Genomic DNA, 55,762 nt, shown 5'->3' with positions numbered 1-55,762 from the left:
CTGCTCTGCCTGTGTGTAGTCTGCTGTAAATAAATCTGTGGTGCTGTGAGCCTTTGCTTCTCTGTCTAGTGCCTCTTCTGAGTTGTGAGAAAAACGTGCAGGCAAGTGGGAGCTTTCTTTAAACCTGTCTATAACAGTACTCAACAGCGCTGCAGTTGTTACGAAGTTGGCTTCCAGATAGAGCCCATGCACTTGTGTGACCAAATGTCCCTTGCCTGATTCACCTATCTCAGAATAAACTGAAATAATAATATGGTACAGAGAAGCAGCAAATCTGTAGCCTGCTGTTCTCTGTTCTCAAGTATTCCTGTATCTCCTTTAATCCTCTCTTCTTGGGTATTTGCTTCCTCTCAGGCTGGCAGCAGAAAGTGGGTCCAAGAAATGTGCTTTAAGTCTGGTTAGGTGAAAAGTAACTGTTGTGCAGAGAGATAAGCGGTTGCGTTTATGTAATAGTCTGTACAAGGCTGATGGGTTTAAATTTAGCAATGGCAAATTCAAAATTTGAAGCTACAGACCTTTCCTGTTTTGTAGTTTCTAAAAGAGACATGTCAACAGCTCTGTGTCTGTTGGAGTCACTGCATGGATAAAAAAATAGTACCTGGAAATAGTTCTCACTTCTGAAGGAGTTGCTCGTGGTGCTGAGCTCACTATACTGAGGAATTGGGAAGAGACAAGTTGTGAATTCATATTACATTTAATGTTTTCCTTCTTTTGTCAAGAAGCAGTATTTGAGTTTTTCTTTATATTTCAGAATCCACAGAGCTACAGAAATCAAAGCTTGCTATGTAATGGGGGCAGAGTTATTTGGAAACAAAGTTTTTTTCCTGGTGATGAGCAGGTTAAATTTTGAGGGGCTGGGTGTGGAAGAAAAAAAACCACAACAGGTCTTGGGGCTATGTGGGGCCTAGAAATAGCCTAGAATAGCTCTTCTGCATTGGCTGTTTCTCCCCTCGCAGTCTGAAATCTTGTGCTGTCTGTAGTTTTGGGCCCTTTTGGGGGAGTGGATTGTGCTAATCTGCAAAAGTGCATCTGTGGATGAAGGATGTCCCCGTATATTTGGAGTGAGGTGATGCGGACTTGCCCCAGGATGGCCACGTGAGTATGGTGCACGGTATCTTTTGCACTTTTATTCTTAAGTCTGTTCTGCATTATCAGAATGCAAATTAGTAACAAAACAAGGTAAATCCCTTGCATGGATCCTTGCTTTACACTTAGAAAGGAATCCTATATTGCTCTGATTTTTATTTTTAGTCTTTTTTTGAAATCAAATATTTGCACAGCGTCAGTTTACACCTCAGCTGCAGTTGTTTGTTTTCTGCAGTAATTAGGCCCACACAATAATATTTTTTGCATCTGCAGTTTTTTTCCACTGAGTCTGTGGGTGTCGTGGAATCCGATCACATGAACCTGAAACTGCTCACAAAGTGCTTGGCAACCTGTGGCTCTTGCTGAGGTCCCTAAGGCCCGGGACACGCATGCGCTTGCCTTTTCCACAGGCTGCTGGCTTGCTCTGAAGTCAGGCAGCTCCCACGCAGCTCTGAAACACATCTGCTGGGCAGGGAGATGGCATCCAAGCTGGGAAGGCTGCTGCTTTCTGGAAGGGAATGAGCAAAGATTTGCTGGGCAAGCCTGGAGAAGAGAAGGATTGGCTACTGCAGGATTTTACCAGGCATACAAAAGTCACTTGTGGTTTCCCAGGGATCCCATAAACACACTGACGCTTTGGCTGACTCTGAAACAGAATGTTCTCCATCTGGGTAATGATGCAGCATCATGTTCCTGATTATGTTGACATGTGGAAACTCAAGGACTGTTGCAAACTTGCAGTCTCCCTTGTATAGATTTTTAAGCCGCTGAACCAAAACCCTTCTCTGCACATCATATGTGGTGATTCATTTTCAAACCCTAGCTTAAAATAAAAGTAGAGGCCTTCCATTAAATGTAACACAGCATACCGAATGCTGAAGAATATGTAGTACAATTCGTGGCATGAAGTTGTTAGTCAATTTAAAATAAAATGGGATTCTTCCTGTTTCATGTTTAAGATGGGCTTTTCTACAGCTTTTTGGATAGCTTTGTGGTGCTTCATTTCCGTGTGTTTTGTGGGTCTTCTCTCCAATTAATATGTTTAGTACTTGTTGAATTTACTGATTTTGTTTTGATGCTGCTTGAAGATGTGAGCATCCTTTTTCGGATCTAGGTCATACATTTGATTTGGAAGGTTAAAAGATCTTACGTCACAGGTGTGATAGAAGTATTACTGGGTGGATGTACTAAGGTTTGTGCTTTTCAGAAACTCCCAGTAGAAGGTTGCAGTTACCCTTTCATCTGTGGGGAAAAGATGATCCTAAAGATGTTTGTCTGCTAGAGAGACATTTTGGTGGTTACAGATTTGGACAGCGCTGGTGCTTGACTTGTAATTCAGAGAAGATGCAGTTACAGCTCGGTGGTGACATATTCCCTTTGTCACTTTGACAAAGTTCAAAAGTAAATATAGGATCATGTGTAAATCCTTCAGAAATCCTGATTAGCATAATCTCCTTTCTTGGGAAATCAATATAATATAGGATTAGCAGATTAGCATAAAGGAGTTTGAGGCTGAAATGTAGGCAATACCAAAATGAAAGTATTGTTGTGATTTGTTTCTTTACATTTGGTGAAATGAGCTGGCTTTTGTTTTGGGGGTCTCAGATACAATGTCCCTGTAGCAACAGGTGGAGAGGGAGGGAGGGAGGGAGGCAGGGAGCAGGGGAGGCTCGGCGAATGTCGTCCAGCTATCCGTAAGCTTACAGTTCCTCTAGAAAGGACCTCCACTGCCTTGGACTGTCATTGAGGGCTTGTCCAGAGCATTTCTCAGACTTGTCCAAGTGAGTGGCTTGCCAAGTGAGATATATTTATATATGTGTATTTTTAAGTATTAAAATAGACCTATTCCTGTATGTATGGATGGCCTGTTGGGGTGAGAGTGGGAAGGAAAATGAGAGGCCTGCTTTGTCCCAGCACTGCATCCACCCTGTGAAGTTGATATAAAGCAAGATGTAAAACCACCAAAAGTTTAATTAATGTTATCCCCTCTCTCATTGATAATATCACACTGCAGGTGCACACTGCAGGTGCTGTAAACGTGATGGGTCATGTCTATCTGAGAGAGGAATTCCAAAATGATTTTGATCTTGTTGTGTGCTTTTTAATGTCCCCCAGATGCCAGCCCCTTCCCTACGCAGCCTTACGCTTCATCTGCACCCTGCGTCCAAGGGCCTTGCGCAGCCCAGGCACCTCTACAGATAGTAAAAGCTGCGTGCTGTGAAGAGAGAGCAGATTTGGTAAGAAACCTGGTAAACATGGGTTTCTCCAGAAGACCCATGCCATTGGCACAAGGAATTGGCTACAGGAAAATGGACAAAAGGCTCCAGGCTGGAGGTCTCCTGTGTGGGAGTTGAAGATGCAAATGCTGGGGAACCTCAGCAAGCAGGATCTTGCTGGAAGGAGGAAAAGAAGGTCCTTTCACCCTTGATCTTTCCTGACTGGTTGTAAAAAAAACCCAAACAAACAAACAGCCCAAACCTCAAAAGCCCCCGAACCCCAAATTCTTATTTTCACCTAGAAAAGCATAAGTTAAAAAGAAACAAAAGCTATATTTAAAAAAAGAAAAACAAACAAACAAAAAAGAGATGGGGGAAGACTGGGACATTTTACTGCCACTATGTTTTCTTTTCTCCTTTTGATGGGAAGGATAAAGGCTGTTTGGAGAAGAGGTGAGAGATGTGTGAAGAATACGGGACAACAACAGTCAAAGCTTCCCCATAAATTTGTTACTACATATCAGAACAACTTTAAGTCATAATAATGAGGAAAAGGAATGACAGCAATGCAAGGTTTGATACGTTAAAAGCAGCTAATTGCAAGGACTATTTAAGGATGTAACTGAGTTAACTGGTTCATTGTTTATTATTCTGTGGGCAGGATAAAAGGGAGGGAGGCAATGGGGTTGCTGCCTTACTGGCATCCATTTTCTTTGGACTTGGAGGTGAGATGTAGCTCCCAGCCTCAGATATTTCAGAAATACCAGGGATCGGTTCTCAAAACCACCAGTGTAGTTTCAATGTAGTTTTCTGGAGGGATGGTTTTGTTGTTCTTATTTTGCTGCTTGCTATTTGGATGTTCAGCTTGCCAAAGGTTTCTGTGTACCTAGAAAGTCCCTGTTCCTATAGGGCTGTCTTGGCCAGTGCCAAATCGTACAGTGGTGCTGGGTCATCTGTTTAGCGATGGGACTGGGACCACTGCCTGTGAGGCCATTGTGGAGGACTGACCTCATCATCTCAGGCTGTGTCTCCTCCTGGGAGCAGAAAAAGGCTGTCCTCTGCTGCCACAGGGAGTTGAAGAGCAGGGAGATGTGGAGGGGATGCGACCCTCGGGCTGAGTTTGGCACAGGCAGTCCCTCAGTGGTGGGGGCCAAGGCGCCTTATGGGGTGAGATCCTGGAGCAGCAGCCATCTCTGGCTGCAGCTGCATGAAAGCATAAATAAAGCACGGTTGGGATGCTGAAAGCGGTTATTGGAATGTAAGTGGTTAATGGAGCAGATTAGCTGGTGATGGACAACTTGGTTGTAGAGGGGAGCTCTCTGCAGGAGGAGAAAATGGATGGTGGGAGGGCATGGAGGGAAAGGCTGTGAGGATCTGAGCAGGTAAACAAAGAAGATGCTTTCCCAGCAGGCATGTCCTGAATACTTCAAAGTGGAAAGTTACGGACGCTGTTTTGGGAGCTGCAGCTGATTCTGGAAACAAATGGGATAAATACTGGCATGAGGAAAAAAAAAAAAAAAAAAAAAGTTGAAATGCCTGAAGGGCACATCTGCTGTGGCCAGCGATTCTGCAGGAAATGCACTGAAACCAGAGAGAGACGAGGAAGCTGGTCATAAACACAGTTCCCAGTGAAGCCAAATGAAAGCCATGGGCCTGAGAAGCGCCCGCGATAGCGTGCTGATAATTTGGCTTTCTTTCCTTGGCTCCCTAATGAAGTAGCTGTGTTTAACATGGGCCCGAGTCCGGCTGTGCTGAATGAATTGTAAAGGTGTTTTGTGTTCTGAACTTGGAAATTCTGCTCTAGAGACTTTTCTGTTGCTTTCAAGTGTATGTTTTCAGAGCAAGGGAGCAGCGCTGTAGGTCTAAAGCCCAGTCTGTTAGTCTGAAATGTGAATAATTGCATGGTCATTAAATTTTGCACAAAAAGGAATTGACTCTAAAAGCAGCTGATATGTTATCATGATTAGAGCAATAGCAATGCCTTCTTTCATCACAATGAAGTTACATTGTTAGAGAGCATAATTGACATTTTTTATTGAAAGATTAAGAAGAATTTGTTTACAGCTTGCAAACAAAAGAGGTTTTAATTCAACAAACTGCAGCAGGAATAAGCAGTAAGTGGCATTTTCATCTGCTGGCCGGCTAGCGCTTTAGCTGCAGAATGCTGTGGATAGAGAAGTATGAAGGAATTTGCAGCTCAATATCTGCCCAGTAAAGCGTGTACCACGCTGGCAAATGCCAGAAAGCTGACAGGGAGAAACCTTGAGTGCAAAGAAACAAAGGGCTATAGTTAATATTAGCACCTTTCGGGAAGACGCTACAGTTTTTGGAGATCACCTTCATGCCACCTGTTGTGCGAAGGTCAAGGTATGGCATTTCTGAGGATGCTTTTTCCATGGAGCCCTCTGGATAACACCTGTCAACTCAACTGGGTGCTAAAGTAGGTATCTGGGTTATTTTTATTTCTCTGGGTTTATTGCTTCATGGTCTAATAGACTCAGGAGCTAAGTGGTACTGGCATTTCAAAGTGGCATGTTGTGATTGGAAGGGCGTGCTGTGTAAGTGTTTGAAAAGCAGATCCAAATGAAGCACCATTGTCACCCGACTGCAGAAAGGCTCTTTTGCTCTTTAAATGTATTTGGGATCCTGTTTGTGCTGGTGGTTGTGTCTTACTATCCAGACTGCTCTCCAGATAAAGCCAAGGGTATGTGAAAAATTCAGTTTTATTTTTAAGCGAATTCCTCTTTTGCAGTTGGAAATCGTTTGGATTTGTTGTCCCAGCTCTGGTCAAAGATTAAGGAGTCCAAGTTGAACCCTGTTGTTCTGGATATGCAGTGCTGCAGAGAGAGGCAAAAATCCACTTGGGGTACTTGGGGTGCTGACAAAGGTCTGTAAGAAGGGTGCTAGTCCCACCACCCAGGAGAGCATCTGTTAAACCACGTGCAATGGCACTGCTGTGCAGGGGGAGGAAAGGGCTTGACCAGGCTGATACTGGACAGCATGAGACCTCCTCTTCTGCACCATCCTTGCATCCCTGCAGCTTCATGCTGGCAACCTGAGTTAGTACCATCTGATAATACAGGCAGGTCATCAAACAGCTGAGGGTATTTTCTCGGTCTCAGATGTTGACTGATAGTCACAGACTGCTGTCACCATTATCTCTCCAAAATGTGGTTATAGATGAAAGTTGTGATTAAAACATTTGTTTGTATCGATGTCAAATGTCAGAGCAGAAGTATCTGTAACCCTGCTGAAAGACAGAGATACCCTGAGTGAGACACGGGTCTGTCGATGCTGGGCCACATTCCAGACGGGACTGGTGAACTCATGGCAGCTGTCAAAGGAGCTAGCAATGAATGAATTGTACTGGCCTAAGATATTGGGTCTTTTGAGAGGATGCTTTTGCTTTGCCAAAAATTCTGTCTTCCTCAGGGAAGGAAGGGCGAGACAAGCAGGATGGGGTTATGTGTGGTGCAGCAAGTACTGGGGACAACTGCTGAAATCTGGGGCCAGAGGTGCTGACCAGGAAGCCCACAGAGCTGTCTCACGCATTTAAAGCACTGAAATGACAAAAACTTCTTGGTTTAGGTTTTAAAAAAAGTGATTCTCCATCACCCATCTCTTGTAGCTATGCTGTGAAACCAGAATCTCAGGTTTACTACCAGGAATGGGTCAGAGGGATGGAAAAACCTATTTAATTAAAATAAGAGCTTTCTTTCCAACACATACGTGAATTTTAAAAAATTGTTTATTCCCCCTCTACTTTTTTTGCATGTGAAAATCTGAGAATGAAAATAGGGGTCCAGAATCTCATCTAGGTTTGTATTTGACCTGGTGTAGCAGATTGGCTGTGTTTGCCTGATACCCGTGCAGCCTGCTCTCCATCTTCTCCTCAGCCGGGCAGGGGAGAAAATAGGAAGAAGCAGCTCAGAGGTGGACACAGGGATGGGAGATGGCTCACCGATCACCATCGTGGGCAAAAACTGACTCCACTTGGGGAAAATTAATTAAAATAGATTTGGATGGTGAGAAACAAAGACAAGATTAAGACAACACCTTCCCCAGTGTGGAAGGGTTATCAGTGTGCACCAGTATCCACCAGTATGGATGCCTGCTCCACTGCAGTCTCCTCATGGGCTGCAGGGGAGTCCAGCTCAGGGCAGCTCCCACCTCTCCTCACAGAGACCCCTCAGTCCCACTGCTGCCCCTGGGCACAGGCACATGGAAGGACGTAAGAGAGCTAGAATGGCTTGAGGGAGCAAACGTTGGGGTGGGGAGAGAAGAGGACCCTGAACAGGCCATGTAGATACTCCAGGTCCTGTCCAGGGCTGGCCCCATTGGGTTTCTGACCCTACCCTAAAATGTTTTGTGATGACAGCCTGTAAAACTGCAGAAGCCAAATTTTTGCTCAGAGATGCCGTTTGCATCTGCCTGTAGTCTCTGTTAAGAAGGATTTGGACTTTGGCCAAAAAAAAAGTATCACCAAATTATTGCAGAGCAGCTAAAAATCTGCAGTTGCTCCTGGACGATGCTCAGCTGCAAGTCCAACATCTGTGACCATCTTCCTGCACTGGCTTTTAATGTGAATACTTTGTATTTTCGAGGCTTGGTGGGTTCTTCTAATTAGGACAACGAACTGTTTGCGGGACTCACGTGGTTTATTGCACATTTGCTTGCTAAGCCCTCCTTCCCTGTGTGTGGCAGGAATCCCATGGCACCACCGTATCTTCGAGCCATGCGAGGGCCAGTGCTTTGCCAACACATTCCCCATTTCCATCATTGTTTTGGGTCACACTTGCAGTGCATAGCCCCAGTGTTCCCAGTTTTCCCTCTATCTTGGGAGTGATGCTAACTATGGGTCTGCGTCTGCCGTAATCCAGCTGCTGGATGGGTTTTTAAGAGAGCAGCTGTCTGTGGGGTGTGTGGCTTTCAAAGGCATCCTGAGGTTGGGGAAGGAGATGTGAAAACCTGCAATTCTGCCTCCTTTGTTGTTGACAGCCCCCTGTGATGACAATGTGATGTGGCAAGAGGTGCTTCTGCTATGGCCACACGGAAGGAGCCGGACACCCTGGACATGCCTGGCTACTGCTGCTTCCCGTTGTGCAAAGTAAGTGCCTGCTTTTGCACCCCTTCTGGGCAAAAGGGTGGGGGTCGTGAACTTAGTCCTGGGGGGAGCTCTGTGTTGTGGGGCTATTAACCTGGCCTGGGAGGAGAGTCTCTATCACGGTCTTGCTGGAAAAGGAGCACAAAACTAAAGCCTCTGCAATTATTGCGTGCACCCCTGCGCGTTTGGGACTTGTGGTGCAAACTGATTTTCAGTAGCATCAAATGCTGGATCAAGGAGAAAGGTGTATGCTCAGTGGAAACTGGCCTCTCAGCCTGGGTTGGGACATACTGCCTTGTTTTGTATTAGCAGATAGCCAAAAGAGAGGGGCAGGTCCTGTTCTCTATGCTGGAAGTGCAAGCTCTTCATTAGTTTTACTGCTCACATGGCAAAGATGCACTATAGTTAAAAGGCACCGATCTGGACCCTGCCGTTCCAGCCTTGGGACAGTGCATATCAGTGCACAGAAGCCAGCTGTTTGCTGGGGGTTAACGACTTTTGGCAAGGGTGAAGGATTGGCTTTGTTTTTGTAAGTCTTCCCACACAGTGGGTGTGCTAGAGCTGAACTTTGACAAATGAGCTCTGTGATCTGTGGGGAACTGCAAGCAGATTTTGAAAAGCTGTCTCTATATAGTACAATAAATTAAGTTATATTTTCCTTTATTTGAGTAATTTTAACTGCCTCATCACTTCAGTGAATTGCTGGTTATGCAGATATCCTTTAACTGGTACTGAACTGCCTCTTCTTAAGATACAAGATTTGAATCAAACAACTGCTAATACTTTAAACTTATTTCTTTGACTTCTGAAATTGCAAACCAGCTTCCACTCTGTATTTTGCCCTTTTTTCAGTGACATTTCTTTTAACAGTTTTTACTAATGTTGGAGATTTAGTAGAGCATCAGAAATCTGCATTTGTGCTCATTTCAGTTTGCTGGAGTCAAGAGATGTTTCATGAAATGAAACAAATGCTTCACCTCCTGGTTAGGAAAGGCAACTCATTGACATTAGGTTCATCACCATAGCACCACCAGCCTTCTATTGGCTTGTAAACTGAGTTTGCTGATATGCTTCTGTGTACATATAAATGCGCGTGTGTGTGTGTGTATGGTCTGCTTTGTATGTAATGTGATCTGCAATAATGACTTGCTACCAATACACTAGAAAAAGTGGTTGCTTGATGCAGAAGTTCTCACCTCAGTGGAAAAAATGTTAAACTAGTGCAGGGCCACAAGCTGAGTCAGAAAACAGGGGTGGTTGTTGCTTTCCTTTGCACAGATGTAAAATGAGTTGTAAGTCTGGCACTGGGGAGAGAGAAGTTACAGTGGAGAATACCCAGGGCAGGAGGAGAAAGAAGAGAGAGATGAGTTTGGATGGATTATACTTGTATTTAATTTTTAGTGTGTAAGGGAAGAGCAAAGCAAGTGGACTTGCATGCAAAGTGCCCAAGGATGTGAGCAGGCTGGATCTATGTTGGAAAACAACAATGGGTTGGGAAACCTCTTGACTTAATTCATTGTAGCTCAGCTTAATAGAAGGCTCAGCATCTTGCGTGGACAGGAGTGCCTTGAATTCTGTGTTGGCTGCTTACTGTTAACATGACATTTGTGTTTTAACCACACACTTCCTTGGCCAGGATTGATGGGTAACTGCAGCATGGCTGTCGGCAGTGTGGGTGGTGTGTGCACTCCCTAGAGGTGTCACTGAGCCAGATGCGTTGTCATGGCTGGGGACTCTTCTCTGGTGCGGGGAGATGCCTCTACTCAACCGCAGAGCATTTTAGCACAGCAGTGACTTCACTTTCTCTGCCAGGGAATGAAAGCTTTTAGGGAAACGGTTCTCTGGTTTATCCATCAGCCCCACAGCAAAAGGGGCTCTCCCTTCCACTTAGTCCCTGCGCTGCTTTTGGGGATACCTGCAGCACAAGGGAGACCATGCTGTGAGAAAGGTGCCCCTTTGCCATAGCTGCTGCTGTTGGAGCTATTGAGTACACTGCTATGGGAAAGGTATCTGTCATGGGAGAGTATTTAGGGTTTCAAGTTGCTTTTAAACATTATAAAATACCAGAGAATAGGTTTCTCTCTGTACCATAGGGAAACACCTCTCCTTACCCCACTTCACCTCCCAGCAGGGCAGGTTTGGACACAGTGTTGCTTATCCTCCCCATAAGTCATGATCCTTCAGCTGTGCTGCCTTCAGTGCCCTGTCATGTGCACTGCGGGGTTTTTCTCTCTTGAAAAAAATGCACAAGAAACCACTAAAGAATGTAGAATTTTTAGCAACTTCCTCAGCTGCATAGAGCAGCTCTGCTGTGCAGTGGAGGAGCTAGAGGTTAAGTTTTGTGGTGGTGTGACTCCAGGGAGCTGTTTCCTCTTTTCCCCACCTATGTGACAATTTGGGTAGTGAAGTCCTTTGCAGTGTAGTTTGTGCAGCCCATAGGTTTTGGAAGTATCAATTAAAGATGGAATAATTGAGATGGTCCCAGATTTAATGAAGCTTGCCATCACTGAGAGGTTTAAAAAGAAATTGTCAGCCAAGCCTCCCAGATAGCGGGGCTTTATTGTAAGCCATGAGTTTTGGGCTTGCATTTATCTGATTTCTGGTTTGCATCTCTTGGTTTTGTGGGGGTTGTGTCCTCTGCATCCCTCTGATGCTGAAGAATGACAACTACTTTAAAAGAAATAAAAGCAAACACAGCTGCCAGATGCTCAGATGTAGGGGGTTAAGACACAGAACATCTCCGTCTGCCCCAGGAGTCTCTGTTCCCATGTGAACCAGTAGACAGCGCTTCTCCTTTGCTGGATTTGCTTCCTTCTCCACTCATCATGGCTGCAGCCTAGACACGGCTGTTTGCGTTCCTTAGCTGTATAGTACACAGCTTACAGAAATACCGCCTTGTCTTTGGAGGTCACTGGGATTTAAGTCTTGAAAGCCATAGCCCTCCGTAGTGTCATTTGGCCCTCAAATGCTCAGGTCAGTGAATGGAGATCCTTCCAAAGGGATTTTATTAAAAATTAGTTTGCCATCTCCTTGGAGCAACTCTAACAAAACCGGGCAGTATCCCTTGTGCCTAAAACACGGCTGGGTATTGCATGTGTGTATAAGTGTGTGGGATGTTTTCTTGTGTTATCCCCAACATGGCATGGACTCTGTGCTCCGTACCCTCCCTGGGGGACCTGATGAGGACAGCATTGGGGCTGGGCACAGACCTGTGGGTGCTGTGCCCCTGCCAGCTGCTGCGGCATGCGGTGGCACTGCCTGACAGTCTGGATATGCTGCCAGGCACAGAAAATGCTGTTAGCTTTCTAATTGAATTACCTGAATTTAATTATGAGTTATAATTTTGATAATATATAAAAATAGATTTATTTGTGTATGACGTGTAAAATATAAAGCTGTTATAAATTAAAAAGAGAAAACAGCTGTCAGCCAGTCGTAGCACTGGCAATCCTTGGCTTTTGTTGCCAGAAGGCTGGGAAGGGAGATCCTGCTTTCCTGGGGCTGGAGGTGGGCATCCTCTCTCTGACCGCAGCTGCTGGAGCAGAGCCTGGCATCTCACGCAGCCCCTGGCTTTCAGCCCTGCCAGTGTTCGGGTGCAGGCACAACCTGTGGCGCCGAGCTCGGTGAGGCACACCGAGCCTGTCCCGGCCCTTTGGTTATCCAGTGCCTGGCTCCATGTTTCATGTTTTGGAAACATACTGCTGGTGTGCTCTACCAGGAGCATAAAACCCACTTTATAAGTGCATGCTGCTCTTTCCGCGTGTTGCGTGGCCTTTCCTGTGTGTGGAATGAGCTTCCCTCAAGGCATTCCAAGCTGATCTTCTTCCTTAATAGGGGAAACATAGCCAGCCGTGATGATTGATCTGATGTGGTAGTGCCTGCTTGCTGTGACTCCTAGCAAGGTGAAATTGCGTAACACATTTAACCTTGTTCAGCTGAATTGCTCATTAAATCAATATCTGTGCTGCTTTTAGATTTTCTTAGTAGCTTCTGAACCAAGTTCAGCACAAATGAGTGATCATTTCTTCTGTGCAAACATGTTTTCTACCCCTGGAACCGGAGCTTCACAGACTATTAAAAAATTCCCTTGTTGCTCAGAGGTGCTGTCACAAGCTGGGAACTTACTGTTTCTTAGAGATGGTGCTTTTTTTCACTTAGCTTTAAGTATTGTGAAAGGAAAATGCAGTGTTGGGAAAAGTGGATCGATCATTTTTCAGATGCTTAAAAAAAGAACAACAAACACAACTACAACTTCATTGTTCCCTTATGAAAGCAGAAAGCCTCTAGCAACTGTGTACATCAGAACTACGTGGTGGACATGATTAAAACCCAAATCCCCTCATTGTATAGGAGTCAAATCTGAATGCAGATAGCTATTAGAGCAGTAAACATTTAATGAAGGAATAGGCAAAGCAGAAAAAACCCTGCCCCGCGCCCAGAAGACCTGATGCACTGAATTACTTCACTCAGTTGAAACACTTGAGTGCAGTTAAACCTGGCAATGAGATTAGAGCACAGTCAAAATAGCTGCAAGTCATCAGGTGTCGCGTTCAGCCTCCAGTAATTTGTCTTAGAGGACGGTGGTTTTCAAAATAGCCTGCTGGATGCCTGGCAGTGTACATTAGGTGCTGCTAATTAATTGGCTGCTGAATTGATCTCTTCCAGTAAAGCAGAAGGGAAAACCCAGGAGCAGCTGGTAAGGAGGTATGAGGGATGTGCTGGGCAGCCGGTGCACAGCTCCTCCCAGGCCCCCCAGAAATATGCAAAGATGGCTTGCAAATGGTTTGGGTGTCCATAGGGATATTTCACTGCCCTTCTAGCTCTCTGATAGGAGGAAAGCTCATGCAACCCAGTGACGGTTACAGCATCAAAGCTCATCATGCACTTTTACTCATCCTTGCAAGGAGCAGTTTGAAAATACTAAATGTTTAAACACTGCAGCTGTTTTGCCTTGGATAGACTGTGACTTTTTTTCTAATGGCTTTTAGGTTGTAGAGTTCATTTTTCCTGCATGCCTAGTCAGCAACTGGGGACAAAGCAAATTATTTGCAATACTTTTTTAGCCATACTGTAATTGCTTTTGACTTTATCACATGAACCACCTCCTGTGTAAGAGTATACTTTATTCTTTAATGTATTTGGGGGTTTGTAATATGTGTGTGTGTGTGTTATTTTCATTGCACAGAACCAAGAGAGCTTCACAGTACTGATGCTTTGAACTTGCTTCTTGTTTTTATAGCTTAAAGGAAACCTGAGGCAGTTGTTTCTGGTGGTTTTGAAATACACTGTAATACAAATGGTCAGTGGAACCACAACCTTAATGATCTGTGACATTTTGAATTCACTTCTAAGTCTCAGTTTCGGCAGATGAAGAAAACTTCTCCTCCTCTTGCACTTTCTTAAAGCAGGTGTCATGTTAAAGAGAAGACCGTTCTTATCCATGACCACTTTGAATATTGTGGACTTCCCAAACTCTTAGTTGGCTGATTTGAATTCCTTGAGAGCCAGAGGGGATGGTTTGAATTGCTTTCATTTGGTCAAAGATTAGTTGAAAACAAATTGAGCTTGTGTCCAAGTGTTTTAACTGAGCAGTTAAGCATTCCTGCAGCGAGGTAACTGATGAGAGTATTATGGTTTTAGGTGGTGGTTAGGTGTCTGAGCTGGAGAGGATAGAGAGCAGGGCTTGTAAACCTCGTGCAGAGACAGCTCCACCAATATAGAACCTGTGGCAACTGAGCAGTGCCAGGCGGTGTTCATAAAGCAACAAAAGGCAAATGTAAACACACATGCGCTGAAAGTGACTTTTTGCTTCTAAATTTTGATCTGAGCTGCTGTAGGGCAGCTTTTTCAGTGAGGACATCTCTGGCAGCCAGGATGCCATTGGCCGTGCTGGAGGAGCAGGAACAGGAATGTTTTTTGTCATGGGATGAAAGATCTGCTGTCTCCTGGGAGCGGGGGCTTATGGCATGGAGAGATCTTGGTGTCCTGGTGCAGCTTGGGAGCGTCAGGGTTTGTGCTTGTTAATGGGAAGGCATTTGGTGACGTATTTCTGGTAGGAGAACGGTGAACGTCAGTGCAGGGGTTTTGGCCTTTTCTTACCTGACTTCAGCTACTGTGTTTGATAGAGGTGAGTTCAGGCTGGAGCAAGTGTGGAAAAAGGCTTCTAAACCAGCCTGGGCTTTTCAGGGAAAGGAGACGAAAGAAGAGCTCGGTCTGTCTTAGCTAGTGAAGCAAAGCGGAGGACATACACGGCTACTTGCCTCTGTATTTATAGAAAGCAAACGCCTGAGAGCGAGGAGAGCAATTTCAGCTGAAAGACAGGTTTAGCAGATGACAGAGAGATTGAAAACAGGCGCGAGCTTGGTCTGGGAATTATAGTATCCAACTGACAGAAGAGGAGAGGAGTGTGGCTGAACAGTGAATTACATCTGAGTGAGAACTTGGTCAGCCTGGGTGACATTGCCGGTGCAAGCTCCAACGGCGCCTGGTCACACGGCGATGCTGCTGTGCCTGCGGCCAGGTAGCCTGGCCGTGCTGGGGGGCACTGGCATGGCTGCTTATTAGCTTGCCAAACAAACACGAAGGGGTAACACATGCAGATCGGCGAAACGCTTGATGAAAATCTGTCTGAGAATGAGCTTAAAGCTGGCGTGGTGAGGTGGAGAAGGAAATGCTGCCCACCCTGCCTGCAGCGACTAAGGCAGTCTAAGGGAGGATGTATCTGCCAAAGTAGCTCTTGGTTTTGCCCAGTGCAACCATTTAATTAAAGTAGCACTGAAAAGGAAGCCGGAAACTCAAGAAACAGGTTTTTAATCACTTGGACTTTGGTAGACAATATCTGTGCTAATCACGCTTCCAGCATCGCTGCCATTTGCGTGGGTGTGTGTTCCTGTCCCCATGGATGGACGGGAGGCAGGCAAAAGTCCCATGAGCTGCTGACATGTGTCGCCTTGGCATCAGCATGTGGCCTTCAGCTTTCGGAGGGGCATTGCATTGCTTCGCTTGGGTGCACGCGGGGCCTGCGGAGCCTTCGCAGCGGTGAATGCCTCCTGGGGGTGCTGGGGACTGCGCTCCAACGGTGCAAAAATGTGGGCAAGCGCACAGGGGGAGGAGAGGTCCCGTCTGTCTGTCAGTGTATTTGATGTGGGGATTTTGCTGATGGAATGTGAGTGCGGGGTTCCCAAAAGTAAAACTGTCAAAGCGATTACGGTATTTGGGGCCCACCTGCAAGTGTCCCAGCAGCTCAGCCTGCAGCCCAGGGGGTCCAGGCTGGGTCCCGCTCGCTTTGGAGGTGGCATCGCAGCCGGGCAGGGGAGGCTTGGTGGTAGTGGAGGGTCCCGCAGTTTTGCTATTTTCTCAAAGACTTCTGAGTGCAGACGCTCTTCTGCAAACACCTTTAGTTTAGGATTTTTGGGGGTTTCTTGCCGTTTGCTTTTCCCATACCGCAGCAGAGTTCAAGGAACAGTGAGAAACCTTCAGCGCTCTGCCCCCAAGGCTGCCCTAAAAGACTCTTTGGGGGCCGGCCCTGCTGCCGCTGGTGCTGCTGCTGCTGCCCGCTGTGCCGAGCAGGGATCCCGCGGAGCCGGCACGTCCCCGCCCGGCGGTGGGAGCGGGGCGGCGGGCGGGGCCGGCCCGCAGAGGAGGAGGAGGAGGAGGAGGAGGAGGAAGGGGAGGCGCTGCGGCGGCGCGGCCATCCCCGGGCGCCGCATCGCTGCGTGCGCGGAGCCGCCCGCTGCAGCCGGCAGGATGATCGCCGCCCAGCTCCTGGCCTACTACTTCACGGAGCTGAAGGAGGATCAGGTCAAAAAGGTAGATCGAAATCCCTCGCCCCCACGCCAGATGGCTTTTTATTCCCCCCCCCCCCCCCCCCCCCCGTTGGTTTTGTCGTTTTGTCCCCATAGCCACCCTGCCGTGGGGGAAAGGGGAATAAGCCCGGTTTTACGCCTAGCCGGGCGCCTCCCCCCCCCCCCCCCCCCATCCCCCAGGCATCCCCGGTGGAGAGTGGAGTGGGGTCGCGGGTGATGCACGCCGCCCGTGGAAACCGGCCTTGACAAAGCCAGGCAGGAGCTGGGGGGCTTCGGCGATGGCGGGGGTGGTGGTGATGGTTTTTCAGGCATCCAGTAGGCACCAGCATCCCTGGAGAGGGGGGGACCTGCCCTTCTTCCCCAGGGTGCCTGTGGGCATCTGTCACGCCAGCACCGGGGTGACGAAGGCGAAGAGCAGGTAGTTTTTGAATTATGTGTCACTGGAGGTTCTGAATTTACAGGAAGTGGTTGTCAGTTGTGCTTAAAAAGAAGTAGTATTTTTATGGGCTTCTCTTCCTTTGGCACCAGGCGACTGCTGCTATATGCATGGTACAGCCCTGTGATTTAGCACTGCCACAAGGGAACGGGTGCAGAGCACAGGGTAAATACAAACATGGCAGTTAGGTTCCGGCTGAGCATATTGCAGAGCTGTAGGGAGCGGAGGGCCTGGGGCTAGGGATGTGGGGCCACACATTGGGAAAATAATTGCGAATATCTCCGAGTCCTGTCACAGAGCCAGGCTGACGTCAGGAAGCACAGGCTTCCCCTCTGCCACCTCCTCCGGTGGTGCTGCGTGACCCACCTAGGTGCATGGCTGGGTGCCTGCTGAAGGCATCCCTAAAATATTTTGGGAAAGCCTCAGTGACAGTGTTAGCAGGGCTGATTTGTATTGATCTCGGGGCTTGTCCTGATGGGAGGAGAGCACCTCTTCCCTTTGGGTTTCTGGCTGTGCCTGGGGAGACCTCAGCTCCTCTGCCTGGGTGACACAACCTGCCCCACTCAAGACTTGCTCACCTGTGCCCACTCCTTCGTTGGATAAAACCTGAGACGGCACCCCGCATTTTCCACATCTCCTTCCATGGTTTAGGACTTTTGCTTTGCCACCCAGCTTTTCTGATGAGGAGCTGAAGGCTGCACGCAGCCTGCAGCCCTCCGCACCTTTGGCCCCTTGTATGTGGCTCACTCTTTTCCTCAGGCCCCGATTTTCCTTTCCCAGGGGATTCGTAAGTGCTGCTGCTGGTGCCAGGCGTGCATGCCTGGGTAAGGCCTTCTCTGCCTCGCTGTGCCTGTTATATTTAGAAACCCAAGATAAGTACAAGGGTGTGCGCTGGCCAAGGAGCAGCAGAAGAGCTGTGGGGGGAAGGCAGGCGTGGTGGAAGCATACAGGCATGGGGGGAACTCTGTGGTGTTGCTGGTGGTTATTTATTGCAGGCTGGTTTGGCACCATGAGGTGGCTATTGTCTGACGGCATGGAAAATTGTTTGGCCAGGGAGCCGTAAAGCATTCTTATGGATCAACCTGGTTTTGTCTGTAAAAGTAAAAGACCAAACATTTAATTAATAAAAAAAAAAAGCAGGCTACTGGTTTTGGAGGATGTGAGACATCTTTTCCTGTTGATATCCTTTTGGAGCGGATATTGAGCCCCCTCACTTTTGCCTGTCCCGCGGGGAGGGTTTCTGCAGCAGTGGGAGGCTCAGCCCCGTGGCTGCTGGCAGCCGGTGGGCTCCGCTCCCTGGTTTCCCGTGGGGCAAAGGGATTTTTGCTCCATCTCAGCGTGCTGCTTGCGAGGTTTGTGCTCCATCTCAGCGTGCCGCTTATGGGAATACGTGCCTACATGGCTTTGGTTCAGGTCCCTCCCTCTTCTCCCTGCTTCCGGAAGAGCAGCACTTTCTGCTGGTACGTGCCTGTGGCTGGGGGCTGCCGGCCACGCGTTGCCCCCGCTCGCCACGCTGCCCTGCGGGGCTCCTGGCCACGGCGGCTGCTCCTCTGCCTCGCAGGTCCATGGCAGCAGTTGCCTCGGCATTTGGTGGCACAGGTGGCAGATCACCTTGAAGATGCTGCGGGTGTCAAAGGGTTAGAAGTACCAAGGTGGTGAATTTGGGAATGGATTTGTTACCCGGTCTCCACTGCACCAGGGCTGAACGTTCTTCTTCCCTTGTGACCCTGTTTCCTTCTGTTTTTTGGGTTCCCACCCCTGCATGGCACTAATGCTCAGTGCTGCCTTTCCAGGTGGGAACCCTGCCTAGGGGCACAGATGGTGCTGGTGGTTTCGGGCCCTCGGGATACCCTGGCTCTAAGAACTAGTGCTTCTGTACTGGTTTTGCTGGATTTTATATACCCTTTAAGTCTGAGAGTAATTTTTTTGAAATTTGCATTTTCTGGAACATTTTTCAAGATGAGTTGTGGCAAGCAGGGAGGAATGGGCAGGGCGAATGTGTAGTGTCGAAGGTGTGGGTTGTCCATCGCATGCTGGCAGCCCTGTGGCCCTGCAGCCCCTGCAAGGGGCCATTTTCTGATGAGAGCACGTGTATGGGCACTTGCACGTAACCCTGCTGCGCAGGAGCAAGCAGGCAGCGTGTGATGCCCTGTACCATATAAATACACATGTGGTGGTTTTACTCCAAGCGGGATAAATTAACTAGATGTTTTTGAAAACATCTGTTCCCTGAATGTTTGTGATCCTCCAGGGGCAGCAACAGGAGCTCAGCATCCTGGCTGTGACAGAGGACTTAGGACTTTGGTTTGGGTTGTGCAGATTTCTCTAAAAGGCTGGCTCTTATCCTCAGGGATACAGGCATCATGGAGTGTCCCTGGCATCTGTGCCTCTGGCCTGTGTGCAAGAGAGCTTTTGGAAAACTGCCTTGGAGTGCCTTTTGTTTCCAGCAGGTTTGTACCTGCAGTAGCTGGCCCCAGCAAAGGGAGCCTCTTGGTCTTCCTGGTTTCTCTCTGTTAGGGGAGCAGTACCTTTTTGTCATATTACCTGATGAGAGAACAAAAAAATCTTGCAATCCAAGACTGACATTTAAATATCCTTCAACGCTGAAAAGAATGTGATGGAATGGGGTGTAAAAGGCAGCAACTGGCATCAAAAAAGGCCCCATAGCGATGACCTGCCAGTATAAAGGCTTTTTAGGAACCAATCTGATAAATCATAAGTAAGCACAAACAGTTTCAGGATGTCTAAACTACTTGTTCTAACATGCCTTGGCTCCTGGTGAATCTTCCTGATGCTGAAAGGAGCATGGAGTATGATTAGCTCTGCAGAAAAATGTTTACATGGCGAAGGGTTTTTGTGCAAAGGCTGTGTCAGTAAAATAGGTGCTAATGATTTCTGAAATTGTTGTGGGAGTGCTCTCCTCTTGGATACCATTGACTGTTGTCAGTGTCTGGGGAATGAGGCATGCATTTAAGGAATGGCCTTTAGTGCTGCCTGTTTCATTATGCACTTACAATTATTCACAACTTCCCGTGAAGGCTGCCGTGGTGGCTGGATTTTCAGAAACTTTTTTTACCCAAGTACAAAAAGTGTCTTTCTTATGTGACCAGGCATAACTGTGTGCATATGTTCAAAATTATGAAGTCCTATTTTTAAAAAAATTGCTCACAGATTCTGTCTGGCTTTTTATTTTTATTAAGAAAAAAAAAAAAGTGATTGAGCTCTCGGAGGGCTCCCATAGTGGCACTGTGGGAAGGTGCCCTTCCTGGGGTGGTGGCTCTGAGATGGCAGCTAAATAAAGGAGTGTTTTCTGCTCCTTGCCCACACAACTGCCTGCCTGAAATTGCTCCTGCTCTCCGCCGTCCCCAGGAAGGGCTGGCATCCATGTCCCACGGGGGCCGCAGCCGCAGGAGCCTCAGTGGCGTTGTGGGTCCAGCTGGCTGCTGCCGGCAGCTCCTGCCTCTGTCCCTAGCAGCCCCTCCACAGCTTGCTTTCGGATAAGTCTGAGATTTGCTTTCTGATCGGCTTTTATTGCAGACAGAGCAGGGAGTTATTAAACCTCTATCCCATAATCCAGCCTCCAGCTACCCCCCCCATCCCCCCAGTTATTTATGGCTATTTGCTGAGGGTTTTCGCTTAGAGGGCTGCCATCCCTCGTCCCCTCATCCCTTGTACGGCTGCCTGTGCTGCCGGAATGACTAACCCTTTTCCTGCTTGGGAGGAAAAAAAGACCACTTTCCCCACCCCACCCCCCCCCAGTTTTGGAAACTGTAACGCACGGGAGTGATTTTGTTTCAGACCGAGGTTTAGTCCCCATCTCCCCCGCCTCCCTGCCCCGTGAGTCTCAGCGCTGAAGATGGCCTCGATGCGATGCGGCGCAACGCGATGGGATGCGATGGGATGCGATGCGCCCTGCACGCAGGAGGGTCCAGCCCAATTATGTAAGGGCGCTGACAGCGCTCATTGTTTTTTTCACAGGAGGAAAAAAAGCCCTCCCTCCCGTTTTCCCTAGCTGCTGAGGGCAGCATAGGGGCAGCGGGGGGGAGAAAGGGCTTGCCTGGTTGGTCCTGACTGTGCAAACGCCAACCCTGCGTTCACAACGGGGCATTTGGAGGGGGGGAGGGATCCTTCAGCCCTGTTTCTGGGAGAAGAGAGCAGCGGTGGGGCTTTCTAGAGGGGTATTTTAATTGCATAGTGAAGTCTGACTGTGAATGGTGTGTTAGTGTAGCTTTCACTGTGAGATAGGGGGAACCGGGCCTCTGCGTGGCAGCGCGGGCTGCTGAAAGCTCAGCTTTAATAAAAGGGTGTTTCCCCCTGCCCCTGCCTCCGACCCCGACCTTTAAAAGGGAATAACCTCATGCTCTGGCATCATGATTTGACACTCTGCTCAAAGAAACCCCACAACTGCGGCAGGGTTTGCTGTGGAGGAGAGACCTTCCTGCTGAACCTGATGCCAGTTTCTGCATCCATCCCCCCAGCATTTGGGGCTGCAGACAGGGTGAATCTTGTCCAGGTGTTTGTTCCTGGAGTGAAAACACCAGTGGCTGGCTGTGGTTGTCGCTGTGAGGAGGCTGTCAGCCCATCAGAGCGGCACAGGACAGGACACAGCTGGGGTGTGGGGGTGTTGCCTGGGGTCTTGTGTTTAGCCTCTGTTGTAGAGAAATATGCCTGCACTATCACTTCACCAGTTTGTGGAGCAAATGCATGGTATTATTTCATGTTGCACTGGAACTTCCCCTTAGCATCTATTTGATGACTGGTTTGCTCTTCCTCTGCAAGCAGTGGCACTGAACACTTAACAGTTCGTGCAGCCTTTGGCTGTGACCCCCTGTGATTCAGGCTTGCCTGGCCCCCAGCCCTGTGGTTCAGGATCAGGCCAGCTCGCTGCGCCTAGCAGCACTGTCTGTGCCTTCCTCCCTCATCTGTGTAAATGCTTGGTCACGGTGGGAGGGTGTCTGGCTTGGGGAATTACGCTATCTTTGGTGCAGACCTTGACTACGTGGAGCAGAAGTACTTTCTGCAGGAGCAATTAAATGGGCGCTGCGTTTACAGTCAGTTCAGGGTTTAATTACATTTTGATTATCTGCTTTTCCTTTGCAAATGGCATTATTCATCGCTTACTGTCTCAAAGTCCCCAAAACATGGAGCACTTGCATATATACGTTTCAGGTGGGGTGTTTTATTGTGGCGTTGGTACTGTAAGACCTGATGCCAGCTGAGAGGACGAGTTGCTCTCAAGGCTTCCAGAGCAGTGAAGGAGACGTAGAGAGTCTTGACACAGAGATGGCCTGGGGTTTAAAATGAAGTGGCTTTTCCAGTTTTGCTGAAGACGGAAAACATGGGCAGGGTTTTGTTTTGATGGTCCTGCTAACCTGCAAGCAAAAGTGATCCCCAAGGTGTGGCTTCAGTCTGAGCTGTTTGCAGAACCGAATTTCCAAGGCACATAATGAAACAAGGCAAGAACAGACTGGCGGCTGAGGTAAAAGGGGTGGGTTTAGCGCTTAGCAAGAACCCCCCAAGGCCAAGCTGTATTCTTGAGACATCAAAGCATCTCTTAATCTTCCTCATGCTGAAGACAGGTATACTATTATGGAAAGCAGTATTATTGGAAAACTGGAACCACCTCCTTTTTCCAGGGAGGTAAGGAAAGTTCCTGTCTTGGGTAGCCACACAGGAGAAGTCAACAACTTTTAATTTGATGTTTTGTCTTGAGGAGGAAGACACTACCTGCCCACAGCCGAGTCCTGCCTCTCCTACCTCTGGCTGTGATATCTTTGGAGTGGGATAGGGAAAATGGTCTACTACACAGAAGTAATTTCTCAGCCTGGGACGTAGCCCTGAAACTGCTGTGGCAAGTCCTTTGCAATGAAAAGCTTTAAATACAAGGTGCGTCTGTGGACTGCCGTGACACCCACATCACCCCAGCTGGGACAAGGCGCTAAAAGCGGGATTTTTAGCTTCAGCTGTTCAGCTCATGGACAGTCAGGAGAGCTGAGTAGTGGGGTGAGGGCTGGAGATAGTGGGGTTGAGGCTGTGGGTGAACGGTGGAAAAGAGGAGATGGAGTGATGTGGGACTGGGTCTTGCCTTTGAAAAGCAGTAGGATGGGGTGGGCTTCAGCTCATGTTGTTCCCTAGCGCTTGCACATTTCCTTGATTTTGAGTCAAAAGACAAAGCGCGGTGCGTGGCTGTGTTGTCAGCTTGGCCAGAATCCCAGGGCCAAGCTGGGGCTATACGCTGTTCTTGCAATCAAAGAGAGGTATAGCCCCACCTGGGCACCTCAGGGTGGGTCTTTCACTCTGTGGTGGTGTTTGTCTTTTTTCCCCAGATTGATAAATACCTTTACGCCATGCGGCTCTCTGACGAAACGCTGATAGACGTTATGGCTCGCTTCAGGAGAGAGATGAAAAATGGCCTCTCCAGAGATTTTAATCCAACGGCTGCAGTGAAGATGCTTCCTACGTTTGTGAGGTCCATTCCTGATGGTTCAGGTAAGGAGTTGAGCATTTGTTTTCCATATTAAACACAGTGTGCTTCATGGGAAACGTGCTAGAAATACACCAATATGCTACCAAGAACAAAAGCAATTTGCTGTCTGGCAAGTTCAGACAACGTTTTGAAGACAGCTTCCCCTCTGTGCAGGTCTGTTCCCACAGATGCTGGAGGTTTTTGTGATTCCTGCATCAAACCCATTTTTATGCCAATAGAAGAGCCCTTCTTAGCAATCAATCCACTAATAGCCAGTACATTTACACTGATTTTTGTCTGCCAACAATCAATACTTCACATAGGAAGATTTTTGATTTATGCAGTTCGCACTCATGTGATCTAGGGTCTTAACAAAGACAGTGGCTTTTAGTCATTTGCTATTTGACTCAACGTCTCATCTTGTTTTTTCCCCAGTGGAAGTGTGAACCCTTATATGCTGAATTAGAGTTTCCTGGCATTCATTTTACTTTCTGTAGCTACCTCTTGGAGACTGTCTTAGGGGAAAACTTGCAGAACTCAAGGAGGCTGCAGTGTGCGGCTCCAAAGCTGCTGCTCTGGTGTACTGAGCTTCTTCCATCCAGATACAGGACCTGGGTTTTCTGTGCTCACTGTACCTAATGAAAGTGGCACAAATTACGATCAGAAACCAAAAATGTTGTGTTGGTATTTGAGACCAAGGTTGCCCCTATTCCTTATTTCAGTGTTTACAAAAAAAAAGAACACTATACATAGAGTCTATAAATCTATTTGTAAACAGTATATAGTAGTGTTTATTATTTAGCGGTAACACTGGATTTCCTTCTCATGTAGCGTGAGTTGGTTAACTGTAGTTTGGTGCCTACCACAAATTATGTCCCTGTGTGCAGAAATTGCACAGCTGCAAGAACTGTATAACACGGTTACCTGTTTTGAGGCTTTTTTAGAAGTTTAAATCAAGAATTTATTGGATGAAAGAACACGAAGCCTGGTGCTTTGTGTTAGTTGACACTGTCTGACAGGTGGAAATCTTTGATAGTTCTGCTTCGCTGTTGCTTTCTGCCACCTTAAGCTTTTTAGTTGAAACGTGATTCTCTCTCTAAAAAAATCCCAAAGGGTTCAACAAACTCGAACCCTGCATTTCCCTTAATTTAGCGCTGCTGGCTGTTAGGCTGAAATGCTGCGTTGAAATTCGCAGCCTGTTGAGAAAGCCAGAAGCTGCCACACAGAGCTGGGTGACAGACAGGGGTTGCTCTAAGGATTTGCAGCTGAGGTGACTTGAAGGCTTTTGCGTGGAATCCCAGCATGTTTACCAACTCTGAAATCCCTGTTTTTTCCTTCGTGTGCACTTGAGTTCAGTTGGATACAGGCATGTCCCCAGTGCCCTGCTCCGTCAGGCACTGCGCGTTAGTGAATCTAAGCTGCTTGTGGTGAGTCAGATAGTTTTGCAAATTGTTCCATGGCACAAACCAGGGAGATCTTGAGATGCCATATGGGACAGGGAAAAGGGGATCTGTGCCTGGCCGGGAGAGGTGCAGGAGATAGCTGAGTGCTGCTGAGACCAAGCATGAGCCAGAGCAGTGGGTAGCCCTGACTGAGCCTAAGTGTATCTGTATGTCGAGGCATTCATTCATTGCAGATCATGTATTACACACCTACTTAAAAAAGCAACCTCATGTGTTGTGTACAGGGTGCTCAGTTCTTGATCCTATGCCCGTTTGGCTCCTGCCAGCCTCTCCGGGACAGGCGTGCTGTGGGCAGTGTCTTTGCAGCATGGATTAGAGCAAGGCAGTGCTTTGCTCCAGACAATTTCTGTATAACATGATAGAAACCTGTATATGCAGGTTGCAAGCGTGTCTTCGGATAGCTGTTAGAAATGCAGGCGAAACGGTTCCATTATTTCCCAGAACGGACATGCTCTGACCCCAGCTATGAGCAGTATTTGCGGTGGGTGGGTGTCATGGCATCTCTTTCCCTGACTCACCTGCATGTGCCTGTCACGCCTGGCTCAGCCATCGCACATGGGCAGGCAGGGCAGGCACGGAGCCCTCCTCCTCCAGCAGGCTCTGCGGGGCCCTCGCGGATGTATCCGTGTCGCTGTGCCCAAAGCATGGGTTCGGCTCCCAGCCGATGGCAATTTCTACCTTCAGCTGTCCCTCCGTAAAAGCCAGAGGCTGAAAGCCTGCCCTTTTCTCTGGCCCGTCTCTAATTACTGCCTTGTAAGCTCTTTCCTCTGAGTCTGATTATTATTATGAGAGCTGACTATTCAGAAAAATACTGCTGTTTAGTTTCAGATCTATGCTTGTGTACTTCATTAACAAGGAGCTTTTGAGTAGTAATTTTGGAGACTCTGGAGATGTTGGTGTTAACAGTGTTTTTTGCTTCATTCTGAGTTGCTTAATCTACAAAACCCAGAAGGGGTTTTTTGCCCTGAGTGCCCAGAACAGTATCTCAAGCTAATTCAAAATACTTCCAAAGAATCTTCCTAAAGAAATTTACAACAGGTTTGATTGCACCTTGGTGTTCCAAGGCTGATCTGTTCATTTACTGCCAGGGAAGATATTTCTGAAGTGCAGTATTTGTTTGAGGTACATACTAAGGTGCATTTAGGCTTGAAAAAGGGCCATCTGGTCCAGTGTTGATTTTTCCGTTATTTATTGGAGGTAATGGCTTGCATTCAACAAATGATACTCATATGATAAAGCTTATTTGGGTATTTGACCTAATGAGACACTTGTGGTAAATGTTTGAGTTCTGGTCTTGCTGGGTGGTGGTGGTTCTGAGTTACTGAATTTGTTTCGCTGAACCCGTTAAAGGGAACTGCATCTACAGTTTGGATGTGTTTACATTTTAAATGACATTCATATTGGAGCAAAGTGATGTTTAAAGCCACGCTGTTCAGGAACAGATAGGGAAGTCCTGCAAGACCTGTATTTTGGCAAACTCTTGAGTTTGCCCATTGTCTAAAGCAGCAAGAAGGAAAAGTTACATTGCGATGTGGCAAAATTAGGAGGATTACTAGGGGCTGTGGGCTCCTGCTCTCGATTTGCTATGTTTTTGTGTACTGAGCTTACTGTTCTTTGTGGTTTCTTGCATGACAGTGTTTTGTTTCTGTATTACACTGCAACCTTGGAAAATGGTAAGGGGTTTTGCAGTGTCTTTGCCTCTCTTTGGCTGTTCTTGGTAGAGGTCTTGCCCTCAGGGATGCCTCTTCCAGCTCATTGGCTTTGCTCAGTGGAATGGGGCTCCTGGAGGTGCATGAGGTGATGGTGAGGAGCAGCTCACTAAGCCAGGCTTCAGAGGTTTTGATCTGAGATAGGGCAGAGTAATCTCAGAGGCAGTCTGGTCTGGAAATCCTCATGGATAAGTTGCATATCTGATATTTTGGTGACCGTGTGGGATCAGAAGGCTCTGAGAGCTGAGTCAAAGTCTGAGGTAGTGCATCAAAATGTACTGTTCTTCCCACCTGCTAGGAAGTCTTTCCACGTTGAATTTAGGTAGAAATGGAAAAACAGTGATGGTTGGGAATGGCATTTCCCAAAGTCATAGGTTAAAGTTGGAAGGCAGAATGAGGCCAAAGAGTGCTGCAGGGCGGGACTGGCAATATGCATCAGTGGTGCAGGATGTGGGGGAGGCAACTCATCCTGCCACAGCATGGGGCACTTGTGACGCTGCAGAAAAGTACAAACTGATGAGGAAACCAGGATGAAAGAGCACTGTGCTCGGTTTCCTCACCCTCTGAGCAGCCTCGGTGAGCCCAGGGATGCTATTCACAGATTCAAATGCTTGCAAAGAGCCTCAGTGATTAACTGCAGCCTGGACACACACTCCTGTGTGATAAGTTGTGCACACTACTTACCTAAATACTATCTTTTTTGCAGGCTTTAACAATTGCTGTCTTTGTTTGCTCCCTCTTTGATAAGCCAAGATAGCACAAGCGGTTCAGTCAGATGTGTTTGCCTTGCTCTCCAAGGGGTGCTGAAAGTGTCATTCTTCAGACAGCCAGACCATGCATCTCTGTTGCCTGAATTACACCCTGAGGTCTGTGGAGGTGGGGGGGATGATGAATTTGGCTTCACACCTTTGAAATCCAAATCCCTCTCCACCACAGAGGGAGATGGAGGTATCCTAACTCTTTCCCTGGCTCCTGGGGAGGTATTTGGGAGCTCTGTGCACGCAATCACAACTTCTGAATAACTCTTGCAGCAGTGCAGGGCTGCCCCATCATTTTTCAAACTGACATTTTTCTGACTTCTGTTATCTGACTGCAGTTTGCAGTGAATCTCAGCTTCCAAGCATGAAATAAGGGGTTCCTGCTTTAACCACTTCTCTGTGTAGTCTGTTGATTGATTTTAGAGTAGTGCAGAATCCAGCCACCATTTACTGTTACTTTCCAAAATGTCACACATACGTTTACAGCAAAAGACTCTCATCAGTGATCTGGCATCCCCTGGCATCCCTTCATTTTACTGTCTCTGTTTTCAACATCTTTTTGGCTTTCTGCTGAGATCTTTGCTCTTGCCAGATTCATCATGAGATCTGGATGCAGACTCTCCAGTGTTAGTCCATTCCTTTTGGGGAAACCCTCATTGCAGTTGCCTGTGTATCAATGGTGATTGGCATTGCCATTGTACCAACTTCATGTTAAATTGTAGGGAACTGGGTTGATGCTTCAAGTGGACACCCTGCAGCTAAAACTTCCTTGCTGTAGGCACTGGACATTTATTTGCCTGTGTGTTATACTTAGCCAAACTTGATGTTTCCCAGATTTGTGTTGCATACAATTTTTAATCACTTATGTCTTATTTTCCACATAGAGAAAGGAGATTTCATTGCACTGGATCTCGGTGGTTCTTATTTCCGAATTCTGCGGGTGAAGGTATCGCATGAAAAAAAGCAGACGGTACAAATGGAAAGTGAAATTTATAATACACCTGAAGATATCATGCATGGCAGCGGAACACGGGTAAGAACCTCTTCCTTAGGACGTCTCCTTAAATATTAGCTGCTTTCACACTGCCATTTTAGAAAAACGCCACAAGAATGACCTTAGCATCTTAACAGTTGCACCTACAGTGTACAGACTTGACTACAGCTCTTTGTTGATACATGAAAATAAATAAGCAGTAGTTAGTTTAATGGGGCGTGCATGGGTGCTGCAAATCTGCTGTCATTGTGTGGGAGACCTCTGGCTGAGTTAGGTAAAAAATAGTTTAGAAATAAAAATTCTGATTTTATAATAAAGTTACTTTACACAGGTAGGAATGGAGAGCAGGAAAACAACTTCATCTTTATAAGCAATGAGCGTGACCAACCCTGCAGCTGTAATGTTAGATGAAGGATAGAAATACCCATGACAGCCACGTATCTGTCCTGGCAGTCTGAGCAACTCGCCATTGGTGAAAAGTACATTAGAAAAATTAGAGGAAGCTGATAGAATGTTTTGGCACAACTTCAACTTAATTTTTGCTGAATAAATGTTGGGATTTTTTTTAGTCCCCCATGTTGCAAGAGTAGAAAATGTTTGGATTCATTTACTTGGATTTCAGATGGGGTTCTTTGGAAGAATTTATTTTCTTTTTATGATCAGGAAGTGGATTACAATGAATGTTTTACTGACAGATTTGTCTCCCTGTCAGTGTAAGACGGAACAGGTAATTTTCATTGTTGGAAACAAGTCTTACTAGAATGAGGTGCTATTCAGGAGCATGAGACCTGCAGAAAACTTATAGCTTGTTTCAGAAGAACAAACAGCAGAGGGAAAAGAAGAAAAATCATGCAAACAGCATTTCTATCCTTAATATATTTTCTGAAGTCACCTTGATGTATGTGTCTAATAACTGCTCCTGCAGTCTTATGCAATAGTGATTGTAAGACAGCAATTATGGCTTGTAAGTGACACTGATATAGGCATTGCTGTGCTGTCTGAACCACAGCAATAACTTTTTTTATTCTAAAGACTTTTCCTAATGTTATTACTTTGTTACGTGACTAAAAGGTCATGCAGTGGCTTTCCCACAGACCAGTTTGGGGGGGGGGGGGAGGGGCTGGGCTGAGATGCCTGTCGCTGGTGGAGGCAGGGAATTCAGGTGGGCTGCCTGGAGGCAGGTTTGGCGTGCGGGGTTGCTTGTCCATCAAGAGGTGTTGGGAGCTGGAGATGGACAAGCAGCAGGGCTGCCTGCACACCTGGGGGCAAGTGTCTGTCCCAGGGGGGCAAGGCGGGCCGACTACAGTGAGACTTGGTAGAGATGCAGTAAGGGTGGTAAGGAGAAGCCAGAAAAGGAGGTGCCAGGTCTGCATTCTTTCCATGGCTTTGTCGTGCTTACATTTTAATTTTTACAAATCCTGAGGTCATTTGGCTGTTGGGAACCAGCAACGTGGAGCTCAGACAGATAGGTTTTGTCATGGCTTTTAAGCTGAAAGAGAGGCGAGCAAGGCTTCCGCTGACCCTGGGAGGACAGTTGCTTCCAGTACCAGGAAAAGGGGAACTGGAAGCATCATTAGAATTGCATCCAGGCTTGAAGTTGTCCCGTGACTATAACCAGCCATGACTAAAACGCTTGCTGTGAGCTTCGCAGAGCAGCGTGGCAGATGCCCAGGAGGCACACAGGCAGGTGATGATTTGGTGCTTACGAGTGACCTGTAAGGCAGAGGTTCTCTGAAATCTCTGAGCCAGATTAGTGGAATACTTGGACGGAACTGCCCGTGAGGGGTAGGCTACTAACGTGTTTTTCAGCAAGCTGTGTCATTAACATCAGTGAGTTATAGTCTTAAGGCCTAATATATAATCAGCTTATTGAAAGGATTGCAATTTATGGCTTCATGCCTCACTAGCACAGTTCGTTGTGATATTTTCTACTTCATTGCATTCAAACTTCTATTTTTTGCCCATCTGTCAGGCATGGGCTGACAGCTTTGCCAGTCAGAGACAGTTCCCTGTCAAAGTCAAGGACAAAACTCTCATTGACTTCAGCAGTGTAATAGCAGGTCTAAAATTTGTAAGAAACCTGTCTCCTGTGTGAACTCAGCAAACGGGAGCGTGCCTGAGGCTTGACTTTGGTGTTGCTTTTTGTGTTCCGTCGCTGCTGGAGGTAGGTTGTGGATTTATGACTGTTCTCCTGATTTGAAACTGTGGTTTCCTTGCTCCTTAAGTCTTCCCCATTCAGGGGCTTGAGCTTGAGCTCGGACTGGCTGCCAGCCAAATGCATCCTTGTGGAGACTTCTTGGAGCCCAACCTGAGCAGGCAACTTCATGGCCAAAGGAAGTAATGAAGCCTGATACCACATTGCTCAGCATCTCGTGGTTTTGTTGCTTCGGGTCAATACAGGTGTAAAATCTGACTGGTCCTTTCCTCTTGGCTGTGGCATTCGCTCTGTCAATCTCTTTGACATTTGATAAAATACTGGGCTTACGCTGTTCCCTACTGCATACCTGTGGATGGATGGGAATTTGGATTTTTCCTCAGTCTGCCTTACTTTAAATAAACCAACAGGAACTTTGTAATGTTGCCTCTACTGTCCTGTCAGAGTTATTTGGCATTCGTAAGGTTTGGATGTTAATATGAGCACGGACTCATACAGATGCTTACTCAAGTCACCTTAGGAAAAAATCTTATGACAGTCAATGGTATCAAAATTAACAAATGCCTGCCTCTTTCTTTCTCCTTTTGAGCAGCGCCTTCCCTCTGTGCTTTGTTGAAAACAGTAGCACAGCCAGACCGTGCATTACTGACTAGACAGTGCTCTGTAGTGTCGGGAATGTGGCTAATAGTTAACCACATCTGCCCGTGCAGGCTGCAGCATGGGTTATGCTCGCGTGCCCTGCCGCCAGCCCCGAGCCCTGATGACTCGCGGTGCATCGCTTGCCACAAGCGTGCGCGCTAACCCATGGAGGCGAGCTTCAGCGGGTTGTGCACCGGACACTGGCAGGTGCATGGACTTCCCTGAGTGCATTGGGAATGCCCAGGGATCTTTTGCAGTTGGACTTACAAAGCAGGTCCTGTCTCTTCTCTGTGCAGTCGTGGCTCATTGCATGAGAGGAATTTTTGTAGCAAAATCCACAGTCGATATTTTTGCTTCCTGCTCTCTGAATTCCTGGTGGGTTTGCGGTTGGCCCCTGGTTATCATTTGTAATCCTGGGAGCATCTGAAAGTTTAGTAGGATTGAGTATTTAGCAAGATACTTTTAGATGCAAAGCATAATAAAAACATACACTCCTGCTATGTCTGTGTTTCTCCTGGAGAAGTTGTCATATTTTATTATTTAACTATAGTTCTTTTCATAACTCCTCTTTCTCTCACTCGTATGGACAGCTGAAAATAGTCTTACAGAAGTGCAACACCATACATTGCTTTTCCCGTACCATTTCACTGCATCTACTGGGTGAAATGTCCTTGATTTTCTCAGGACAATTTTTTCCCTGGAAAACTACTGTGCTTCTGCTTAATCAAATCTGACCTCATTTTAGGAATGTGTTTAAGGTGCTCTGTTAAATTGTAACATTACACAGACCGCTTCTTGACCCGCTTCAAATGGCAAAATATTCCTCTTCGGTTTTTGCATTTGCTGCAGCCTGTTGTAGTGCTTTCCCATCTCTCTGAGATTCTGTAAATTGTACCGAATAAAGCTGCACAGGCTAATTGCAACCAGCAGCTATCTTTTTGTACTCCATTCCAATTATCCCCGATCCTCTGGACAGTTTACCTGGCCTTGTCCCACCAGTGCTGCAGATAGGGTTGGGTTTAGGGTTTTTTTTCCAGGGAATTTAAACGTGAAGCACAGTTATCTTCTGGGGCAGACGGTGACTTGTTAGCAGTTTGACATCCATTTGTGGTAAGGGTCAGTTCAAGGCATGTCTGGCTTTTTGGTACTGGTAGATACAGATGTGCATTGTAGTTGCTTCAGTTGCTAGGGCTTGATTTCAGCTTTGAGTGTTGCAATCCACCTGAGGGGCTTTCCAAATAGCTTGGTGTGAGAGACATCCCTCACCTTTACGCCTACATGCTCCCTGGCACGTCTGGCTGATAGGGACCCATAGTGCTATTGTCACAGGGTGCCATCGAGGCATCTGGGTGGGAATTGGTACCTGCAAGCCTAGTGCAGGCTGCTTACATAGTTCAGCATTTAAAAAAATGCAGAAAATGTTCCCATTTCAGGTTGTTTCTCAGAGCACGTAAAAAATTCAGACAAATCCCCAGTGTTTCCTTTTTGTTTGTTTGCTGTGTGCTTTAGGAATGGATTTGAGAGATGGTGGCCTTTTGGGTGGCTCCTGCAAAGTGCTGGGTTCTCTGGTCTCAGCAATACTGGAGTGAAGCAGATGTAAAATTGCTCAACCTCCTGTGGGACTGGATCCCAAATGTTCTTTTGAGATGCTTTTTCCTGTTATTGAAAGGGTAACAGCAGGCTCAAAAGCCACGTGCCCCTTGTTTCAGGAAACGCATTTTTGTATGGGGGTAAGAGATGCCATGCAGAATTAGGTGCATAAAAGGACAATGTATTTCATAATTTATTAATTATTAAGGTGTTAATATACACTGCCTGACAGTTATTTTCATAGCTATGTCATTTATACATCTTTAAAAAATTGGAGTAGATGTTTTCCCCTTTCCCCTCACCCAGTACGGTTTTCATATGCAGTCTGAAATATTTTCTCCCTGAAACTGTATCTCTAGTCACGGTGGTTTTATACTTTTCTTATAGCTTTTTGATCATGTTGCTGAATGCTTGGGAGACTTCATGGAGAAACAACAAATCAAGGACAAGAAATTACCAGTTGGGTTTACATTTTCTTTCCCTTGTCGACAATCTAAGCTAGATGAGGTAAGAAGATTTCCCAATTTTCTTAATACGCAGAAGAGCTACCATGTTATTAAAACACTGCTATGAAAGCAGTATCCCAGACAGGTCTCATTTTCGGGATAAGGGAGTGTTACATTTCACTGTCAGGCTTCATGTTTGTGTTTTTGTTTCTGTCTGGAAGAGCTGGTTAACAGATGATGAAGAGATGTACTGCCTCTGCATGAGCTCCTTAGTATTTCTGGTTCACTGTGTAAACACAGCAGCAGCTTTTCCTGTCTCCTGTGCAGCCGTTTTCGCCTCTCCATGGGGTGTAACTGGGAAGGACCCAGCCCAGCAGTGTTTGCTCAGATTTTGCTGAACTTGGCAAGTGCACACACCAATCCAGATCAGGGTCTCCCTCTTGAGCTGCAGTGCTGAGCCTTGCCACCGACTGGGTGCTCAGCACTGAAGGGCAGTCGGGCAGGCCACCTGGCAGCAACGTGCTTGGAAAAGGGATGGGAATAACCAGCATTGTAGGAAGTGACTGATGAGATTCCCCTGACAAGGATGCTACGTATTTTCCTCCTTTTGCACGTTATGTCACAAATGACTCAGCAGCCTCCTGGTACAGCATTGCTATGGCAACAGTGTAGCAAATTAATGCAGGAAAATGAAATCCGCACAAAACGCTAAGAGGTTGCACTGTTAAAGCATGACCTGCTTTTCTAGCTTGCAGGTCTCTAGGTTAGCCTGGTGCAACAGCTCCCCAGATGTTGGTGCTGAGGAGGACCGGGTGAGGCACGATTTTTATTACATTTCATACTCCTTGAGCGATGCTGCGAGTTCAAACCAAGGGTGCTTACTAGCTCAGGGCCTGCATGTAGTTAAAACAGCGAGCTGCCTGCTCCTGCCTCAGTTCGGAAGAGAGGAGCTGATTTTGGTGCAGCTCTCCAGTCTGGCCGTGGTGCATGGTAAGGTTCAGGCTCCTGACCGCAGCAGAGTCGTGCTGGGGATGTGGCTGTGAAGTTGGTTGCCCTTGAGAAAATTTGTTTAGCTGCATGATGAAAAGCATTTGTTTGTGGGCTGGTTTGCTCAAGCCATCTGGGGTGAAGTCATGCTTGTGTGGGGCAGGGGCAGGCAGCTAGCATGTGGGATGGCTTGGAGACACCTGTAGAGACTTGGAGATGAGCAGTGGCAGGGTGGAGGAGGACAGTAAGAGACAAGGGAGTGTGTCTTTTAATAAAAAATAACCAACGACCAAAACCAAAAACCAAACTGAGAGGTTTTGTGATATTTGGGGTGTTTGAAAAATACGTTTTTCTTGATTCTGGGGGCCAGATTTGTTCCTGCATTGCTGCTTCTGTGAGGCTGTGCTTGCCTGAGTGCTGTTTTCTTGTGCTTGGTGAGCAGAAGGAAGCAGTGTGGTCCCTGGTTTCTCCGAGGGTGACAAGGTAGCACCACACGGTTGGGTCCCACTCAACCCTGCTGTACTCCAAGGGCTCCTCCCTGCTGCCAGGGCCTTGCTAGGGAAGCACAGCAGTCAGTCGCACTGAGAGGAGCTGCTCCTTGCCGGTGTGGTTTGACCAGATTCCTGAATGATAAAAGGAACAAGGGGCCCCTTTGCCCATTAAAGCTGTGCCCGCAAGGTGGGCTTTGCCCACAGCTTTGCTGGGTTTCTAAGTGATGCTGAGGGCAGCACAGTGGGAAAACATAGGCAAACTGAGTTTGTGGTTTAGTGGTGGAAGATAGCTCCTGGTCTGGAAAGAGCAGCCCTGACCCCTCTGTCCCCTGTAGCTATCCCAGCTGGGAGTGTGAATGTACACAAAATGTGGTTGACTTCTTTTAAGCTGAGGTATGGGCAAATGTACACCTGGGCAATGTCTGCTTGTGCCTATAGGCTTCAGCTTTTCTGTGTTTTAGCTTCTTTGGACCTTAGTTGTGATAGATGTTTGTCATGGTTTAACCCTGGCTGTCAACCATGCACCACGCAGCAGCTCGCTCACTCCCCCACAGTGGGATGGGAAGAGTAAAAGTGAGAAAACTGGTGGGTTGAGATAAAGACAGTTTAACAGGTAAAGCAAAAGCTGCACACGCAAGCAAAGCAGAGCAAGGAATTCATTCACCACTGCCCATGGGCAGGGAGGTGCTCAGCCATCCCCAGGGAAGCCGGGCTCCATCACGTGTAACGGTGCCTTGGGAAGACAAATGCCGTAACTCTGAACGTCCCCCCCTTCCTTCTTCCCCCAGCTTATACACTCAGCATGACATTCCGTGGTATGGAATATCCCTTTGGCCAGTTCGGGTGAGCTGTCCTGGCTGTGTCCCCTCCCAGTTTCCTGTGCCCCTCCAGCCCTCTCGCTGGCAGGGCCTGAGAAGCTTGTCCTTGACTTAGTATAAACATTACTTAGCAACAGCGAAACCATCAGCATGCCATCAACATTGTTTTCCAAGTCCGCTGAACCAAGTCCAAAAAACAACACTGCACCAGCTACCAAGAAGAAAATTAGCTCTATCCCAGCTGAAACCAGGACAGATGTGAATATTGTGGTGGGTATGAAAAGCTGAGCTGATTTGAGTCATCTTTCCTGTTGACTACTGTCAATGGTCTCTTTTTTTTTCTTTTATTATTATTTACTTGTATACTGATTGCTCTGAATCAGCTAGGTGTTATCTAAATAGAAAAAAATCAGATGTAGTCATTACCTTAGGAGATTTGCAGGCTTTTTATGACAGTTTGCAGAAAAGGAATTTGATCCCAGGTTTCCCTTTGTGATCCATGCTGTAAGTTAGGGACATACATTGCTACATTCCAGTATTTCTGTTTGCCTCAACCCATAGATGTGATCCCACAGTGAAACAAGCCCAGATAACTGGGACTCTAGACAGCAAATGTGCAGCAGTCTGATCCCTGCTGCAGCTGAGTCCTGGACATAAAAACATCACCTCCCTTCTCTATAGTCAGTCCTGCACAGTCAGCTTTTTCTGAAAGCAGTCGATTTCCATGGCCCAAAAGGATTAAATGGTTTTCCAAGAAAAACTGTCGAGGAGTAACAGGGAGAAGAGTGGGCTGAAAATACAAACCGCAAACAAACCATTTTCTAGCAAGGGAGGGGAAAACAATTTCCCATCTCTCAGCTTACTGTCACGAGAATCAAAGACCGCCAGTTGTCTCAGGCTGGGTTGTTAGGTCATGTAAGAAAAGAGACCTGAAGATCTTTTGAAGTAGAAAATCTTGGTTTTAAGGAAAAAAACCTCATCCATTTGTGTTTTATGGTGGCATCGTGTTGAATGTTGCTCTCTTGTTTTGTCAGGGTATTCTGATAACCTGGACGAAGCGTTTCAAAGCAAGCGGAGTGGAGGGAGCAGATGTCGTGAAGCTGCTTAACAGGGCCATCAAGAAACGTGGGGTAAATTGTACTTCATCCTTTTTTCAACTCTGTATCGCAGCAAACTGGCATTTCTTTGCCAGGGACCACCCTTCGCGTCACTGACTTGAGCAGAGCACGCAATCTGAGTGATGGTGCGGTTCTGCTTTCTTGCGTGAAGATGTGCAGTTTGGCCGCTGGCTGGGAAAATGGAGTGATGTCCGAGCCGCTGTGTGGAAGCTGTGATTTTCCTCATAGCACAGAACTGAGTTACTATGTTGTGGTTTGTTGCCGGTGTCCTTCAGCAATTTTATTGCTCTCCAAAAACTGAGAAGGCGCTGTGTGTCAGTGCCACAGTTTTTCAGGGATACTGACGCATCCTGTTCCTGAGAAACTGCCTCTCGTGGTCTGGGCTCAGCTGGGTTTTGCAGCCGCCTTGCTTGGGAGCAGGAGAGAAGCAGAGTAGGAGAGAGGGGGATTTCAGGCTTGGTGAGCTGTGTTGCTCCCTGCAGTTTCTCACTGCTGATTTTTATAGAGGGTGAAGGTGACCAGGTTGCTGATTTAAACAAATAAAAAGGCACGGAGTGTGAAATAGAATTAATTTGCGTTTCTGTAATGCTTGCAGCCAGGAGATATGCTGATTACTCGGCATCCAAATTCATCGGAAACAGGGCAGTATTTGGGCAGTTGTGGACTCTTAAGCAATCCTGAGTTTTACTGTCGCTGAACAATGTTACTGTAGTCAGTTACTGTCATGAGAATTGGTATCAGGTAGAATAACACGCTGAAGAAGCTGGAAAGGAATGAGTACATGTCATTTGAACAGCCTATTTAATTGCATTATTTGCTTATATTTTTGTATTGAAACCTTCACTTGAAATAAAACTAGATGTTTTAAGTGAATTCTATCAGAAATAAGTAACTTGGGGATATTTTACAGATTGACTTCTCAAACAACTACATCAAATTACTCCATGATGTTTAACTCCAGAGTTCCTCCCTCCCTCCGTCCCTTTTCTTTCCTGCCTAAGGGTGCTTATGTGAGAGCAGGTCTTTGCTCTCTAGAACTACACCGCTGCTCTTTTATTGTCTGCCTGGTGCATTAGTCTGCTGTCATTGTCTTCTTGGGTACGTGGGATAGGGAACTGGCAGACAGAACAGGTGATATTTAAAAAGATAAGCTGTGGTATTCAGACAAATTATTTGTCTCCTATTCCTCGTGAAATTAGTTGATATAAGCAAACGGGTGATAAACACAAAACCGTTTTCCAGAGAAGCCATATGGTCCGAGTAACGTTTTGTTCCTCCATCAGGACTATGATGCAGATATCATGGCTGTTGTGAATGACACCGTCGGGACGATGATGACCTGTGGTTTTGATGACCAGCGTTGTGAAGTTGGCTTGATCATTGGTAACGCACATTGCTGCTGCAGCATGCATGTGGCTTTTCTCCCTTTGCCTGGCCTGTTTGGTTAGCACCTTCTGATGTCCTTTCCCTAAAGGCACTGGCACCAACGCCTGTTACATGGAGGAGATGCGGCACATTGACCTGGTGGAAGGGGACGAGGGCAGGATGTGCATTAACACGGAGTGGGGAGCTTTTGGAGATGATGGCTCGCTAGAAGACATCAGGACCGAGTTTGATCGAGAGATCGACCGTGGATCCCTTAATCCTGGGAAGCAGCTGTGAGTGAGGCAGTTATTTGTGAGCTTTGCAAGAAAGCTTGACTTTGCCCCTGGTGAGGCACACCACAGGCTGGGCTGGGCGGTGTGGTGGCATGCCACAGCTGGGCTCTGCCTCCCAGTGCTGCCCATGGGCAGGTGGGTGACTGCTGCTGTCCTCTCCTGCAGGTTTGAGAAGATGGTCAGTGGGCTGTACATGGGGGAGCTGGTAAGGCTTATCCTGGTGAAGATGGCCAAGGAGGGGCTGCTCTTTGAGGGGAGAATCACCCCTGAGCTTCTCACCAAAGGGAAGTTTGAGACAAAGCACGTTTCTGCCATAGAAAAGTGAGTATCTATCCCTTTTCGCCCCCTGGGTTTCACAGCAACTCTGAATGTTAATTTTCCAGCATCCCTTTTTGCTTTGTGGGGAGATGTGCTACTTTGGGGGTGGCTGCCATCCTCCAGCGTAGGTACAGAGCTGGCAAGTGGGGACGCTCAGCAGACGGTCTGTGCCCTCCTCCCCGAGATTTCTCCCTTTTTCTGTGTTGGGAGGAACTATGAAAGCCTGCCGCTCCATGCAGCTACAGGGTATGCGCTGTGCTGCCTCTCACTCTGCCCGCAAGAACTCAGAAGTTGCTACCCTGAAGCTAAACATGGGAGTGAATTGGCTTAGTGCCTCCTAGCAAATACTTGTGTTGCTCCTTGCTGTATCCACGGGATCGCTGGGCAGAAAGAAAACAAGCGTGACAAGGCAGAGCATTCAGTCTTGTAGGGAGTGCCGGGTGCTACATGGTGACCTCTGAGCAATGCGCCAGTTGGTTTCATATGGTGTCATCGCCACTTTGGTCAGTGCTTACTGACTCTTTCCCATGTGATTTTAAAATTCACGTCACTGGGATGGTTTGTACTATAGTCCATGGGCTGGCTTTACTTTTCGAAACGCTGCTGACTAGGGTGCATATGTATAGAGGTACTGTTGATTGCGAGCGCAACACCAAAAGAACACCCAGGAACTGCCACAATACCTGTTGCCCCCTGCCCCATTTTATTCCTGTCCCCACAGACTGTCTTATCTGAACAGCTTTCCATAAAATGTCTGCGTTCATTTGTCTTAACCGCAGAGGTCTGTGTAATGGACCAATGTAATGTTGAGCAACAATGAGAAAAGTGCAGTTACTGGGAAATTCAGTTATGAAGAACAAAATTTGCCCTGAAATCCCACCTCACTTCCTGAAGAGCACTTTGGCTATAAGTAAGGGGCACATCCCTGTGCAGCTTCAGATTTCTAGCTGATCCTAGCAAGGTACAGGAGTCCTTAAAAAGATGTATGGCATGCAGTTAGTAATGACAAGATATACTCCTGATGCTTTTGTCTGGGAAATGACAGAGATGAAAGTGGCTAAGTTTTGCCAGAAACTTTGCTTTCAGACTGGTTGCTAATAAGGGAAAATGCAGTGCAAGAGGCAGAAATTCAGGGAGGTTATAAAAGCCTGAAGAGAGACCCATTAGGATGAAATAACTTAGGCAACCTTTGCTCAGGGTTTTGTTTTTCACACTGGGCTTAATTTATTGAGACATATGAGCAAGCATGGGATTAGGTGTATGCTCAGGCCTGTGCAGAACTGTGGGGCTGGTGCTCCCCACTCCAGGGAGAAGCTGTTTGAAGTTTAAAGCATCGGTGTGATGAAAAAGCATGTAGTTCCTCCAGGTCTGTAAAAGCGCGTGGAAGTTGCTAATTTTCCTGTGGGTGTGCTGAAGGAGCTGCCATATGAGGGTGCTGCTCTGCTTTGGGTCTGGCATTGTTGGACCACCTGCAGCCCAAGCTATTGCACGTGCTGTGGTCCTGGCGGGTGCTCTGGCTCTGCAGGACAGGGCTGGTCCTAGTCCCATGCTTCGTGCGTTCGCTTTTGGAGTACAGGAAACTCGCTCAGTACAAGGTTTGGTCTGATCATGTGGCACAATGAAAATGTGGCGTGTGTTAGAGAGAAACTTGCACATAACTGTCATTGGATGGGTTTCCAGTGACATGATGTACCTCTTGCCTTGTGGGAAGTGAACTTGAAGGAGGGCAGGTGCTTGGGTACATATGGGAGTCATCCTGCCCATAGGGTGGCTGCTATAGTACCTGAAGTTGAATGGTTTGTAGGTTGCGTGTTTGCGCCATGCTTTAATGGAAAGCTGTTTCTGTCTGTGGATGGATGCATATTTAGAACATTTTTATTTCAAGCACCATGGAACATCCTAGTCCAGAACTCTTAAGAAATTTTCTTTCTAACCCCCTTTGGAAATCCCCGGTAGGGATACCCACGGCTGGCTGCCCCTCAGTCCTGCATTTGATAGCTCCCCCACTAAGGAGTGTGCTTTACTGCTCTCTTTTTGTAGGAGCAAAGAAGGTTTGAACAAAGCCAAAGAAATTTTAACCCGCCTGGGGGTGGAGCCGTCCCACGAGGACTGCATCGCCGTCCAGCACGTCTGCACCATCGTGTCCTTCCGCTCGGCCAATCTGGTTGCCTCTACGCTGGGTGCCATCCTCAACCAGCTGCGGGACAACAAAGGGGTCGGCCGCCTCCGGACCACCGTGGGGGTCGACGGCTCCCTCTACAAGATGCATCCACAGTGAGTCTGTCTGCTCTTGCCGCTAACACTCTTCACCTGCCACAGCCTCTGGTTTGCAAAGGGTCGAGCATGTAACCCCAAGACATCACCCAGGCATGCGGTTTGGGTGTGAGATGAGGAGCCCGAAACGTGGGTGTGGGGATTTGGTCTGAGGTGGGGAGCTTAGTGGAAGGGAGAGATGTCTTTAAGTGAAGTAAGATGAGATTTTAAAAAAGCAGTGACACCATAAAGAGAAGAGCCAACCCCCTGAGTAATGGGATACTGCAATATCAGTGAAAATTGGTGGTTTGAGTACATACCTTAGGGGATCTCCGTAGACCTCTTGGAAGGAGAGTTTCTTTGTACAAAATATTACTTTGTGTCCCTGGATTGGGCTGTGAGGAGACCTGCATTAATGCACCTTGATCTCCATTTTTCATTTAAACTCCATTGTTTTGAAAATGACTGTGCTGAACCTGATTTTTTGCAGTTTTCAAGTTTAGAATAAAGAAATGGAAGAAATATGCAGTGTGCAGGTGTCGCTTATGCACAAGTGCTGAAAGGCTTTTATTTAGTAAATTATAACTGGTGGTAACAAGTCAGTTTCTAGTTTCAGCTGTAGGATTTAGCTGCGGGTACCGAAGGGGAGCAGAAGTGCAGCCTACGGGACATACCTTGGGCATTAGAGCTGGCTGGAAGGGCTGAGTGTCATTTATGAGGAAACTTTTGAAAGGAGAAATATATTTAATGTTTCATTTTCAGTTTCTCATTCTTTTATTGAAAAAAAGATATTTTCCTTATTTAAAGAAAACCATAACATTTTCACAAACAAAAGAATTTCCAAGAACACTATTTTGAGTAGCTTTTCCCGATGGGCAGGTCTAGGATGTGTTAAGATATCATATGTGGGCAATTTTTGTTTCTGAACTGTTTCCCCACAGTATCTAAATGGGTGAGTTCAGGACAGCTTGATGATGACCCCAGGAGAGGGGACTGGAGCAGCATTGGAGTCAGAGGGTTTCTTCTGTCTGGGCTTAGGTTCAGGGGATGGGACTTGATGCTTTCCTCTGCTTTTTGCTGGCTTTTCTTAGAAATTCAGGAGGAAAGAGGCCATGGAGGAGAGCTGCTCTTGTCAGTTTTCCTACTTGGGGGGCCGTAGCTAGTTTAGATGTGACGAGGCTCCCTGCTCCCCTTGCAGTTGGTCCGTGTGGCAGCGTAGATTTTGGGGGCTGCGGGGGAGGCAGCGCAGATGGCGGGTTGGCAGCCGGGTCCCCTCCCTGCAGGTATGCCCGGCGCTTGCATAAAACCACCCGGCGCTTGGTGCCGGACTCGGAAGTGCGGTTCCTGCTGTCGGAGAGTGGCAGTGGGAAGGGAGCAGCGATGGTGACGGCGGTGGCGTACCGGCTGTCAGAACAGCACCGGCTCATCGATGAGACGCTGGCTGAGTTCAAGCTCACCCATGAGCAGCTGCTGCAGGTGAAGAGGAGGATGAGGGCGGAGATGGAAGCGGGACTGAAGAAGAAGACTCATGAGACTGCCAAAGTCAAAATGCTGCCCACCTTCGTCCGCAGCACACCGGATGGGACAGGTAAAGGCTTGCCCTTGTGAGAGTGAGGGCACCGGCTGAGCTGCAGGATGCCCTAAATGGGCTCCTAGTGGTGTAGTTTGGGTTTGGGTCTGGTGGAGGGGGAGCAGATCTGGTGCGAAGAAAGAGGAGCCTCCCAAGCCGTGCAAGGGAGGAAATCTCAGTTCCGGGAAGGGCAGCCTGCACTGCCCTTGTGCTGGGTGTTGGCAGCGTGGCCCTGTGTCCTTGTCCCAGGGTGCAAGCAAGCCACAGGGGAGAAAACCACAGCTGAGCTCATAACCCAAACCCCCCTGAACCCTGTCTGCACTGCTTTCTCTTAGGGAACAGTTGCGTGGGTCCTCTTTCCCTTCTTGGTTTAAAATAAAACAAAACAAAACCAAAAACCGCACAAAAAAGGGCTGGAATAATCTGAGCAGCATCTGAAATGATGATCTTCCCAGCTGAGTTTCTAAGAGATTTTATGTCTTCTTTAGATTTTGCTTATGGTTCTTTAAATATACACACATATTCTTTTACAGAGAACGGAGATTTTCTGGCACTTGACCTTGGAGGAACGAACTTTAGAGTTTTGCTGGTGAAAATCCGCAGCGGTAAAAGGAGAACAGTTGAGATGCACAACAAGATCTATGCCATTCCTATAGAGGTGATGCAGGGAACAGGAGAAGAGGTGAGTGTGTTTCTCTTTTGCAGCACTGCTGCTTTTTAAATACCTTCATAAGAGCATGTGACATGTACAACTTCAAATGCGTGACTTTTCTCTTTTAAAGCTGTTTGATCATATTGTTACCTGCATTTCTGACTTCCTGGATTATATGGGGATAAAAGGCGCACGTCTCCCTCTTGGCTTCACATTTTCCTTCCCTTGCAAGCAGACCAGTCTGGATGCTGTAAGTTCATTAGTATCTTTTGAATCGGCTTTTGTACTTATGCTAGACCAGATTTCTCTGTCTCCTTATCATCGACGTGACACTTACAAGGAGGTTGTACAAGGGGAGGGTTCATGCTCTGACCCTGACCAGTACAGCTGCTCCTATAAATAGTTCCTTTAAAGGTAGTAATGCAAATGATGCTCAGCACATGGCTGTGACAGGTAATAGCATTTAAATTTTCCATGGATGTGATTTCCCTTTTTTATAATGTTTTTACCAATCATATAAACCTGCTGGAGTGTGATACTTCCCTGGTTTTGTGAGCAGTAAAGCACGAGTCCATCGCTGCTGCCAGTGCCCCTTCCCCAGCTGATCTCATCTCACTGGATGGAGTGGGTAGACCAGGGCCTGCTCGGCTGTGTTACCCTAAGGGTGACAGTGTAGCCTGAGCATGTCCCTGTCAAGTGTACCCTTTTTCTTTTCACTTTTGTGTTTTCCTTCACTACCACATACTTCCACCAACTCCACCTGTGCAGCTGTTAAGTTTCCTGTCTATGTAGCACTTTTTTTGAAGAAAGACTTATTTTTTGTCACACTATTTTTTTTTTTAAGTTTGTTGTTTCTGTTACACTTTTTTTCTTTTTGTTTATTTGTTGCATTGCTCTGGAAATTTGGAGACCAAGCATGATTAGTAGTTTTAGGTGCATATTCCACATATATATAAGGAGATACTCCTTTTCATAGAGACTTTTGTATAACCTCACACTAAAACATTTGAAATGCCAAGTGTACAGAGTAACATTTGAGTTTTAGCGAAAATAAGTTTAATATTCATATATAAGGAAGAAGGAATTAGGCAGTGATGTTAGGAGCAGCGTTCAAATGTCCAGCTCTAAAGTGCTGTCATCTTGCTGGTGATAGGAGGCTTGGCCAAGCCAGGGAGGCTTTGGAGTGTGACTGAGAGAGAGGACAGATTGCTCAGCAAAACATAGCACCATGTAGGTGAATCCTGGAGAGCCTCCTCTTTGAGCTCAGGGCCCCTTTGAGTCTGTGCACAACTGGCCATAATTATTCGTGGCTGTTTGCTGGGACTGTTGGGTCAGAGCTGTGGTGTACAGTAACCTGTAGTCACCTCTGTGAAGCGTTGTGATATTACACTTTTACACGCTGTGGGGGTGGGAAAATGCAGGGAAGTTATCAGACAGAAATGCTCCGTCCTCATCCCTTAGAGTATTTTGGATTTTGGGGGCAATCTGTAGTGTACCAGGAAACTTGAAAACCTGTTTTCTTTCTTTTTAGGGTATCCTTCTCAATTGGACAAAAGGCTTCAAAGCTACAGACTGCGAGGGAGAAGATGTGGTGTATTTGCTTAGAGAAGGAATTAAAAGAAGAGAGGTGATGTTTCCTCTGGTTTTGTTTTCTTTTTCTCCTCCTGCTTCTCCATCCCCTCCAGGCTTGACAGACCTCATAGGTCAGGCTGGTTCCCTCTCACAGCATGTGTGTGCATTGAGGGCACGGGCTGTGCCTCCTGTCGTGCACAGAAAGTATGTGCCTTGCAGCAGGTCCAGGTATAGCAACCCCTGCTGCCGTGTGGCTGTGACATGTAGCCTGACCACCATGTAGAATGCTCTAGAGGGTGCACAGTGGAAATGGGAGAGTTCAGCCACCAAACCAAGACTGCTACTCAAAATGAGCTACATAGGGATTTTGTTTCATTGCTTGGTTTTTGTTTGTTTTTGTTTTACCTGGAGGCTTCTAACTTGCTAAATTTGGCAGAACTTTTCAAGGCTTCTTTCAAACCCTGTGGCAATTCTCACTGCATCAGAGCATGGAGAAAACCAGAGTTCTCAATACAATGATTGTAGGAATGCACCTCAGTGCACCCTAAATGACAGTTCTTCCCCCTCCCAACCCTTGATCTTGAAAAAGCCTCAAGCAACTTCACCAAAACTTTCTAGGAAGGGGAAAAAATAGCCCGAGGAGAGCATTAATTTTGAAGTTTTTTATCAGTAAGTGAAAAAAAGGCTATAAAAACTTTTGCTACTGGATTTGTTACTGTGCTGCTGTAACACAGAATGGCGATAGCCTTCTACCATGTGCCTATATACAAGATCTGTACCTAAACATGCCTAAATCAAAGAGAACAGCCAGAAATATACTTTTTTCTGAAGACAGTTTATTGTAGGTAGACAGTGCGAGGAGTCTTAGCTTAGTTACCTGCTGGTAGATTAAGTTCCTATTTTTGTATGTGTAAAATCGGGCTGGCACTTTCAGTTGTTTGTTTCCAGTGTGTTCTGACAGCATCCCTTTTGGTGTGCTTCTGTCGTGTTCCCTTTGGTATGAGGGGTTGCCCCAAACCCAGAGTTCTCACGGTTGTATTGCTCTCTTCCAAAGGAGTTTGACTTGGATGTGGTGGCTGTGGTGAATGATACGGTGGGCACAATGATGACTTGTGCTTACGAAGACCCAAACTGTGAAATCGGACTCATTGTGGGTATGTGTTAGAGCTGCTTTTTGGGGGGATGTTTTTATTAAACAGCACGTCGAGACATCTGTCTGTATTTTGGTGGAGACATCCCTGTGGTGAACTGAAAATACAGCTAGGGTGTCCAGGCATGAAAGGTTTTGAGATTCACAGCTGTCTCTTCACAAGTAAGCTGCGTGAAGGAGTTCAGAGCAAAATTCAGCAGTCAGCTTAGTTCTGTTTATGATCAGCTGAGATAAGCACAGGCTGTAACGCTGAACAAATCCCGCCTGTTTTATCTAGAGAAGGGCACTGTGCTGCTTGTGAAGTGAGCAAACATGGGCTCAGGTAGCCTCACCAACTCCTGGAGTGTCTGTAGTTTAGCCTGTAAGAGTTTCCCTGAACACCCTGGTTCAGGTAGCCCACAGCTTCCCTGGAGCATGTGGTCTCTCAGAATAAACTTGTGAAGCACAGCCACAATTCCCAAATGGCACGTGATGGAAAGCTCTGATAGACAAAGTGCTGTGACTGACAGCTCCCTTCCCAGCAGCGAGACAGCTGAAATAATTCCACAGGCGACTGCCGATGCCTTTGCAAATGTCACGCTTGGGGTGCCTGAGGCACCAGGCAGTGTGAGTTCCCAAAGCTCTCCAGAGAAATGAGTTTTCCTTGGGAGAAAAGGGGATGAGGCACCTGCAAGCTGTAAGAACGCATTCAGTTGCGAGGTGGCTTGTAGGAAAATAAAATGCCACCAATTTCTCCTCCAGACAGTTGGAAGATGTCCAGGATGAGTCAGCACAGTGCGGTGTGGGTAGGAAGCTTGTCTGCGCAGCTCCATCAGTGTCAGTGGCGTGTTTTCAGGGACAGAGTTCCCTGCGGGAAGGACAGCATGTCCTTGGGGTGCCAAGAGCACCCTCTGAGGACCGTCTGCTGCATCCCTGCCAGATATGCTCCCTGCCAGCCTGTCTGTGTGCAGAGCAGGGGGTCGGCGGTGGCCTGGGTACGTCTGGGATAATGAGAGTGAAAGGTCTGGGATAATGAAAGCAAAAGCCCCGGGGCTCCAACAGCTCCCTCTGCCCTGCCTGAGTTGCCTTGGCTGGGTTGACGGTGCTTGCCAAGGAGCCTGCACAGCCAGCAGTCATCCTGCTCTTGCCAGTGCAGGGAGCTGGATGAACTTTCCCGCTGTTGCTTGGCAGGGAAAAATATTCTTGCAAGGGCAAGTTCATGTCATGCTGGCGCCCTGTCTCTGCCCAGTGCCACCTCTCCTGCCCAGAAGAGCAGAGGCTTTGTCTCCGTTGCTGAATACTTTGGAAACTGCCACCGATGAAACCAGGTCTCTGCTTTTCATCTGCTGGCAACAGGAGATCATCTAAAAGCCTGTCAGTCCAACAGCCTGTATTTAACAGGTATCCACATATTCAGGCAGCCCTTACTTAGCTTGTTCTGGATGATGAGGCTTCGTGTCGGGATGTGGGCCAGCACTGATGGTCCACAACTGGGTTGGGTTAGGTTTGGTCCTGCAGACCGGGTCTTGGTCTGCCAGCCCAGACTTTCCCCCCAGACCCTGTGCTGTGGCTCCGCTTTCGTGCAGCAGGGGAATACTGTGGGAGGATCTATTTTTGCTCAGACTTTATTGTTATAGTACCCTAAAAAAATTGCAAAGGAAAACAGACTTGCTGATGTAATTGATGCAGAACCTGTGGTGCAGGGTTACATAAAAGTTTGGTAGGCAACTTCAAGAAAACTTTTGCCCTGGGTAGCAGCAAAAGCTGCCTCTGAAACAAAGCTAATGAAGCTTTGCTCCCTAATGCCTCTGGATACATAGAGCACTCTGTAATTTCCATGCTACTTTGGATCCCCTTTAAGCAGAATCAGATATGGCATCATTTCAACATGGAAGTAACCTTCCTGCCAGAGAAACTATTCAAGCAATTTGAATCAGAAAAAAACCTAGCAAGAGCTAAAAATTACCCTGCAATTAGCTGTTAAAACCCCTGGGGTTTTATTTGCCTGATGCCTCAGAACTTGCTGAGGTTTTCAGTTAGGGCAATTTTTCTCCTAAATTTTGTGGGTCTGTGGGCTTTGTGGAAGGTGGTTCCTAACTTCAAAATCTAGCTAGTTGCTTGCTGGGGTTTTGTGTTCAGAACACATGAGTGTTGGTGTGCCACAAGTGCCACGCTGCTGCTCCTCCCTGTAGCATGGGACTCCCAGCCCAGCTGACCTGGCTGAGCCTCTTCTCTGAGCCACCGCAGCAGTAATATTATTGAATAGTGGGGGTTTTTGTGATGTTTCAAATGATGGGTTGACTTCATGATTCAGAAAAAGCACATTCAAGATCCCCCAGAAGGTTTGTCAGGGCTGTCATGCTTGTTCTAGGTTGTTTTGTTCCAGACAAAGAGTAATTTCAGTATTTTCTTCTTTCAGGAACTGGCAGCAATGCCTGTTACATGGAGGAGATGAGAAACATAGAGATGGTGGACGGTGAGCAAGGACGGATGTGCGTGAACACAGAGTGGGGAGCGTTCGGGGATAATGGATGCCTGGATGATATCAGGACAATATATGACAAAGCAGTTGATGACTATTCACTAAATGCTGGAAAGCAAAGGTACTGTGCGATAAATGGTGTGCTAAGTATAAGCCAGGCTGCCTTAAACGTTTTTGAGAGAGAATTGGATTCTCCCAGTTGGAGAAGGGAGAGGTTGAGAGTGGAAACTGACTGCAGACCTGCTATCCTGTGGGATCTCCCTCTCCTGTGCTTTTCCTGGTTGCTGCTATTTTGCAGCTTATTTGCTGCCGTGGGACTGCAGCAGGCTTTTTGGTGAGAACTTGAGAGTCTTGAAAATTACCGAGACATCCTTTTTCTCATCCTGTGTTGTACTGAAGGGGATTAAGATGGATTGTCATTCTTTTGCCCTTGGTCTCAATTTAATTTCTTTTAGCTGTACTGTCTGTGTAGAGGGCTCTGTCTTTAGAAATCATCAGCCTAGACCAGCTGGCATGGCATGGCTGGAGCTTGGAGCTGCTCACTGGAGAGTGGTCAGGAGCTTTCTAGCAGTTGCAGCCAGTTCTTACTTCAGGCAATTTTCTGGATGAAATATGTCATGTTAGAGGACCTCCCTTTCTTGGCCTTGGAGGTTGGTCCCCTTTTGAGGGTCCAGCACTTGTCTGGGCAAGGGCTTCCCCAACCCCTTCAAGAAAGGGCAGACAAGGAGGTGTACCCAGTACCGATAAAACTGGGCTGAAACTGCTTGCGTGCCCAGGCTACAATTTTTCATAATTTCTCTGCAGCTATGCTTTGATGCCAGGAGCTTTTAAAAAGATTTTGTGACTACAGTAAATCTGCCTGAAAACCTGGGGGATGCAGACAAGTTGGCAGGTCCCCTGGGAAGCTCTTTAGAAGTTACAGCTCAAATGGATACGGAGAGGCAGATGCTGAGCGAGCCTGACGCAGCAGCAGAGTTGGCATGGAGTACGCAGCCAGAGGCAGTAGCGGAGACTGCCAGTGGGAATGATTTACTCCAGAGAGAGAGTTAGGCACTCAAGAGGGGGAACACTTGCTGGGTACAAGCCTGAGAGAGCTCATAGTATTAAATGGACTGTGTGGCCTGCTTCCAGCAGGATGGCATGCTGCGCTCTGCTCAATCCAGGGCGGAAACTCTGTTTTAGAGCTTCAGGAGGTGAAATAAAGGATGCATCGCTGAATGCACTTTTCATGGAATGGAAAAGTGTTCAGTTCTCATTGGTAAGGGCACAGCTCGCAGACGCCAAAATGATCCCTTCAGACCAGAATGATGCTGGAAGTGAAGGAGTGCAAAGCAGACTCCTGCCCTCCTCAGCACATGGTTGCTCTGTGCCAAGCATCACTTGTGGACCACTCCTTGTCATGTGCAATGAGGGGGTCTGCAGGTGGAAGAGATTCCCTCTCTCTAGCCTGGGGGCAGGCCTGCAAGTGGGAAACCTGGGTCCTGTGTGCAGCAGAGCGGGGTCAAGAAGGGTTCAAGACAGCTTGGTTTGTCCATGTGTTTTTTGGATGACTGGTTCCCTGCTGGAAACCAGCTGCTGGAATTAACTGAAAAGCATAAACCAACCTTGGACCCCCAGCTTGCTAGTTTTTTTTTAGGTTTTAGGTCAGTAATTTTACAGATCCTGCAAATGTGCTGGACATACCTTTTCACGTATTTTATCTTTCACAGGGTTTTTTGCAGCACAGGACTCCCTTAAAAATGCTGTGCTCACAGTGGCCGTACTTTGTGGGTTTCCTGTAATTTTGCTGCATGGAGCCACTGAGCTTTTCTGTTGAAGGTCTCAGCCATGCTTCAAGAGGGCTCCCAGATGTTGTGCAGTGAAGACAAGTTTTCTCTGGGGTCCACTCAGGGCTGTCACTGCGGGATGCACAGCAAATTTGGCTTTCATCTGGGCACTGTTCTGCTCTGGGGAGACAGGTTTTCATTTCTTCCATCTGGGAGAAATACCAGCTGTCATTAATAACAGCCTGTCTGCGGGAACATGGTAGTGAGGAATAGATGGAAGTGTTTGTAGATGGGCTCACAAGCCTTCCCACTGAGTTTTTTATGCTTTTTCTTGCCCGGTTTTTCTAGTAAATGGCCATTCTGTGAAAATGGGGTTCCATATTTCAGGTCCCCGGTGTGCACAGGCTGGACACCTGGCTGATAATGTACCTGTGATGCTGCCTTTGCAAACATGAGCAGTGTCCCTCTGAGCTGTGCTGCTGTCTTCCGCTGCAGGTATGAGAAAATGATCAGCGGGATGTACCTGGGGGAAATAGTCCGCAATATTTTGATTGACTTCACCAAGCGGGGGTTCCTGTTCAGAGGCCAGATTTCAGAGACACTGAAGACCAGACATATCTTTGAAACCAAGTTCCTTTCTCAGATTGAGAGGTAAGAGCACCGCATGAGAGGCTGTTTAGGGTGAAATCATGTGGTAACACTCATCGGGTGACACTGCCAGAGGGGAGGGACAGCTGGAGAACATCCCTTGGTTCTTCAGAGATAATTTGGGTTTCAGTAAGAGCCTGTGCATGTGCAGAAGGACTCTTTGCAGCATCATCTAAATTTCTAGCAATGCTCACTGCTAAGTCATGGAAAAGGCCAGCAAGGATTCCCCTGCTGTATCATTGTATTTGCCTGCTTGGAAATCAAGCCATTTTCCTGTCCCCCTTGTGTGTCTAGCTGTAATTGTTGAACTGAATGAACACTAGCTGAATGAGCATTATTTAGTGGATGTTTTTCTGTCTTTATTGCTCAGACTCTGTATTTCAAAGCAATCTCAATGCCTGTTGAGTCTTTATGGGGGTGAAACCCTCAAGCTGGTGATTAAAAATACTTTCCTCACATGCCCTTTGGTAAGAAAAGGGGAGGCAATGCAAAGCTGGGCTCAGAGCCTCCCTTGCTGCCTGTGCCCCCTCTCCTGCACTGTGGCATGGTGCTGGAGTGAACGAATTTGCATTCCCCAAGGTCTCTTGTGCTGGCAGGAAAGGCTGCTGCCTGGTGTGGGTGCATAGGGCAGCCGTCAGCGCAGTGGGGTTTGTGGCAGTGGCGTGACTGAGAGAAACCTTTAATTGAATGCCATGCTCTTCTGCTTCTGCAGTGACAGGTTAGCCTTGCTGCAGGTGCGAGCCATCCTCCAGCAGCTGGGGCTCAACAGCACCTGTGATGACAGTATCATTGTCAAGACTGTGTGCGGAGCGGTGTCAAGGCGAGCAGCTCAGTTGTGCGGTGCCGGAATGGCTGCAGTTGTAGATAAAATTAGGGAGAACAGAGGATTAGAGCACCTGGAGATAACGGTTGGTGTGGATGGGACTCTGTACAAACTACATCCACAGTGAGTATTCACCTTCTCAGCATTTGTTTGCCTGCGATCTGTAACGCCTTCCTTGTACATCCTTTCTCTTGACACACCAAACTGGTGTCTCTTACTTGCTAGGATAAGAGCCAGGGAAAAGAAGTCTTAATCAGGGGTGGTCAGGGCTTTCTAAAGGGCAACGAGAGGATCAAGAAGGACTTGTGAAGGATTCTTGGGGCAGTGACAGACTGAAGGGAAAGCAGCTTGCCAAACAAGTTGGAGACTGCACAGCAAGGGAAGGATCTCTCGACTATGCAATGACAGGGCAGTGCTGAAGTGCCTGGTGCCTCTTTAGAGGATGTTTCTGTTCTGTGTGCAGAGAAGATCAGCTGCTGCGAAGCCATGGCAGGCAAGGGCAGGAGTCTAAAAGAACTGGCAGCAGCAGGAGGAGATGACTAGTGCCCATTTCTGGTGTGCATGGGGGGAGATGGGTGGGAAGGAGACATCTGTACGTGGCCTCTTCTTTCCCCTTTGCTGTGGTACCAGCAATCTGGGTTACCTCCTCGGCAGCAGAGAGGCAGAGGTGGGCTGCAAGTGCTTTTTGCCTTTAACTCCCACTGCTCCCAGCCTTCAAATCCATCCAGGTTTCCAGCATTTTAGTTATTACCCCGGTGAAACAGGGAGCACCGCAAAGGCCCATGGCAGTGCTGCACTCTGCAGGTGCTGCGGGACCTCCCTCACCCACTGCCATTGTTCCCTTTTGCAGCTTTTCAAGGATCATGCACCAAACAGTCAAAGATCTGGCACCCAACTGCGACGTGACCTTCCTGCTGTCAGAGGACGGCAGCGGGAAAGGGGCAGCGCTCATCACAGCTGTGGGATGCAGGCTTCGCGATGCCGAGCAGAACTGAACTCCACAGTCCTGGCCCCGATTCTGTCTTGTGAGCACTTTCTCATAAAGCAGCGACTGCATAGTCAGAACTGGTAAAAACCCAGAACTCACTGCTTTATCGGGGAAAAAAAAAAATACAACTAATGACATAAAAAATAGGATACAAGATAGAATGTGTGCTGTTAATAATATCTCCTGTTTTCTGGACCCCAATCTGCATGTTTCTTATTCACCATGTTGGTACCTTCCCCATCTGTAGGTCATGGAAAAATCAGTCTATAATTTCTGCAGCTGTCAAAAATTGGTTGTTGTCTGACATGAAATTGCCCCCAAGTGATGTGCGTTGAGAGCTACCGTTGCATCGTACCAAATATGTTCTTTGCAGCATCCCTGTTAAGCACACCGCCAGCACACTGACCACCAGACCTGGGTGTTGATGCTTTTAGTGAAGGGGAAGCAACAGTTCCCTCCTGCATATCTACCTGCTGTTGTTCCGTCTAAAGAGGTTGTGAAAACATTATGGTGTGTCAGCACTGTGCACGCACGTAACTCTATAGTGGGACTTGACAATGCGACTGACTTGCTTCTTTGACGCTTGTTTTGTCATAGTAAAACGCCCTTGTCCCACAGATCTGGTTCCACTGGTATTTCCCATCGCTTCTGTGAATAGTGTTGTGTTACTGGGCGAAATCTGTCACGTTTTGGCAAGAAATCCCTAAAAAATAAAACAAAGTCATTGGTGATTGGGGTAATCCAAATCTCCAGTCCTGGGAAATCAGTAGATCTATGGTCCCTACACGGGCTGTGCTGTATTCTTCTGTTTAAGAGTTCTTATAAAAAGTATTTTCTATCTTGTTAGTGTAGATCAGGGCGCTGCAGCTGCCCTTCTACTGAATCCGCAGCTAGGCAGCGTCACTCGGGTGTGTATACTTCTGTCTCTTGCCTTAAATGGGTATTTGCTTCCACACAAAGCTTTAACCTTTAATACTGTTAAGCAGCCACTCAAAACACAAACACTCAGCTACAGTTAGTGAACAGAAAGGTATAGGAGGGTTTGGTTTTCATCTTGCCTTTGAGGACCCGGGTGCATAAACTAAACAAACCACAAAGCCAAAATCGGACTCAGCTTATTCCAAGGACTAAAGCAACAATGAAGATCATATACACTTGGTGTATCCTGTCCTCTGTCGAGTCGATGCCATTATTATATTTGCATACCAGTTGCATTACTTAAATTGAGAAGCAGTTAGGAAAGCAAATGTTGAATGACATTTGCAAGTCGTGCTACTTTCTGCAAAGAGGGAGACCACACAATAGTCCTTAATTCCCGCTCTTCTACCAAAAATGAGTTTGAGATGTCTGCATGATTTTCCCTGCTGCCTTTTCCTGCAGAAAGTAGATGGAAATTTGCAGGCTATTCCTCTTTGTCTTCGTTCCACTCCCTAAGATTTGGATTGCCCTACCTATCAATAACATTTCAATATGCATTATGGTGCACTGTGAGTGAATGTTGTAAAGTAACGTGAGTCACAAACAGTCATTACAGCTTTAAGTGTGTGTCTACCTGAAAAATTGCATGCCTGACTGGTTTTGCAAAGGTAGAGAGTCTTTTTACTTTGCACACTAGTAGCTCTGATACTAGTGTTACGTGATACTTGTGAAAATATTAAACTTTTTTGATGTGCGTTAACTGGTGTTTAGTGGTTCTTTCTGGAAGAGGTTCTGTTGACTGGTGGCTTAGTGCTTTGGGAAGAGCTATTGTGTAGGGAGAGCTGCAACCTAATCCCAGTGGTGCCTGCGTTTTGTGTGTGTGTTTTTATTCCCGGGCATTCGGGGTCAGATTCAAACAGGGTGGATTTCACCCAGGTCCCCATGCCTCGTAGTTCAGCAGAGGCACAGAGCTGACAACGCCCAAATCTTAGGGGGCCTGTAGCTTGTTTGGGTGCATCTCATGCCCTGCCTAATGCAGGGGTATCTGCAGTGCAGGAGTACCTCAGCCCACTGCACCACAGCCGATGTGATTCTATTAGGCTTTGCCAGATACACAGTGATGGATACGTTACAGTCGCTGTCTCCCCACAGAAGTCTGATGCATGTCAGAGCCTGTAAGCTCCCTGTGTGCACAGGGTTAACGTTTGCAGAATCACAGTATCAGGTGCTCACACCCCACTGGTTTGCAAGTCCTGTGTTGGAGTTGTATACGAAAGCCCCTTTTGCTTGCATTAAAGTTGTAGTTCTCCAATAACCCATGTTACGTTACAGCTTGAATAGTCTCTGACATCCTTGATGTGCAGCTATGACCCCAAGTAGAAGAAGGTGAGAAACTTTTTGGGCACAGGGGACACATTGCATTTTAATTGCTTGAAGATTTGCAATTCTTATGCCTGCCCATCGGCAGTGCTGTAGGGGTGGTGTGAGCTGTGCCTGGGGACCTGGGTTTGGAGCTCTTCAGCATCTGAGGGCTAGGCTCAGTGCAGGATAGAGGATGAATGAGAAGTGGAAGTTAAACTTGGTCTCAGGGTGACTGTGAATTTTGGAGGTGCTGGCATAGGTCGTTTTGTTTATTGGATCCAGCTCTTAACAAATAGGGAGTGAGTTTGTGTTTCTAACAGTGCAACTTTTCCTACTGTGGACCATAGGTGATGTACTCGATAAGACACAGCAGTTCTTTTCTGACGGGAGACCTGGTGGGATTTCCATTTTCAGATTACTTCTTACCCCTAGGAAACTGTTCCAAGTGAATCACAAGCTCTAACTGTCCGAAGAAATGTCTCCAATGTTATCCAAGCAATGACTGAATGTCTTACTTAAAGCTTTTAGGCTTGGTGAATAAAATCATAGTCCTCTTAATTGTTAAGCTGTAATTACTGCAATATGAACACAAAAATCTTATATTTCCTGGGGAAAAGACCATTTGCATACCACTGTTGTAATGTCATCTGCTCCTTGCTCCTCTGGGGGTTCTCTCAGAAGCCTTTTGAATGGGTTTTAAAACAAGCAGACTTTGTTTTGTTTTGTTTTCTTAAGAAAATAGCAGAAGGCAAAATAAAGTGTTTCTGAACTTCTGAACCCCGTTCTGTGCTTTTTGTTCGTTCCTTTGCCATAAAAATGAGATTCTTCAAATGTTTTTCTTTACTGATTCTGTTGCTGCTTAGAGCACAAGTAACTGCAGAGGAGGGATTTATTGCTGACCTAGAGGTGTTTTACTGCTGTGTGGTATTTAATCATGTGTATATTTATATGAAGAATTGCATGTATTTACTATGGAGCACGGTGTTCCTTTTACCTTGTGTATCACAGGACATAATGCAGCCTGCCTTGGCGTGCCCTTTCTTCCAGTATCTCACAAGGGCTTAGAGCATCTCAGCTTTCTGAACTGTCGCTGTTTCTAGCGGACAAACTTCTCAAGATCTGCAGTGTGAGTCCTTCAGGGCATGGGGAGTTTCACTTGCAAACTGAAGAAATCATCCGCTGCTTTCTGTACCCGAGCAAGAGAGAGATGCCTTGAGCTGTCAGAAAATGTTGGTGCCTGTCAGGGACCGCCCAGGGGAGACGCTGCCAGCACACGTGTGACACTCAGGGTATTTGAAATAGGCTCTGCCTGGCTGTTACAGTGTGATGGGAAGATGGGATG

At 47.1% G+C, this 55,762-nt stretch overlaps 1 protein-coding gene across 2 annotated transcripts; it reads left to right on the top strand.

Annotated features, from left to right (window-relative positions):
* The first annotated feature begins 8,300 nt into the window (after positions 1–8,300).
* On the top strand, positions 8,301–55,197 carry LOC102055063 (hexokinase-1). Of its 2 annotated transcripts, none has more exons than XM_005433439.3 (18): positions 8,301–8,409; positions 22,974–23,136; positions 27,928–28,076; positions 32,809–32,928; positions 36,198–36,293; positions 37,565–37,664; positions 37,756–37,939; positions 38,105–38,260; positions 40,298–40,531; positions 41,794–42,098; positions 42,614–42,762; positions 42,863–42,982; positions 44,264–44,359; positions 45,359–45,458; positions 47,853–48,036; positions 50,177–50,332; positions 51,042–51,275; positions 52,003–55,197. In XM_005433439.3, the coding sequence occupies exons 1-18, from the start codon at positions 8,344–8,346 to the stop codon at positions 52,145–52,147; spliced, it is 2,757 nt and encodes a 918-aa protein (XP_005433496.2). In that variant the 5' UTR covers positions 8,301–8,343; the 3' UTR covers positions 52,148–55,197. The 2 variants fall into 2 exon arrangements, with proteins under 2 accessions (XP_005433496.2, XP_055576118.1); XM_055720143.1 differs by lacking the exon at positions 8,301–8,409 and adding an exon at positions 16,073–16,215.
* The last annotated feature ends 565 nt before the right edge of the window (positions 55,198–55,762 follow it).

The sequence above is a fragment of the Falco cherrug genome, chromosome 9 (assembly GCF_023634085.1).
Source record: "Falco cherrug isolate bFalChe1 chromosome 9, bFalChe1.pri, whole genome shotgun sequence".
In the NCBI taxonomy this organism is placed as follows: Eukaryota; Metazoa; Chordata; class Aves; order Falconiformes; family Falconidae; genus Falco; species Falco cherrug.
This window is presented reverse-complemented; position numbering and strand designations above follow the sequence as displayed.

What these genes read in the sequence shown, in the direction of transcription:
- LOC102055063 (XM_005433439.3), top strand. Translation starts at nt 8,344, where the DNA reads ATGGCCACACGGAAGGAGCCGGACACCCTGGACATGCCTGGCTACTGC. An exon ending in GGGCCATCAAGAAACGTGGG is followed by an intron (nt 36,294 to 37,564) that starts GTAAATTGTACT and finishes TTCCTCCATCAG; the next exon opens with GACTATGATGCAGATATCAT. An exon ending in TGAAATCGGACTCATTGTGG is followed by an intron (nt 45,459 to 47,852) that starts GTATGTGTTAGA and finishes TTCTTCTTTCAG; the next exon opens with GAACTGGCAGCAATGCCTGT.